The sequence below is a fragment of the Lissotriton helveticus genome, chromosome 3_1 (genome assembly GCF_964261635.1).
Source record: "Lissotriton helveticus chromosome 3_1, aLisHel1.1, whole genome shotgun sequence".
Lineage (NCBI taxonomy): Eukaryota > Metazoa > Chordata > Amphibia > Caudata > Salamandridae > Lissotriton > Lissotriton helveticus.
This window is the reverse complement of record NC_136061.1, coordinates 1,933,084,523-1,933,156,611: the sequence shown is the minus strand read 5'-3', so window position 1 is coordinate 1,933,156,611 and position 72,089 is coordinate 1,933,084,523.

Sequence of the window (72,089 nt, the reverse complement as noted above, 5' to 3'; positions counted from 1 at the left end):
ACATCCGTCAGTATTTCTCGACTCTCATCCTCCTTTACCTCTTCACAGCATTCAACACCACTGACCATCCAACTTTGCCTTTGATTTTTGCTTTGCTAGGCATCATGGGCAAGGTAACAAAACTGTTTTCTTCATGTCTCGCCGAACGGTCACTCTGTGTCCTGGTGCTCCTCACATTAACCGCTGACCCTCTCTCTGGCATATGGCTGTGTCCCAAGGCTCACACGGGGACCATTCCTTTTTCACTGTTACACCACCTCCCTTGAGGATATTATCTCCTCCTTTGTGTTCTTGTATGACCTTTACTCATTACCTTCCAGCCTCCCCATCACACCTCCCCTTTAAACTAAATTGTTGGACCGCCTCAGAGTCATCAGCCCAAGCACAGAACTCTGGTTCCTAAAGCGCAATATAAATCAGATAAGACCATCTGGTACCTGTGAGAAGTTGGCCTGCTCACTAATTCTAGTGATGACCTTGTATCAGTCCAAACAACCCTTATGGTGATTGGTTGTAAGTCAACCTTATAGACCAGCTATCCTAATGGTAGCATGGACAAAGCAGTCTTAGGCTAAACTCTTTTGGCATGTGAAGCCAGCTGTTTTACCACAATATAACCCCTTGAATACCAGATGAAAGGACACCACACAGGTTGTTATGAAAATAAACAGTATATTTATTAATAACAAACACCTCTGAACTCTTTATGAGGTCAGAGGGCTAAGCACATGACAATCTCTTCTGAAAAATACGATAAGTTGCACAAAATTACAATGGTGCCCTAGGGGCATGACAAACCATATACTAAGTAAGTGGAATGTGAGAGTCGATAGAAAGAATGGAGCTGTCCAGAGGCTGGAGGTTCGCTAGGACTACGCTATCTTCACCTTAGGTAAGTAATAGGAGGCCCACGGGACGCGTGTGCAGAGTGTGAACTCACAGGCGAGATGCGTAACAACGTCTATGGACAGTACAGTTCAAGTAAAAGGTGAGTACGGACAATCCTGACTAGTTAGGACTAAAACGACTGTGGAACTGGACACTAGGACAGTTAAACTACCCTTGAGCACCGAAATGCTCTTGTTACCTCACCCACGGGCTGCGGGTGCGTCGGGTTCTCGCGTTGAAGTCTATGGAGCCTGGAAGAAAAGTTGCTGCAGGCGAACAGGAGGAAGATGTCCGGTGCGATCCAAGGGTGGATCGGTGAAGAAGAGGACCTGAAAGCAGAGGGGACAATGTTCAAAGTCACTAGCCAGTGACTGGAGTGGAACCAGGAAGGAACCAGATGTCGTCGTCGCGATCAGGTGAAGAGTGGACGCTTGTCTCTGCAGCCACGTGGACCAGGAGGTGTCTTCAACGACCAGGATGGAGGCACGAGCTGTCCCACGCAGGCTCTCGCTGCCGGCGGTGTTGGATCCGGAATCGGCATCAACAGGCCTTGGCAAAGGCAACCCATGCAGTGAGTGGAAACGGCATCTGGAGTGGAGCAGGGGGGTCCAGGGTGCTCCTCTTTTGGAAGGGAGCAAGGGCCAGTCTGGAGCAACCAGACCAGCAGTGAAGAGTTCAAAGTTCGTCGTCTAGGAGGCCACTAGCCAGCCGGCAAGTGACCAGACAACGTGTCAAGCAGCAAACAAGCAGAAGGGCCCCACGCAGATCTCGTGGATGCTGGAGGGCTGTCTTCGGTGCAGGAGCTTTTCGGGGCTGGGGCTTCTCAGTCCCCAAAGCACTTGGTCGAGTTTACCTCGGGAGTCGTGCTGAAAGCGAAGTGAAGGTTCTTTCAAGATGGCCGGTCCCACGTGTCTCGTCGCACCCACGGATCTCAGCTGTGCTGCAGATGTAGGTAGAGGTCGGAGAGGTCTGGGAGTCCGGGTAAGGTTTTGGAGTAGTCAGGACTCTTGAGAATAGGTGCAGTACACATGGCCTGATTTAGGTCATCAAATGCCTTTTGACAGCTAACTGTCCACTGACCCTTCTTTGGCATTTTCTTGCTTGTCAGGTCATTAAGTGGTGTCACAATGGACCCATAATTCTTGACAAACTTCCTATAGTAACCAGACAGGCCCAAGAAAGCTCTGACCTGTGTCTGGGTGGTTGGAGGAGCCCAGTCCTTTATGGCCTGTATCTTGCTCTCCAATGGTTGAACCTGGCCTCCACCTACAAGGTGGCCCAGGTACACAAACTGACTCTGCCCTATCTGGCACTTAGTAGCCTTGATAGTGAGGCCTGCTTTCTGCAGGGCCTCCAAAACTTCCCTCAGGTGGATCAGGGGATCCTCCCAGGTGGAGCTAAAGACAGCAATATCATCTAGATATGCTGCACAGAAGTCATCCAACCCAGTGAGAACTTGGTTCACCAACCTTTGAAAAGTGGCAGGTGCATTTTTCAAACCAAAGGGCATCACCACAAACTGGTAATGACCTCCTGGGGTAGAAAATGCTGTTTTGGCCTTGCCATCCTCAGCTAACCTGATCTGCCAATAACCAGCTGTTAGGTCAAATGTACTTAAGAAAGTTGCAGAAGCCAACTTGTCTATCAGTTCATCTGCCCTAGGTATTGGATGGGCATCTGTCTTAGTGACAGCATTGAGACCCCTGTAGTCTACACAAAACCTCATCTCTCTCTTATCATCCTGGGTGTGAGGCTTTGGTACTAGAACTACAGGACTAGCCCAAGGGCTCTCTGAGGGTTCAATGACTCCCAATTCCAACATCTTTTGTACTTCTTTCTTTATGCAGTCCCTGACGTGGTCAGGTTGCCTGTAGATTTTACTCTTTATAGGCAGACTGTCACCAGTGTCCACCTCATGGGTGCACCAGTTTGTCTGACTGGGTGTCAGAGAAAACATTTGTCTAAAGGACTGAAGGACCTGCTTACAATCCTCTTGTTGATGTTCAGAGAGGCTGTCAGAAAAGACTACACCATCTACTGACCCATCATCAGGGTTATGAGTGAGCAGGTCTGGGAGAGGGTCACTCTCTTCCTCCTGCCCCTCATCTGTGGCCATGAGCAAGCCCATGTCCTCCCTGTTGACAAATGTTTTGAGCCTGTTCACATGAAGTAATCTGTGAGGGCTCCTGGGAGTTCTAAGGTCCACTAGGTAGGTGACCTCTCCCCTTTGCTCAATGATGGTATGGGGACCACACCATTTGTCTTGGAGAGCTGCTGGGGCCACTGGCTCCAACACCCACACCTTCTGTCCTGCATGATAAACAGTTAGGACAGCCTTTTGGTCATGCCAAGCTTTTTGAAGTTCTTGGCTGGCCTCAAGGTTTTTGGATGCCTTCTCCATGTACTCTGCCATCCTGGAGCGGAGACCAAGTACATAGTCCACTATGTCAAGTTTAGGCTTTTTGAGAGGTAACTCCCATCCTTCCTTCACAAGACATAGGGGTCCTCTTCCTCTTACAGGATGCCCAAACAGAAGCTCAAAAGGGCTGTAACCAACCCCCTTCTGTGGGACCTCTCTGTAAGCAAACAGAAGGCAGGGTAAAAGGATGTCCCATCTTCGCCTAAGCTTTTCAGGTAACCCTTTTATCATCCCTTTGAGGGTCTTGTTGAATCTCTCAACAAGCCCATTGCACTGTGGGTGATAGGGTGTGGTAAATGTGTAATTTACACCACACTCCTTCCACATAGCAGTCAAGTATCCTGACATGAAGTTTGCACCTCTGTCAGAGACAACCTCCTTAGGAAACCCCACTCTGGAGAAAACTCCAAGTAGGGCCCTGGCCACAACAGGAGCTGTAGTGGTCCTAAGGGGAATAGCTTCTGGATACCTGGTGGCATGATCCACTACCACCAGTATAAATCTGTGCCCAGATGCTGTTGGGGGGTCCATTGGTCCAACAATGTCTATCCCCACTCTCTCAAAGGGCACCCCCACCACAGGTAGTGGTATGAGGGGGGCCTTTGTGGTGCCACTTGATTTGCCACTGACTTGGCAGGTGACACATGAGCGACAAAACTCTTTTGTGTCCTCAGACATATGAGGTCAGTGAAAGTGTGGGGCAAGCCTGTCCCAAGTCTTGTTCCGGCCTAAGAGACCTGCAAGGGGAATTTCATGGGCTAAGGTGAGAAGGAAACCTCTAAGAGACAAGTGGATGACCAGCCTCCTGGTAGCACCAGGCTTGGGGTCTCTTGCCTCAGAGTATAGGAGTCCTTCATCCCAATATACCTTATGGGCACCTGTAGCATTCCCTGCAGCCTCAGCAGCAGCCTGCTGTCTGAGGGGTTCAAGGGAGGAACAGTCTAACTGTGCCTGCCTCAAGTCTGCCCTGGAAGGTCCCCCTGTCCAAAGAAACTCAACCTGTTCAGGAACAAGCTCTTCTAGGACAGTTCCTTCTGGGGTCTTGGGGTCAGCCTCCTGAGAGGGAGGATCCTCAACCTGAGGCAGGGGGGAAGGCTCAGCCTTACCCCTACTGCCCTTCCTCTTGGGTAGTGTCTGGTCCATTCTTCCAGGATCCAGCACTTGTTCAGCTGGGCATTTCTTGGCCTGTGACCTGGTCACAGCAAGGACATGTGAGGAGAGACCTAGCATTTCTACATGAGTCCTGTACTCCACATCTGACCACAGTGAGGATTCCAAATCATTGCCCAAAAGACAATCTACTGGGCGGTCTGAACTAACTACAACCCTTTTGAGGCCAGGTACCCCTACACCAGGAGAAATTAACAACTGCCATACTGTGATTGGTAGTGACATTGCTAGCATTGGTCACTAGGTAGTCTGAACCTAGCATGATCTGGTCAGGGTCCACAAATGTTGGTGTCACCATAGTGACACTGGCACATGTGTCCCTGTAGGCCTGAGCCATCTTTCCATTGATTAAAGGCGTTTGTCTGTATTTGCCTAGAGTACTAGGACTTACAGTAGGGGTCATATCCATGTCCCCAGTACAAACAAGAACTGCCTGAGTAGGTATTCTAACTAAGTCAGAACCCACCTCAGTTCCCAGGGTTAACCCAACTATAGCCTTGGGAGGTACACTACCACTACTGAAGTTAATCAAAAGGAGACTAGCTCGAGTAAAAAGGGTTAACAAAAATTATTAATTTTTAATTCAAGGACTCAAGTATGTTTCGTCAGGGGGTAGTGGCACCTGGTAGGTGTGCTCATGAAGCCCTCACCCACCAACCTAGTTGGTGGCATGCTTCATCATCGGGCCCACCCAGTGACACCTAGCGTGTCCCGGGTGTGCTTCGACGCCTGATTACAGCGGAGCAGGTATATCGAGTGTGCGGTGAAGAGTGTTGTGGGATGTGGATTAAAACGGCTTGGCGGGGGTCCCAGTACCCGAAGGTGAATTAGACTTTAATACCTGGGCCACCGTCAGCGGTTAAAAGTAAAGACTGTTAGATGTTAGAGGCGAGTTACGACCTCCCACATCCTAAGACGGGTCAACATGTTTCAGCCAGTGCCTTATGAATATGCTGGCTTTCTTCAGGACGAATTAAAATATGTGTGAGTGATTAAAACTAGTGGGTGTGTAATTCAGACTATGTGTATACACGCCCTAAAGTGTTTTTCTATGTGTGAGAGGGGGGATTCCCTTCTCAAAACACCTGTACATATAACATGTAAAGACAAGGACAAAACATACAAGGGGAAAAGAGAGTCACTCGAATGTATTGCTTTATATACATTTGACTGCCGACTTTATAGCGATGTGGGTGCAGGCTATAAGCGGCTACAGTGTAATGGTATTGGTTGTACCATTATGGTGAGGTTCGCACTGAAAGTTTGGGGGTGGAGTGGCTAAAACACGGTATTCACAACAATAGTGCATGAGTGGTAAAAGAAAAGGAAATAAACGCAAGAATTCTTTCTTACGCTAGTTTAGGTAGTATGCTACTTCATGGCTGTGAAGTGGCAAGGGTTGGCCCTGTGGGGGAGAAAGAAGGTTTTGGCCACTTAGATTGAGGAGACCTGTAGGAGAGAAATGCGCTTACCAGAGATGAAGGTGGTGGTTCATCATACTCACAGAATTACTGGGCAGAGCCTGCTTTGGACCTGTAGTGCCTCCTTCGCAGAACCGGTAAGTAATGGCCATTGCTGCTGGGGTTTTATACTGTTGTTGATTGAATAATTGTTCGCACCTGTATTGTAGGGGAAAGGGTAGAGAGACTCGATCTGCCGAGTCATTGTGCTTGCGAGGGCGCCCAGGTGCGTAAGGAAAAGTGGCGAGCGTTCGCGCATGCGTGGTACTAGACGCTCGCAAAGCGTTCGCGCATGCGTGGTACTAGACGCTCGCAAAGCGCATGTGCAGAAGGTAGTGTTATGTCCGCACATGCGCGTTGGGGGAGTGCGCGCGTGTGGTATAGTCGTGCATGTGCTGGCGGATGATTAGTGCCCTCATCGTGCTAGGGGCTTGCAAGTATAATGGATTGGAATAAATACTGGCGCATTAGGGGTATAATCAGAGGACCCTCGTGGCACAATGCCACAACGATACCTTGGCCACATTCATGGGTGGAGTTCCAAAGCCTCAGTGTTTAGAACTGTAGGGCTCTATCCTCAAGGGGATATTTACAGGGGGTTCCTAGTAGGGTTGGTTCAGCAGGTGGATCAGGATGGTACTGGAGATATAGCCCTTGGGTCACGAGTATGTCAGGGAGTTCCAGGGGATGGCGTCGTTAAGACCCTCAGTAGCTGTAGAAAGACGATATATCCATCGCTGTTCTTTACCCCGAAGTTTCTTGTCATTATCAATTGTGCTTTCGGGGATTTGCTCAATGATTGTCCAGTTTAAGTCATTGGGTGTATGACAGTGGGTGATGAAGTGGTTAGTTAGTCTGCTCACATTTTTCTTGCATCTTATGGTGCTTCGATGCTCAGTTATTCTGGTTTTAATTTTGCGTGTTGTCATCCCCACATAGCGGAGGCCACACGTGCAAGTGAGAAGGTATACCACATTTCGTGAGTTACAGTTGGTGTGGTTGCGTTGGGTCCAGATTTTGTTGGGCTCAAGGTTCAAGGTTTTGGTGTGTGTAGTGAGGTGACACACACTACAGTCATTGCAGGGGTAGTGTCCAGTGATCTTGGGCAGTCCCCATGCATTCAGAACAGTGTTCATTGGTTGTTTTGGTTGTGGTCTGGGTCGGGTGCTCACCAGTTGATCTTTTAGATTGTTGCATCTCTTGTACGCAAATCTCGGTGTGTCCCATTTTCTCTGTCCAGAGTTGATTATCCTACAATGTTTTCTAATGATTTTTGCTACTTCGTTGGACGCTGTGTTGTAGGTAGTAACACAGGTGATGGGTTGTTCCTGATCCTCCTTTGTGATGGTCTCAAGAAGAGCGTCGCGATTCTGATTTCTCGCCCTTTTCTGGGTTTTACGGATGATGGCTTTGGGGTAGCCACGGCTTTCTAGTTTAGTGGCCAGGTCCGCTGATTGTGATTTGTAATCACTCACGTTGGTACAGTTTCTGCGTATGCGTAAAAACTGGCCGAATGGTAGATTCTCTTTGAGAGGGCGGGGGTGAAAGCTCGTGAAGTGGAGCAATGCATTCCTCGCGGTTGGTTTGTAGTATGTTGTTGTGATCAGGGTCCCGTCTTTGGCTGTGATGTCCAAATCTAGAAAGGGAAGTTGGTAGTTACTTGCTGTGCTGGTGAAGTTCAAGTATTGATCCCTGGTGTTAAGCCAGGTCATGAATCTATCAAGGTTGGTCTGAGATCCCTGCCAGATTACCAAAATGTCATCAATATACCTGTGCCATTTCAGGATGTGATGATTGAACGGGTTAGTTTCCACAGCGATGTTGGTGCGTTCAAAGTGGTGTACATACAATCCTGCCACGCTTGGGGCGAAAACGCTGCCCATGGATGTTCCATTCGTTTGCAAATAGAAGCTGCCTTAATATTCAAAATAATTTTGTTTGAGAGCCAGAGTTGCACATGCTAGTATGAAATCCCTCGGAGTATGGTAGGGCCAAGGGGATTCCATTAGGATGTCGTGGAGGACTTTCAAGGTGGCATCCTGGGGGAGACTGGCGTACAGGCTCTCCACATCTAACCCTACCAGAAGTTGTGTGTCAGGGTTGAAATCCATGTGGCCTATGACCTGTAGAAGGTGTTTGGTATCTTTTATGTACGTGGGTGTTTTTTGCACCAAGGGGTTTAGGAAAAAGTCACAATATCGTGATAGTGGTTCCAACAAGGAGTTTATGCCTGACACGATAGGTCTGCCAGGAGGGGGAGTTTTACCCTTATGTACCTTGGGTACTGTGTAAAAGTACGGGGTCCTGGTGTGTTCAGGGCATAGATATTCTGCTTCCTGTTTGGAAAATGCTCCGCATCGGCTGCCCTCTTGACAAGTGCATGGATTGTTGTTCGTAGTCCTTCGGTTGGGTCCTGTTCCAATCTGTGGTAGTTCCTGTTGTCGCTTAAAAGTCTGCGACACTCAGTGTTGTAGTCTATCTTGTCCTGCAGGACGATGCCTCCCCCCTTGTCAGCTGGTATTATGACCAGTGTGGGGTTGTTTTGTAGGCGTTGATTGGTTTGCCTGTCTTCCCAGGACAGATTGTTGAAGTGATTGGTTGGGTTAAGGTTCTCAATGTCATTGTATACCGCTTGTTCAAACATTGTGATTTCGGGAGGGATGGTGGAGGGAGGAGGGACAAACGTGGATTTGGTTCTGAGGCCCGTGATGTTGGGGTTCTCGTGGGGTTGCTCAATTTCTGGAGTAGGTTTTTCAAAGAAAGATTTCAATTTAAGTTTTCTGAAAAATTGTGCCAATTCAACGTGTAGTTGAAATTTGTCGAGTCTGTTGGTTGGCACAAAAGACAGTCCTTTTTCCAGGACTGACTGTTCTCTGTGAGACAATAGGGTACTGGATAAATTAAATACCAGTGATGGTCGGTCAGTAGGGCTCAGTGTTTGCTCGGTCCTGGCGTTGCTTCTTTCGCCTTCTGGCGTGTGTTCGAACTCACTGGGTTCTCTTCCTCGGCCCAGTGGACCTGCGTGTGTTGTTGATTGGGTCTTCGTCGGCCCTGAGCTCTTCGGCCCTGTCCTAAAAAAGGAATGTGTGGGCCCTGGTTGCCTGCGAATAATGGCATTGGTCCCGGGGGATACATGGGAGGAAAACCATAATAGGGATTCTGCATGTGACCAAAGTTTGGTGGGAAGCCGTAGAAGTGGCCTTGTTGCCCTCCTTGCCAGTTGTTGGGCCAGTGTTGTCCTCTTCTTCCTCTTCCTCCTCCTCCTCGTTTTTGTGAGCCGCTGCTGGAGTCGCTGGAAATAGAGCTATCATCACCTGAAGAGTTGGACATATTGGTGTCCTTGATTTGCGGTGTGTAGTCCTCTTCTGAGTATGGATATACTTTTGCATAACTGAATTTTTTGAGATCTTTGTCAAATTTTTTGATTTTGGCTTGAGTCAGGTATTCCTTGTACTCATTAATTTCTCTATTTTGGTCATCCAGCTTCTTCTTGAATGCAGTGATGGTAGCTTTGAAGTGGCTCTCTGTGGCTTGGATTTCAATCATGATGGCATCCGATAGTCGCTTTGCGGTTTTGACAATGAGTATCATCCAGTCCCTGGTGCAATGCCAGGCGATCTGGGCCCAGTCCTTCCTGAAAGTAGGGTCATCGAGGAAGATTCTGGGAGCGTTGGTTACTAGAAGGCCCCTTGGAGCCGTATTGGTTCTAAGGTACTGGGCTAGGATTGTCCCATGGAGGATGGTTCGTATTCTGTTGCGCTTTTTCTCAGTTAAGGTCTCCCAATCGGTAGTTTGTGCGATGGTATTAGCGATGTTGAAGTCCGCTTGGAAGGACGGGTCAGATAGTATATCTGCCACGTCACTCTCAGTAAAGGTCAGGCCATGGTTTTCCGCCATGGTTTAGATTATACTCTCGCAGCTGTGCACTGCCAATATTATCGTGTATCAAGAGGGAGAGAGAGGACCAGAAAGCTAGTCCGTATCCCCGGGTTTATATGAAGTTAATCAAAAGGAGACTAGCTCGAGTAAAAAGGGTTAACAAAAATTATTAATTTTTAATTCAAGGACTCAAGTATGCTTCATCAGGGGGTAGTGGCACCTGGTAGGTGTGCTCATGAAGCCCTCACCCACCAACCTAGTTGGTGGCATGCTTCATCATCGGGCCCACCCAGTGACACCTAGCGTGTCCCGGGTGTGCTTCGACGCCTGATTACAGCGGAGCAGGTATATCGCTGAGTGTGCGGTGAAGAGTGTTGTGGGATGTGGATTAAAACGGCTTGGCGGGGGTCCCAGTACCCGAAGGTGAATTAGACTTTAATACCTGGGCCACCGTCAGCGGTTAAAAATAAGGCTGTTGGATGTTAGAGGCGAGTTACGACCTCCCACATCCTAAGACGGGTCAACATGTTTCAGCCAGTGCCTTATGAATATGCTGGCTTTCTTCAGGACGAATTAAAATATGTGTGAGTGATTAAAACTAGTGGGTGTGTAATTCAGACTATGTGTATACACGCTCTAAAGTGTTTTTCTATGTGTGAGAGGGGGATTCCCTTCTCAAAACACCTGTACATATAACATGTAAAGACAAGGACAAAACATACAAGGGGAAAAGAGAGTCACTCGAATGTATTGCTTTATATACATTTGACTGCCGACTTTATAGCGATGTGGGTGCAGGCTATAAGCGGCTACAGTGTAATGGTATTTGTGGTACCATTATGGTGAGGTTCGCACTGAAAGTTCGGGGGTGCAGTGGCTAAAACACGGTATTCACAACAATAGTGCATGAGTGGTAAAAGAAAAGGAAATAAACGCAAGAATTCTTTCTTACGCTAGTTTAGGTAGTATGCTACTTCATGGCAAGGGTTGGCCCTGTGGGGGAGAAAGAAGGTTTTGGCCACTTAGATTGAGGAGACCTGTAGGAGATAAAAGCGCTTACCAGAGATGAAGGTGGTGGTTCATCATACTCACAGAATTACTGGGCAGAGCCTGCTTTGGACCTGTAGTGCCTCCTTCGCAGAACCGGTAAGTAATGGCCATTTCTGCTGGGGTTTTATACTGTTGTTGATTGAATAATTGTTCGCACCTGTATTGTAGGGGAAAGGGTAGAGAGACTCGATCTGCCAAGTCATTGTGCTTGCGAGGGAGCCCAGGTGCGTAAGGAAAAGTGGCGAGCGTTCGCGCATGCGTGGTACTAGACGCTCGCAAAGCGTTCGCGCATGCGTGGTACTAGACGCTCGCAAAGCGCATGTGCGGAAGGTAGTGTTATGTCCGCACATGCGCGTTGGGGGAGTGCGCGCGTGTGGTATAGTCGCGCATGTGCTGGCGGATGATTAGTGCCCTCATCGTGCTAGGGGCTTGCAAGTATAATGGATTGGAATAAATACTGGCGCATTAGGGGTATAATCAGAGGACCCTCGTGGCACAATGCCACAACGATACCTTGGCCACATTCAGGGGTGGAGTTCCAAAGCCTCAGTGTTTAGAACTGTAGGGCTCTATCCTCAAGGGGATATTTACAGGGGGTTCCTAGTACCACTACACTACTAACTGTACTAGGGGTTGCAGGTGTCTTAGGGACAGTAGTGGTAGGAGTCTGGCCTTTCTTGGTGCAATCACTAAACCAGTGAGTCTTACTTTTACAGTATTGGCACCATGGTTTCTTAGGACCATCATTCTTCTTCTTTTGGGAAGTTTGGGACCCACCCTCCTTAGGTTGTTGGGGCCCTGTTGAAGACTTCTGGTCATTTTGTTTATTCTCATTACCCTTCTGGTCTGCTTTCTTCTGGCCACCACCCTGGTTCTGGTTCTGCTGCTTGACCCTTGTCCTGACCCATCTGTCTGCCTTCTTTCCCAATTCTTGGGGAGAGGTCAGATCTGAGTCAATCAAGTGCTGATGCAACAACTGGTTCTGACAATTATTTAAGATTTGCTCTCTCATAATTAGATTATACAATCCTGTGTAATCAGTAACTTTACTTCCCAGTAACCAGCCTTCCAAAGCCTTAGTGGCACAATCAACAAAGTCAGTCCAATCTTGAGCCTGAGTTTTCTGGGTGTCACTGAACATTAACCTGTACTGTTCAGTGGTTAAGCCAAACCCATCAATCAGTGCATTTTTCAAGACTTGGTAATCATTAGCATCCTCATCTCTAACAGTGAGGAGCTTGTCTCTTCCTTTACCTTCAAAGGAGAGCCACAATATAGCTGCCCACTGACTCTGGGGTACCTGCTGTACTTTGCAGGGCCTCTCCAGAGCAGTTATCCACTTGTGGATATCATCTCCTGTCTTATAGGAGGGCACTATTTTGCTCAGGTTTCTAGTATCAAAACCCCTTTCTCTATCCCTAGGGATATTGCTGCCACCAGTGGGGACTACCCCACTCAACTGTTGCTCTCTAGCAAAGGGTGGTCCCCCCCTACCCATCCCAATACTCAGCAACCCCCCCCAGACCCAGGCCCCCCCAACCATTAGCAACCAAAGAACATCCCCCCACGCCCCACTCCCCCCACCCCAATACCTCAGAGAACATTGAAGCATCTGTCGCGGCATGGAAAGACCCGGGTCCAGAACAGAGAACCCAGGGCCCGCCATACCAATGGATCCCAACACCCCAATCAACACACACACACCACCCCCCCCACTACACTCACAACCGTGAGGGTTATAGGCCCACAAAAGGTGCCTCCCGAGCCCTACCGTGCTCCCGCTAAAAGCAATAGGAGGCAGTAACCGGGAACAGACTGGCATAGGGAAATCAAAAGAGAACAGTCTCACCAGCCTATGAAGGGCAACTCAGGACTCAGCTATAAGGCCCAGTCCCACCAGTGTTCAACTGCCGGCATCAGAGTGTTCTGAGTCCCTCGCACCACTCGTCTGCGATGCACTAGCAGAGGCCGCCCGCCTCCGAGACCGGGACCTCCGATGTCGACCCCTCCGGTTCTGATGGTTCGTCCGCTCCGGCGATGACCTCTGGGACCCGCCCGGATTCAGACCTGGCTGGGGATGCGGCCGGAGCTGCACCGTCTCGTCGGTCCAACGGAAAACCTCCTCAGGTGAATCAAAGAAATGCGTCCTGGACTGGTGTACCACTCGCAGACGGGCTGGGTATAGGAGAGAGTATTGGAGCTTCAAGCCCCTCAACTTGGCCTTGGCGGCTACAAAGGATTGTCTCTGCTTCTGCACCAACCTCGTGTAGTCGGGAAAGATCATGATGGTACGATTTTCAAAGGTAAGCGAGCCTTTGGTCCTCGCCTCCCGCAGGATGACATCGCGGTCGTGGTAATTCAACAGCCGGGCTATGACTGACCTGGGACGCTCACCCTCCGGTGGCCGCTGGGTTAGGGCCCTATGCGCCCTCTCGATAACGAAGCACGTGGACAGCACCCCTTCGGGGAGCCAACTCTCCAGCCACCGGGTCAAGAACCCCTCCATGTCGTCTTTCTCGCACCTCTCCGGAAAGCCAATAAAGCGGAGGTTGTTCCTCCGTGCGCGCCCCTCGGCATCCTCCACGCGGGCCGCCAACGTCTTCTGGACTCCCTCCACTTCCGCCAACCGCTTCTTCAGGGCGCCAATGTCCGTTTCGGTCACCGTTATCCGGGACTCGGCCTCGGTGATCCGACCCACCGCATTCCGGAGGTCCTGGCGCAACAGCGCGACATCTTCTCCCACCGCTCCGATTTTGGCATCAAGCGCATCCCGGGATTGGGTGATGGCCGCCAGGATCGCCGCATTGTCCGGCCCAGGGCCACCGCTGCCACCGGCCGCCCCGGAGCCGCCACTAGGCCCCGTGAATTTATCGATAGGGCCATGCTTAGGCGGGCCGCCACCTCCGGTTCTGGTCATGGCCCAACACGGGCTCGCCGGGACCGCTCGCCGGGCAAGGCCGGCACTCCTTACAACAAGGCTCAGGACCCCCCAGGTACCGCCACTAGCGTTGGAGGCCCCAGGCCCCTGAAGAGAACTGCAGTGGGAGAGTCCCAAGAGGCCAGCCCAGGCCCGAGGCCACGAAATCCGAGGACCGGTCTCACCCCGGCGGGACAGGCCGTCCCGGCGTTTATCTCCACAAATGTCTGCCCAGGGTGCAGGAACGGGGAGGCGCTGCCGTGGTCAGATGGCAATCGTAGCAGTAGGGGTACTGAGTTAGGGGCGGTGCAGCGGACCCCACCGCCACCCGCAGGCCCACAGCCGCCGCCGGGCGTCACTAAACTCGGGAGCCCCGGTCTCCGGCCGGTCACCAGGCCGCTCCTCGCCGGCGCCTCCCCCGGACTGCAGGGGAGAGAGATGTCCGCCCAGGGCACAAGGATGAGGGGCGCCGCCGCGGTCCACGGGCAGCCGCAGCAATTGGAAGGAGCAAGGGGCCGTGCAGCTGAAGCCGTCGCCACCCGCGAGCCCGCGACCTCCGCCGGGCGTCCCGAAACTCGAGGACCCCGGTCTCCAGCCGGTCACCAGGCCTCACTCCGTCGTTGCCTCCTCGGGATTTCAGGGGAGAGAGGCGTCCACCCAAGGCACGAGGATGAAGGGTGCCACCGCGGTCCGCGGGCAGCTGCAGCAGCAGGACGGAGCCAGTAGCGGCGCAGCTGAAGCCGCCGCCACCCGCGAGCCTGCGACCACCGCCGGGCGTCCCGAAACTCGAGGACCCCGGTCTCCAGCCGGTCACCAGGCCGCAGGGCGCCGTCGCCTCCCACCGGGCACAGGAGGGAGAAGAGCGCAGGATCGGTACTCCGGAGCAGGCAGGGGACTCCACCAGCTTCGCGCCAGTCGTCGGGAAGCAGTATCGGGCTCGGGGACCAGGATAAGTGTACGAATCAAGGTCGGGCCGGCGGGAGCTCTACAAAGCTGCGACCGCCATCATCGCCCGGCAAGCCACGCCCCCCATGAGTCTTCTTTTTAAGAGCAGTAGAGCTGAAAACAATATCTGAATGTCATATTCTCATTGAAAGAGTATATTTCAAGACTACATATTTTGCTTCTATCAGCTTGAATTCAATGCAGGCCTGCCTGCTTGTACACATTTTTCTTTGTTGTTCGACTTTGTTCTCATGAGAGAGTGTCCTGAAATTGCAAAGTGAATTGAAGCTATGTTTTATTTCGAGAGTTCCCACTCGCATACAAGGACTGTTTGACACAATTTCTGTTACTTTGGAAACATCTGCCTGAGAAACTGTCTTTTCGACTTCACTCATGTGCCTTTGCTAAAGGATATTTTTGTTTAAGAGTAAACTCCTACCTGATGGCCTGACAGTTATGTATTTGCACCACCTATATTCCTACAAAATGTGTCTTCTTAATGCTGCATGATAATCACCCTATACGAACTGACCAATGGGCTGAGTGGTCTGACAAAATGAGGTGACCCAGGAGGTGTCACTCCGGAACTTGAGGAATATAATATACATTGTGTAAAGGAGAGACTTCTTATTCCTTCTTTTGGAGATCTTTCACCTTTGCGGACTGAGAGACATCATTCATTTTCCATGCAGACTCTACTGTCTTTCCTTGGCTGAAGCATACACTGTGTGCGCTCTCCCCTGACTCCTTTCCATCATCGGAGATTTGAGCTGATACGGTCCACTCACTTTCCTGAACTCTCCTAGTGCTTTGGTAAGAAAAGATCTGTATTTGATTATTTTGCACTCCCAAATACAATTCACTGATACTGATGTATTTACTCTCTTTCTGTCTCTCTATGATTTGTCTCCAATAATTGATTGTGCATTCCAGTTGAGCTTTAACGAGGGATGGAAATTCTAATAGAGAGATCTCTGGTCAGCAGATTCTAATGTTACTATTATGTATAGCTCTAACTAAATTATTTGTTTGTATGGTTGTATGGTATGGATTTGGTCTAGCAGTAATAATACTTTACTTATATAGCTTAGTTCTTAGCGTTAGATACATGAATCTAATTACGAGTTTATAAAACAGTTAGCCTATTTCTGCTCCTCATTGGATAACTGGATTGGATCCCCTATATCCGACCCCTCTCTGCACGATTCAAGATCCATTGGAGGACCAAGTAAATAGATTTGAGGTGTAGAGTTAGGAGAAAAGGCGAGACAAAATAAATGGGCACAGTGGCTCTACAACACTTCTTGCTCTAGTATTCAAATCCATATATGTCACAGACCCACCATCTCTTTCTCAGCTCATGACACTCCACATATATATGTTGTCTTACTTTCCACCAAAACTTCACTGTCTAAACATGTAAAAGTTCTTGTGCCCCCTCATAGATTGGATTGTATAAGCTCGTTGAAACTGTCCTATGGCACACACTTCCTGGCAAACTTTGAGCCAACTCCTCCCATGTATTGTTCAAAAGAGTCGTAAACACCCTCATTCTCATAGTTAAGAAATCTGTGACATGAGTCATCATGCCTGCGGCCAGTGCATCTCCTATCTGACCACACCTGACTGCCACCCTCTTATAAATATGTACATTTCTGTAAATATATGCAATGACCTTGCATCAAGGACAGTATGAGTCATTGTTCCAACCATCACCTCTCTCTTACTGTGTTACTGTTCTTATTGGCAATTTTGATGATGTTTTGTACAGCCCCTCCTCTGTTAGAAGAGTAACCTAAGATGAATAAATGCAAATACAAACAAATACAAATAGGAAGAGCCAGACAGGAAACCAAATGTAACCCTTGCAAAAAATGTTTGTATGAGCTCCAGTGACTAGAGTGTGGCTATGGAGGCATGTTGGGCCAGGGCAGCTCAACCAACTGTGAAAGCAACCCCTTCGCCTGCGGCCTGAATCATTTGTCAATACAGTTTAAGGGACCATCTATGTTTTGGACAGTAGCGGCCCGTGGTGGGAGTGCTGCCGGGTGCTGACATGGGGCGGGGGAGGGGAGGGTGGGGGGTAGTAAACTACGATTACAGCCGATTTAGAGGTAAGTAAAAATATAAATAAATAAAACGAATTGCGTTGCACGCGCTGCATCGAAGCAGCGCGCACAACAAAATTCATTTTATGTAATTATATGTTTACTTACCTCTAATCGGCCGTAATTTGTAGTCTACCCCCCACCCTGCCCCTACACCGCCCTACGTCAGCACCTGGCAGCACTCCCACCACAGGCTACTACTGCTTTTGGACTGTTTCTCATGGTAAGATGTCCCTGCAAGTATAACAACAATTTCTTCAGAGATTTGGATGAATTCTGCCAGAAACGGACTGCAAGCGGTTACTCGAAACGTTTTGTGAAGCCAGCAAGGAAGAGACTGACACTGTGCCGGGGAGAACTCGAAGCCAAGGATGAGGTTGGGACCACTGAAGGTCTTGTTTCTGCCAATACATTTGCACCAGCCACTAATGGACTGGAAGCTTTTGATAACTGGCACATTCTTGACAATTTGAACCGCAAATCGACCTCTCCATACCTTCAAACGCAACAGGAATGAGAATATATAGAAATCAGAGACATCCGAGTCTGTCACAGCACCATAGGACATGGCTCTTCTGTAGAGCACTTGAGACGTGGCAGGCCAGTAAATTAATTAAGAACATCAAGACCTTTCAACATGAGCAACAAACATAAGTTGATTACATTTTTTAAAAGTATTTTGCTGAATGTGCCTTGTTACATCAAGGGTCCTTGTTCTTTGATATATACTGGACAAACTACCCCGATGATCAGAGTGACAGAACGTCCAGACTGCCCTTGTGAACAGACACATCTATTCTATTAACACCAGGAGGAAGAGTCGACCTTTAAGATACAGTACATTCAATACAGTCCTCGTGCAAATAGCATGTTTATATGCTGATCAGGGCAGTGGCACATTTCATTGACATTTATCACCCTCCCTTTGAAGTGTACCTTTGTAAATGTTGCTTTTGTACCTCCCTCTGTAAAGGTTGCAATTTTTTTAATTGATTTAATTTTAAGTACAGCGCAGCACACACATATTGTTAATTGGTTTTAAATAGCAAGATTTCAACCACTGGGCTACTGCATGGTGTACTCTGAGTACACAGAACAGGTTTGAACAGGTTTTTAAGTACTTCTCTAGGCTGTTCTGCAGACACAGCCTCTGTGCAGGGAGGTGCACCTCACAGCTGGGTAGTCTCCACCCTAGAGGACCCACAACAGAGTTACAAAGAGTTGTGAACTATCTGTTCCTGGCTATGACAAGCCAAGACGACAGTGATCAAGAAAGAGGCAACAGGCTGTTCGCAATTAATGGATCCCTCACACTCTGAACAGAGACAGCAGCCTTTCACCCATCTACCAATTGACATTGCTACTAGAAGATTAATCAGGAACTCCTTTCAGCAAAAGGACCTACTTTCCATAGGAACCCTGCCTTATTTGTCCCCACTTCACTGACTGGATCTCTTCCCTCTTGTGACAGGACTGTCAGCAATGCACTTCCACTGTCTGGGAAAGCAAGACCACCTCCATCTTGTGCACAGGAACAGGCCAAAGGATTTCAAAATGGAACCTACAGGCCTCCATTACTCTGCTTCTTTTATTCGAACAATGCATTTGTTGCACTGGCTGCCATGTACACACACATGCACCACAAATACCTTAGGATGTTAGCTTTAAGTACCTTTCATAACAGCAGTTACTCTGCTGTGCCATAGAAACAACATAGATGGGAACAAGTAATACAACAAGCATAATATCTGTTTTCTCATTGACAAGACACTCTCAGCCAATGTCAAATAACTAATTTTACTGAGTGAGCAAAAACATGTTACAAACACAGAATAGTGAGGGAAGATCATTAAATGAGACATTTTCCTTTTTCTGCACCATCTCCTCTTGTGCAGCATAAAGGCCCTGGACTAAGGTTTGCATACTCCAGACTATGTTTAAAAGGGTGGTCCCGGGGCTGGCACACAGCAGGCTAAACTCTTAATGTTTAAGTGATTTGTACACTTGAAGATACATGTTTTAACATGTCTGCTCTGGATATGTAGCACAATGTATAAAGCTCTTTTCTTTTTAACTCACATCCTCAGATTGCTTTCTACAGATTACATCCTTAGATTGCGTGCTATCTCAGAAAGCCGTCCCCCACTATATCCCTAAAACCCTGCATGAAAAACTGAGATTGACTGACTTCCACTTGATTCCTTTTTAATTGGTTCCTCTCCTTTCTTTCTTCTGAGTGGCCCTCTTTTTACCTCCCATCCTCTTGATGCTTTCTATTTATGAGTATTGTCTCCTCTTAGTCTCATGCCTCTCTGCCTTATTATCTCTTATTGTAATTCTGCAAAAGGCACCTCTTTTCTGACACCTCCTTTCATAGATCACATATCCTGCTTTACACAGCCCTATCCCTGCAAACTAGCATTACCTAATCTACGCCAGCCTATCTATCTCACCAACTGGAGACCGCTCTCCTGGCTGTAAAAGAACATCTGTGGACCATTCTTGATTCCGGTCATATGGCGGCACTGATCTTGCTTGATCTGAGTGCCGCATTTGACAAGGTTTCTCATGGGATTCTGCTACAGCGTCTGGAGGAAGCTGGTGTTGTTGGCCTAGCTCTGGTGTGGTTCAGATCGTTTTCGACAGGGAGATCATTCCGAGAGTCCTCCCCCCCCCCCGTTTCTGTCCCAGGCTCATTTCATTGGTCAGGGTGTGCCTCAGGGCTCTGCACTGAGCCCCCTTGCAACGGTGGCCAGGAAGATGGGCCTACCATGGTCTCATATACAGACGATACGCAGTTGGCGGTGGCCCTCTCTGGTTCCATGCAGGATGCTTCTAGGTTTAGGAGCAGCCTTGCTGCCGTTACGGAGTGGATAACCACAAACTGCCTCCGGATGAAAGCCAATAAAACGGAGGTACTGCTGGTGGGGAAGGACAAGAGTCTGTGGAGTGAGCAATGGTGGCCAACTGATCTTGGTAGTGCTCCCACCCCTAAGTCGGTGGTTAAGAACCTGGGGGCATGGATGGACTCTACCCTCAGTTTTCAAGATCATACTAAGAAAGTTGCCAGCACCTGTTTCGGCCTCCTTCGGGAATTTAGGCCTTTGTTGAGGCTCTTTGATCCTCCTACGCGCCAGCTGATTGTTCAATCAGCCATCCTATCTAGACTAGACTATGCTAGTTCGCTCCTTCTGGGGGCAATCAGGCTAAGGTCATGCGATTGCAGCATGTCCAAAATGCTGCCGCCAGAGCCCTGTTGGGTCTTCTGCGTAATTGCCCCTCTACTGGTGCCACACAGCAGCTAAATTGGCTACCCATGGTCAAGCGGATCCAATTTAAGGCTCTTTGTTTGTCTTTTAAGATCCTGAAGCTTGCGTCGCCCTGCCTCCTAGCTAACCTGCTAGCTCCATATGTCCCGACTCGCCAGCTGCGCTCCCTGGGACAGCACCTGGTTAGAGTCCCCCGTGTGAAGCATCTCCGGTCCGGGGGTCGATCCTTCTGGTTAGCCGCCAAGCTATGGAACTCCCTGCCTTCCCAGATCCCTAGCCTGGACCACCTGCTGGACTTTAGGAAAGCTATTAAAACTTTTCTCTTCCCCTCTGCCTAGCCGTTTTCCGTCCTTCTGCATATTCCTTGGGCTTACCTGTTCTGTTCCTTAGCCTCCTGGTCCTCTCTGATGCTGGCAGCGCCAGGGCCGGACTGGCTACCGGGCAGTTGTGTGTGCTGCCGGCTAATTTCGTTGATGGGGACCTGCGTGTGCAAAACGAAATTCGTTTTGCTTTTTTTATTTCAAATCTCACGCATGTCCCCATCAACGAAATAAGCCCCCACCACAGAGAAATTAGCCTTTAGCTCGGCAGCACACACAACTGCCCGGTAGCCAGTCCAACTCTGGGCAGCGCCGGTACGCCGCTTTGCTGGGGGCAGCTGTGCGCTATATAAACTGAGATAACATAACACATAACAACCATTCATATGAAACCACATGCCCCCCACTAATGAATCAGAACTAGCTCGTATTAATATAATGCATCACAGACTAACTGAAGTACATGCATTCAGTGTTCTTTCTTGAGAGAACATGACTAATCACATAAACCAACATTTAACCACTGGATTACCCACTAAATTTGATTTCCGGATTAGCGTGCTACTCGCCTAAAGCGCTTCAACGCCTCGCTTGGGGTGGTACGTGCTATATAAAAACATTTGAAATCCTCAAGATCTACTATCCTGCTGCAGTACCATGAGTCAATCACACACAGATTGTCAGGCCTAGCCACACCTCCAGATCCATAAAGTTCCATATGCAGCATTCAACAGAAAATGGGTCTGTGGAAGCTTATGAACACCAGGCCTATCGCTAAGGCTGCAAAAACACCGAAAAGAGATTTCGATAACAACGCAAATCTGTTTTGATTTACTGTTCGCTGAATTATGTTGCCATCTAGCGGTAAAATGCAAAATTGTCCATGACTTAAAAAAACACATAGCACACATGGTCAGCGACTAGCTGCCGCCTCCCCCCCCAATCCGGCACCCCACACCCAGGAACGTGGACACGAGACGTCTTTACTTTTTGGAAGGCGGGCGCTAGTCGCCCGGCCGTATTTATTAAAGTATGAAATTAAAAAAGGTTTTTAATTGCATAATCAACAATGAAAACAAAAATCAGCAGGACATTTAGTTCACATTCTTATCAACAAGTTTGAGAGCCTGACCTTAACAAAACTCTAATACATGTTGTTCCTAACTTAGTCTAAACATCCTCAACTTGATTTTTGTACATTTCTGGCCATATGGCAGGGTCACTACCGGTGTCAGGTCCTACAAGCTGCGCCTCCCCCCTAGAAGTGCGCATGCGCAGTGTTACCCCGGGAATTGCCCGGTCTACGCCCTAAACTCCATTTACCCACTAAAGGAGGGCCCTTACTCTGCGCCGGTGGCGTCATGAGTCCACGCGCGCGGGGTGGCTACCAGCCTAAGGAAAGCGTGAACTACTCCTACCCGCGCTCCTTTGCCTATTACCTTGCCCCTGGAGTTGTGGGAGTGGCCCGCAGGCCCCTCCCCCTGGGCGGGAACCTCCATAGGATGATGCCCGCCCCCTCAGACCTCAAATATGTGCTCACCGATAATGACCTTACCGCATGCCCCATACCTAATAAATACGACGACCTATGGGAAAAAATTCTAAAGGACAGCTACACTGGCTAATAAATAACAGTATCAACGTGTAACTAAAAGGGAAAAAGGCCTAACGACACATGGCATTAAAATACAATTCGTTTACACATGTTACGCTCAATAACAGTACAATGTATAGCTACAAAGGGAAAAAGGGGCCTAAAGACACATGACTTCAAAATACAATTCACTTCACACATGTTTTGCTAAAAAGGGGAAAAAATTCCTAAACAAAATCATCACAACATACACCAACAGATCCGTCTCTCCTGTGGACCGTACCTTCGAAATTTACCATTGCACCAGACATAAAGCTACTCCAAACTCTGTTCCAAGGGATGGTGGGTGGGAAAACAAAGAGGCCCCGAACGCGGGGCACAACGTGCAGCGGGGGAGCGTCCAGGGACAAGGGGGTCTCCTGGGCGCTCCCCACCTCTTATTCCCGAGGGGCCGGTTGGCCCCTCCTATCGCCCGTCCCCCCTGACCCGGAACCACTAATTTGGATCCGGGTCAGGACGGCCGCCGGCCAATCGGCGGTGGGCCGCACCCCCGGGGCACGCCCCCACCGCCGAATGACGAAAGGAAATAGGGGGGGGGCGGCGGTCGCCGCGCCGCCATGCGTGCGGGGGGGCCGAGGGCCCCCCCTTTTCACATGGTCAGCGACTAGCTGCCGCCTCCCCCCCCAATCCGGCACCCCACACCCAGGAACGTGGACACGAGACGTCTTTACTTTTTGGAAGGCGGGCGCTAGTCGCCCGGCCGTATTTATTAAAGTATGAAATTAAAAAAGGTTTTTAATTGCATAATCAACAATGAAAACAAAAATCAGCAGGACATTTAGTTCACATTCTTATCAACAAGTTTGAGAGCCTGACCTTAACAAAACTCTAATACATGTTGTTCCTAACTTAGTCTAAACATCCTCAACTTGATTTTTGTACATTTCTGGCCATATGGCAGGGTCACTACCGGTGTCAGGTCCTACAAGCTGCGCCTCCCCCCTAGAAGTGCGCATGCGCAGTGTTACCCCGGGAATTGCCCGGTCTACGCCCTAAACTCCATTTACCCACTAAAGGAGGGCCCTTACTCTGCGCCGGTGGCGTCATGAGTCCACGCGCGCGGGGTGGCTACCAGCCTAAGGAAAGCGTGAACTACTCCTACCCGCGCTCCTTTGCCTATTACCTTGCCCCTGGAGTTGTGGGAGTGGCCCGCAGGCCCCTCCCCCTGGGCGGGAACCTCCATAGGATGATGCCCGCCCCCTCAGACCTCAAATATGTGCTCACCGATAATGACCTTACCGCCACAGGCCAGCATTGTTAACCGACGATCTGGCCTCCCCCTCCAACGCCTACCTATGGAAGCCTACTACTCACAAATCCCCCTAGCCAAGCCCAGATATTGTCAGACCACAAGACATTCCCTTCCTGAGTTAAATGAACCCCGTCCCTCAAGTAATACTTGTCGCCCCAGATACACCCATGAGGTATTGACTGTAACAAGGGGGAGCGAAACAACCTATCCAACCGTGTGTTGATCCTCTTTACCGAGTGATTCAACGCCCTGACCGAATGTCCCCCCCGCCACTGTAGTCGAGGAATGAGTTGTGACCATACCAATGTGCAACCGGGGCAGGTCCTAGCCATCCAACCCGCCGTTGAAATAATCTCCTCAATCAGAATGCGTCTACCCAGTGTTGCCAAATCATTCTCCCCAAGGTGAAGTATCACCACTGCCGGTGGAGATTGTTGGCGTGCTAGAAGCCCCTGGAAAAATCCCCTAAACTCGTGAAGACACAACCCCCCTCTGCCAAAGAACGTGATGTCCAACCCTAGTTGTGCCGCCCTTCTCCTCTTGTCACCTGACATAAAGACACATTCTGCCCGCTTCACATATGAATGACCAACAATCCAGACATTGCTCTTCATCGTTTCCTGGTCGCCGCTCCGTGCTGATGAATGTTGCCGGTGCCCGACGACAGATTCCTCCCCTGCGTAACAGGTCTGAGAAACTGTAAGAGAGTGGAAAGAAACCAAGCGTGAGTGACATGTAATCATAGCATGTCAATCCGAACATAACGTTTATAGCATTCTGAAGACCACCTCCCAATTGTCTTCACTCTTTCCACTGGGAGGCCCCCTGCCACCGCCTCAGTTGCTGCCCCAATCCTGAAGGAATGAGAACCAAACTCTTTAGGGTCAAGACCTGCTTTCCTAACCCCCATCTCCAATACTTTCCTGAATTGATACCTGGTCAAGGGGCTCCCGTCAGCGTGACAGAGCAATGTCCTGACCACTGAGCCTACCAAGAGTCCGAGAAATAATTCCACGTGCCTGACCGGGCAGCACGGGTTGGCGGGGGCCCGTTGCAGAACTATGGTGTGACCCCTAGCCTCCTGGTCTGTTTTAGACTTCTGGATAATCACCCACATGGTGTCCCCCCTTATCGTCACACTAGCCCTTTGTAAGCCGCCCAGTAGGTCCGCCTTTGAACCTGCCACAAGTTCGCTAATTCTCAGCGCCCCATAGAATGCCAAAGAGAATGCCGCCCTAAAAAGAAGCACCTCCCACTCCGAGCTACAAACAGTCTCCAGCGTGCCCAGTAAGGCAGTCAGCCGGGCCAATCCAATAGGCTTTCTCTTATCCTTCCGGTGTCCCTGAATACGGCGCCATCCCCTTAAAGCCTTACGTATCATAAAGGTATTAGTGGGATCCCGGAAGCCCCTAGCTTGCGCGAAGAATGACACCGCTGCCCTATGTCTGTTTGCAGCTGCCACCGAGCGCCCCTCCCTATGCATCCATTCTAAATAGGCTGCAAAGCCATCTTCCTCCGCCCAAAGCGCTTCCCACTGTGGCCCCAAAAAGGAACAATAAGACAGAAACGCCCCTTCGTAAGCCGTCTTGGTCCTGGGGGCTAGGCTAGCGACCACGAGGTCCTGTAATCTGGGGCACCAATCTGCCAAAGTGCTGCTGGGAAGTGCGCTGGCGAGGGGTCCGCTGAGGGGAGATGCTCCCTGAAAACCTGCATTTTGAAGCGAGAGAGGGAGTCAGCTGCATTGTTTAGGACACCAGGGACATGTTTGGCCCTAAAGTTAGCATTCAGTTTCAGGCACCGCAGAACAATTTCTTTGATCAGACGAAGTATGAAAGGACACCGCGCCCCCTGCTGGTTGATACATTCCACCACCGTCATGTTATCTGACCAAAACACCACTGATTGGTTACATAGGTGTTCGGGCCAGACCATCAGTGCCACCCATATTGGGAAGAGTTCAAGGAAGCCAATGTTGCTGGTCAGACCCCATGTCGTCCATTCTTCTGGCCACTGTTGGGCGACCCACCTGTTCCCTAGGATGGCGCCAAAGCCCACACTACCGGCCGCGTCAGTCCATAAGCCCAACTCCGCTGATGTTGTGAGCGGGCCGGGCCAGACCACTCTACCGTTAAAATCCTCCAGGAATGCCATCCAAATAAGCATATCCTGGCGAATTTCAGCCGATAGGCGGGTGCGGTGGTGCTTTTCCCTCATCCCCCTCATCGCGTGGGCGATGGAGCGAGAGAAAGGGCGAGCCATGGGGATGATTCTTAGTGCGAAATTCAATTGCCCTACCACCTCCTGTAATTGCTGCAAAGTGACCTTCTCCTTCCGGAGGCATAACTGTAGCGATGTCTTGAATTTGCACACCTTGTCCTTAGGTAATCTAAAACATCCCTCCATTGAGTCAATCTCGATGCCAAGGAATTCTAAGCAGGTGGTCGGGCCCACAGTCTTCCCGGGCGCAAGAGGGACCCCAAAAGCCCGCATGAGCACGCAAAATTCCTGCAATGCCAGTGCGCACTCCTGAGATCCCGCCGTACCGAGGAAGAGGAAATCATCTAAATAATGCATGACCCCTTGATGGCCCGTCACTTGTCTCATGGCCCATTCAAGAAAGGAACTGAACATCTCAAAGTAGGCGCAAGAAATAGAACAACCCATAGGCATGCATTTGTCCATGTAGAACCTATCCCCAAAGGTGAAACCTAAAAGATGTTGGTCCGCCGGGTGGACTGGGAGGAGGCGAAAGGCTGATTCTATGTCTGATTTCGCCATCAGCGCCCCGGGTCCCGTAGCCTGCAATAAGTTAACAGCCTGATCAAAAGAGGCGTACTTAACACTACAGATACCCTCGTCAATGGCATCATTCAGTGACGCCCCCCTAGGTGCTGACAGGTTATGAATCAATCTGAATTGCCCCTTCTCTTTTTTGGGGACAACTCCCAGTGGGGAACACACAAAATTGGGTACTGGCACTTCAGAAAAAGGGCCAGCTATCCTGCCTAATGAAAGCTCCTTGTCAATTTTGGCGGCCACAACAGCCGGATTGTGTTTGACTGACAATTGATTTCTACAGTGCGCACTGCCCGTGTATCCCCCCGCCGGGATCCTAAAACCCTTAGAAAAACCTTCTTGGAGTAGGGTGGCCGATGTGTGGTCTGGGTATCTGTTCAACCATGGAATCATCGCCGCCACGTCCACTGGTGTGGGGGGGCCTGACCTGTTTGAATTACAATGGCCTTCCACTACCCCTCTGACCTGTGTTACCTTGCTTGGACCTACAGGTAGTTTCTGGATGGGAGGGGTGCCCACAGGAGGAACATGCATGTCTAAACTTACACGCGGCCCTTGTGCAGGTGCGCCTATTAAAATCCCAGCACACCCCTTTTTTCTCTGGCCCACCTGCCCTAAACTTCCCGGGTACCTCACTCGTTTGGGGGGGCCGAAAGGGCTGCTGCGGTCTAGTGAACACCTTGCCCGCACCGAACTGAGGGGGAGGTGCAGTATCGGAGAACTGTTTGTGCCACGCCATGGAATCTACCGTGTCCCATGGCAATGATCTGTTGAATTCCAATGCCTTCCTGAAATTGACATCATAACCCTTCCATGCTTCCCCAGAATACTGTTGACTCCACCCCACAATCCTGCTCGAGTAGCATGCCAATGCTGCCTGTAAATCTGGAGGACGCTCCGCTTTAACTGCAGTGAATACAGCCCATGCTTGCATCCAGTTGTTGAGATTCTCCTCAACCCTAAATCTAGTACACTGCGCCCTCCATTCACTTGGGAGCATCCACTCCTTCAGTGCTTTTGCCTGCTCCATTTCTCTATTGTCTAACAACAAAGAATAAATGTACACGTATTTATCCGCCCAAATCATCTCTTTCACAGCTAATGACACATGCTGAGCCAGATTCTCGCTCCTGGAAGGTACAACACCGTCTCCCAAGAGTGGCAATGCCACTTCCTTACCAAGTGCGGGCACCGGGGGCGGCTGCCCATTCAATCCGTCCAGCTGGGGAACACTTGGACCTGCAAGGGGAGAAGATACTGGCAAGACAACACTGTTGGCGACCGCCGCCAACCTGATTTTTTCCACAAACTTCGCCGCCTCTGCTGCATGGTCTGCAGAATTCGGAAAAGCTCCCCCTTTTTGGAGCCATGGCATCAAGGCCGTTATCTGGGATACCAATTCAGGGGGCGTTGACTCGAAATTACCCACAGGGACAACAGGTACCACAGGGGTTATGCCCTGTGGTACCGACACAGCTGGCAGGGCGGGTGCCGGGTGTGGCACACCTGTACCCGGGATTGTGGGCACCGGTGGGGAAGCAGGCCCAGCGTCTACTGGTTGACCCGCAGGCACCGGTACCACGGGGGCAAGGGGTGTAGGCATAGGTATATGCGGGGGTGGCACGACTGCCGACGGCACGGAAGGTACCGGCCCTACTGGCCCTGGGGTGGGGGTTTCATCCCTGGGTCTCTTGGACTTAGACTTCGTAAGTGGGGTGATAAAATCCCCCCTTGGCACTGGTGCAACCCTCTTGCGGATAGGCCTACCCGATGGGCCTGGGGCGTCACCAAGACTCTCATTAAACCGTGCTTCCAGCTCATTTACTTTCCCTAACTGCTGTTTCATTTCTTTCATGTCACGCATCATGGCCAGCATCATAGCCTCCATGTTGGGCCCCCTCTTTCCACCCCGTGGACCTGGCATGATGCTACCCCAAACAACAGCAGCCTACTCTCTCAATATCACGACAGCTCTGTGTACCTTTTTCTTGATGGAGGGTCACCAGGGGGCTTTCAGCACCATGCAACGGCGACCGCAACACTAGCGGCTTGTCCACTTATGTAAGGGGTGAGTAAACCTAATGTAGACCCACCCGGCGGCCACCAGGAGCGATGAATGCCAGCCCCCCGTACCCCTCTTACCGACCAGTCCTGCGTCCTCGCCGGCGGTGATGATCAGCGGTCCCCGTCCACACCACGTTGCGTGCTGGATGGCCTTAGGTCCTGTCCGCTAGAGAATCGCTCCCCCAAAATCTCGGTAAATTGCCTGGAATTGAGGCATGTATTAGCACAGTGTAATGACACAAGGGCAGATTTAGGGAAACCAAGTGTGAGTACAAGGAGACAATTGAAGACCCCCCGTTAACCTCCCCGCTGCTGTGCACCACAGAACAGTAATACCAGCGCGAATTACCACAATATCCCTCCTAAACTGACACTTATTTTCATAGGTCGCATAACAATTCACACCCCACTGTAGTGAAAACACTTAAAGAAATGCCACCTTATTTGTATCCTCAAACACAGGTCATTCCGTTTGTTAAATAACACACAGTAGTGAAACTCTTAAAGAAATGCAATCCTGTCTTTTTTATATAAACTTCATGCACAACAGAAAGCCTCATGAAATGCTAACCAGTCGTGAGGAAACAATTGCAGAATTCATCAGCAGTCTCCCCTCGACCCTGCTTCGCTTCCTTTAGCAGAACGTGCTATATAAATCACCAATCTAACTCCGTTTATTCAAATCAGTCCTCCCCGGCCTGTTTTGCCGTTTACTCGAGTGCGCGCCAAAACTGCCTTTTAAATGGAGCGTCACTCTACCGTGCTTAATACTAGACCACCTTTCATCGCGCAAATCACCCGTAATACCATCGGGAAGGTTCAGCAATACGTTGCACAATCAGGTCAGCACCGGTGCACTCCTTCCTGCAAACCCCCCGCCCCGTACAATACATTACGGCGCTTCAAGCCGCCCTTACAACGCTCTCCCAGCCGTTCGGTTTTCTTGATACTCGGCAAACCAACGAGGCGATGGTCCCTGCGTCTCTCCGCTCGCACTATGCGGCAGGCCACACGCGACTGAATCAGGCGGCACCGGGACCCCGGGCGTCCAAAGCCTGAAAAAAGAAAACACAATTTAAAAGGTTCCGGCAATGCTCTGCTCCAACCGGGACTCCGGAAAAACCGCTCCCTCCCGCTTGTCCGCTTGCTTCGGTCCAAGTTCTTTAAAACTTCTCCAGGAATGCTGTAAAATAAATCAAAGAAGTTAACAAAACAAAGAGGCCCCGAACGCGGGGCACAACGTGCAGCGGGGGAGCGTCCAGGGACAAGGGGGTCTCCTGGGCGCTCCCCACCTCTTATTCCCGAGGGGCCGGTTGGCCCCTCCTATCGCCCGTCCCCCCTGACCCGGAACCACTAATTTGGATCCGGGTCAGGACGGCCGCCGGCCAATCGGCGGTGGGCCGCACCCCCGGGGCACGCCCCCACCGCCGAATGACGAAAGGAAATAGGGGGGGGCGGCGGTCGCCGCGCCGCCATGCGTGCGGGGGGGCCGAGGGCCCCCCCTTTTCAGTGCTTGTCTAATTTGAGCTTCTCTGTAACTAGAACCTTTTAAAGACTTCGACAGGATCCCACCACCGTGCTTTATAATAGGATTACAATATTTCTTTCTGGGCTAAAAGCGGATCATCTCAAAGACCTTGGTGTGTTTTGACATAATAATTAAAGGATTATCATAGCCTCCCATCCTTACTAGGGGAGGATTGCGGCTGCTCTTTAGTCTGAGGGCATTGCTTAACGGGGAGCCAGTTTTCCTTCACAAGCAAGGTACTGTCCCCATTTTCATGGGCTCTAAATAGACTACAGAGTTCTACTGTCATATTAAAACAGGAAAGAAGGTATAATTGAGAAGAGTGCGCATCTGAAGAGGTCTACATGTTATGCCTGACCCACAGGCTTTAGCGCTGGTGGCGCCCTGTGCGACAATGTTTGTTGGCCCCCCCCCCCCCCACGGGCACCCCCACAGGCTCCCTCATTGCCCTCCTTTAACAGTGCCCCTTCAAGTCTCCATAACCACTCTCTCTCAGATGTATTTAATTAGTTATACAGCACCACCTATACCAGTGTAGGGTGTCAAAGCACTTTACATCACATACACATTACACTGAGACAATCAATCATATGTGTGTAAATTAGTGTATCAAATGTTACATAAGCCAGAAGACTACAAGGTGAGTCACATGTCATCCATAATGGTAGACAGTATAGTTTAAGAGAGCTTAGTCTGGGGAAGCACAGACTTAGAATTTGAAACATAGCCCCATGGTTGGGGATTACAGTTAATAACAAAGATTTTTTTTAACCATAATGAACCCTTTTCGAAACATTAGAATAATGAAAGACGGAGTAAAACATCATAATGCTCCAATCTCTACCTTACAGTTTGCATGCAGCTCTTTGATGACAGTTATCAGTTCACTGTTCAGTGTTAGGATTTTAACATCTACACTGCTAGTAAGGAAAGGATCTCTCTGACAAAAGCACTGACCTATTTAAACTGTATGCACTTTGTGATCTCCATGGTACACACTCTTTGCAGCAGACACATTAACCCTCTGGGCTACCATAAAATGATTTAAAACTTCCACTTGACAAAACTCCTTCTCTCTCCAGGAAGAACATTAATCACCGTGTTATCTTGGCATTTTTATTCTTGTATGCAAATTGCGGAGGTCAGCAATGCAGCATCAGGTGCTTTTAAAGCTATAAAATACTTCCAAACGCGGCGCCTCCCGGAAGAGTCAGCACCTGGTGCGGTAGCACCGGTCGCACTGCCCTAGAGCCGGCCCTGCACTGACCCACCGTGGGCATTGCCTATTGCGTTTGAGTCAATCAACAAAGGTATGACTAGAGTTTCAAATGGCTGCCTAATACATTTCAGATAGAATATTTCCTGAAAGGGCTGTCATGGCTTCTTACGCAGAGTCGAATGAGTATCAGTAATCCTATTAAAAACCTAGCTAGACTTTCCCTAACGTAGTTTGGTCCAGACAACGGTCCATATAACAAGCATTTTCAATGCAATAGGTCTCGCATTTCCGAGAGTTGAAGCTATTGGCTTTATAAATGACAACACCTTCTATTTATGCGTTTTTTTAAAGCAACACACATATAAAAGGGATTGTTATTTATAATGCCAATGGCTCAAACTCTCGCTATGCGAAACCACTTTAATGGGGGCCGTGCCCGTTTCTTTAGACACTGCTCGCCGTGTTCAGGTTACAGTGAGCAGCGCCTAAAGAAAGAGGCGCGGCCAACATTAAAGTGAAAGCGCGGTATGGGTGGCTTTCACCCAAAAACTAAAATAAATAAAGCGCGCCCGCTATAGTGAAAGCGGACCATGCTGTAAATTAAATAAATAAGCGTGGCCGCTATAGTTAAAGCGGACCCGCTGTACATTAAATAAATATATTACTATTAAAAATCCAAAAGCGTGCAGCGTGCTGCCTTGTAGGAAAGCACATTGTGGGTGAAATAGTTTTAGCTCATTAAAGAAAACACTGCTCACAGCTTCGATAAAGCAGACCATGTAACAACAGAAGAAAAAAGTCCAGTCCTCATGAGAGGATACAAATGTAGACAAGGTGGTACCAAGGAGGGACTACTAAGCCTATTTATCAAAAGAAACGACTTTGAAAGGACAGTAACAGGAGCCAATTGAAAAGATGGGCGGGAAATGGGTGGAGCTTGTATTCCATACCTGAATACAGCATGCCTCGCAGAGTAGAGCATGTGCTGCTCAGGCTCGACCTAAAAGCATACTGCTTTGACAGATCTGGGCGCTAGTAGATTAGTGAGCAACCCTTTTACAAAGGCAGATACTTAACGTCACTGGAACCTGCCTATGAACTTGGTATAATTAGCAAGCATGAATTTAACTTTCTCAAGCTGCCATCTCTACAACACCAATACTATACACATTGACCAATATTAACAAAAACACAGTGAATCCACAAAGACACACAGCAGTGCCAAGCTGTGGGCCGGACCCGAGAATCCTTATGCCAGTTTGTTGATTTCGTCTTCAAGCAATTTGTACTTAAAATTCCTTCATATGTCAAAGCGAGCACAGAGTTTTTAAGGAATAGAGAGGCCAGGAAATTTAGATGAAGTTTCACAGAGTCTCTGAACACTAACATCCTGCAACAGGCAGCTCTGGATATCTTTTATGAGGTACTAGAGACGGATGTATGACGGTACGACGCGTACCGTCACAACGCATCCCTTTACATCGCGTCCCTTACAAAGCAAGTCGTTACCAAGACTTGCGTTGGGGGCGCGGATTTCGAATAGTAGAATTTACTATTCTAACACCAGTCCCCGTGGACACTAGGGAAGGTGTTGGGATAGTAAATTTACTATTTTTAATCCTTTAGCGCCCTCCAGCGCAAGTCGTGGTAACGACTTGCGTTGTAAGGGACGCGTTGTAAAGGCCACGCGGAGTAAAATCCGCATGGTAAAGGTTGTTTCCCACTAGAGACTACAGTGACTGCCACCCGGTACCTACTAACTGTTGAAATTGAACTTAAAATAAAACGTTTCTCTTCAAAACATGTATATCACAGCGTACGGGCCTAAGGGCACCTCGATAGATGCTTTCTTTACTCCCAGCAAATATGTTTATGTCCAATTTTGTAAGAAATCTCTATCCTGCAGTAAGATTAAAGTGTAGTGTGTGAATTCAGACAACCTATTATGCTATGGCTAGGAATATCATGCATCAACACTGATTAAACAACCAGAGTTCTGGTCCCTGGCTTACTTTTCATCAAAACACAGTAACATTTAGCCACCTGACTTCCTGATCCGACTTAGTGATACCCGCTACACTGTGCAAAAAATCAGCTGAAAGACATTCCCTCCCTACTTTGAAATCTAGCCACGCTTTTAAAAGACAATGTATAATGTTGTTGCCTTGCCCACACAAATGACACGGAGCCCAATGCAATGGGGGAACTCTGCTTTATTTGAATAACTGCTCCGGAGAGCGCCGGGATGTCTGATACCCTCGGGGGTTTAGCTCCGATTCGCGCTCTTTAGCGCGATCGGGAAATGGCCGCAACAACTAGAGCGCAACACTACACATCTCCCCCTTTTTGTACCACAACACAAAGCACGCCTTCCTGCACGTATGTGGCTGTTTTCAGTCCCCCAGTTCAAAGTCTCTGAAACGTGCAGGCCTCACTACTGCTCTGCCCCCCGCGTACACCTTACCGGGGTAGATGTCAGGTCACTGGGACTGTTCTCAGCGGGGCTCACCACCACTTCGTCCTGCGTAGCCGGCCTTCCTCTCCTCGGGGGTTCTCTCTCTTCTCCCCTAGAGTCTTCAGCTACTGGGACTTCACAGTCCCCTTGCTCCTCACTCAGTACTCTAGTTTCTTCGCCGTTTTCTCCTTCCTGACAGACATCACCATTCTCCAAGGGCCTCGGATCCAACGTTGTTCTCTCTCTTTCCTCCGGCGACCATTGCAGGATCTTACTGCATCGGGACATGCGATCTTGGGACCACACGTTCCCTTCGCTGAACAATGCTGCCCTTCCGTACACTTCTTTCACTTGTAGGGGACGACTATACTTGCGATCCCCTTTTTTCCGTAGTATGGCCAGTTTGACTCTGACCCATTCACCTTTTTCCAGGGACGTTTCCTTTACATTCCGTCTTTTATTATAATGTTCTTTATAGATCCTCTGAGCTTTTTCTAGATTGTGCTGCACCACCGCCGTGGACCATTTTCTGGTCACAGTCTTTTCCTTCCACGCCAGGTTGTCTTTGGTGAAAGGATCCCTACTACTTAAGATCTGGAAAGGGCTCTACCCCGTACTCGTGGGGGTAATGCGGTAGGCCCATATCATGTTTTGCACTTCTTTTTCCCAGTCTTTACCCATGCTAATGGCTGCTTGGATGGATCCCATCAAGACTCTGTTGAAACGTTCTACTTGACCATTTCCTGCTGGGTGGTATATGGAGGTGTGCTTAGAGTTGATGCCATTCCTCTCCATATACTGGTACCATTTCTCAGAGGTAAACTGAGGACCGTTGTCACTCAAGATCGACCTCGGTATGCCTTCTCTAAGAAAGATCGAAGTGAGGAATCGGAGTACAGTATCTGTGTCCATTACATCCTGCACGTGCACCTCTGGCCATTTAGAGTATCTATCTACACTGACACATAAATACTTCGGGGTGCCATGGGTATCTAGCACGGGCCCTAGGATGTTGATGGATAACTCCTCCCAGGGATTTGTCGGATTGTCGAATTTCCCTAAGGCCGGTCTCAGGGGTGTCAATTGTTTTGTCATCTCTTTGGCACTGATCACATTCTCTTACATGTCTCTCTATTTGGGTGTCCATTCCTGGCCACCAGTACATCTGTTTTGTCCTCATTTTGGTCTTAACTATCCCGAGGTGCCCTTCATGCAAGATCGTCAGCAAGTGCGGGACCAGGGATGCGGGGGAATGACCTTGTCTCCTCTGTAAACGAAGAGGCCTTTGTCATCCAGGGACAGTTCCTCCTGCACCTCGTAAAACTTCTTGAGGCTTGACCTTTGGTGTCTCTTCTCTGGCCATCCTCTGATGATACATTCCTTCACTTCTTGGATGTCTTGGTCTGTGTCATAAGCCTCAGCCCACTCTTGGTTGCTGATTACCTTTTCATGGTCTTCCATCAAGGCCACCATTTCTTCACTCTCTTCTGCTCCTGCCAGTGCTCCTTACATAGCGGCCGCTCTACTGAGGTATTCCGCTACCTTGTTCTTGCTTCCCGGAATGTATTCCACATCATACCTGTATTCGAGAAGCTTTAGTGTCATCTTGGCGATCCTGGGAGTGGCACCTGCGTGTCCACAGGATGTGAGCACCTTGACGGGGGTTTATGGTCCGTTTTGAGTTGAAACCTCGTGCCCCATAGGAATTGTCTGAATTTTCCCATGGCCCATGCCACCGCCAGAATCTCCTTTTCTATGACGCTAAATTTTTGTTCTGTAGGTGATAGAGCTCTGGAGGCAAAGCTGAGGGTTTCCGTATTTCCATTCCTCCTTTCTTGCATGAGGACTGCTCCCAGTCCCTTATCACTGGCGTCCGTCGTCAGTATCGATTGTCCTTGGGGGTCGTATCCCTGTAGCGGTATGGCCTGGCTAATGTCTCTTTTCAGGCCATTGAATTCCTTCTGTGCTTCTTCTGTCCATGCAAATAACGTTTTATCCCTAATGAGTTGCCGAAGGTGGTGCGTCTTGGTGGCAAAGTGTTGCACAAACTTGCTGTAATACTCAGCCATCCCTAGGAAAGATCGTACTTCCTCCTTTTTGGATGGTGACGGGGCATCGCAAATGGCCTTAACGTTTGCACTTTTCGGTGTGTTGCCATGCTCCCCTATTTCATGTCCTAAGAAGGTGACTGAGGTCATTCCCAGGCGGCACTTCTCCCACTCTGCTGTTAAGCCTTTTTTTCAAGTACCCACAGCACCATGTCTAATTTCTGATCATGATCTTTTAGGTCCTTCCCCATCACCAATATGTCGTCTTGGAAATACTGCACGCCCTCGATGTCCTTGAAGAGTCGGTGCATTAATTTCCGAAACACAGCGGCTGCTGACGCAAGTCCGAATGGCATCCGGCGGAATTGGTAACACCCAAAGGGTGTTATGAACGATGTTAGTTTCTGACTCGCCGGGTGTAGGGCTATTTGGTGATATGCTGACGTGAGGTCGATGGTGGAGAACCACTTCACCCCTTTGGACTTTGCCAATATTTCCTCGATTCTGGGTAGCGGGAATTTCTTCACCACGATGCATTTATTTAGCTCTCTCAAGTCCACGCAGAGCCGTACCTTCCCACTAGGCTTCATCGCTACCACTAGAGGTGCCAACCACTCTGCACAGTTGATCGGTTCAATGATGTCATTTTCCTCCAGTCTGCATAGCTCCTGTTGCACCACCTCTCGTACTGCGATGGGCATATTCCTTACTTTGTGAGAAACCGGTCTGGCATCTTCCTTGAGTTCTATCCTGTGTGTGAATTTTTCCAACTTGCCGACCTTTCCTCCAAACATCTTGGGGGACTCCTTCTTCATTTTTTCAAAGTCTGGCCACCGTTCGGGTGCAGTCATTAGCACTTGCGTGTCTCTTCCCGGGTCCAGCTGTATTTCTGGATCACCTTGATCCATCCATCCCAGGACCGATGGCCCCTTTTCTGCCACGTATAGCTTGCATTCGGCACTTCGTCCTTTGAACTCGAAGGACAGTGTTCGGTAACCCACCATCGGTATTGGTTCTCCTGTGTACGTGACTGGTCTTATGTCCGGGGTTTCCAACCTTGGTCCTAGGCTCGGTCTAAACTTCTCGTTCCATACAGCTCTCGGGACGATCGTGTATGGAGAGCCCGAGTCTGCTACTATTTTGATCTGCACCCCTCCGATCGTCATGTCACATTGTGGCTTATGGGAGAGTTGCCCATCTATGCCCAGCACGTGGTCTTCTATGCATAATACTGTGTCTTCATCATCTTGCTCCTTATTCTTGGCTTCTTCCGGATCTTGCTCCACGTATTTTACCGTGTTGCGACCCGCTTTCCAACGACACACCTTCTCATAGTGCCCCACTATGCCACAGAACATGCACTTCGCCTTGAACGCTGGGCACCTTTTGTCGTAGGCCTCATGAGCCGGGCTGCCACACCGATAACACATGTTCCTGCCTCCTCTGTTCTGCTTCCCTTGTAGTGTTGGTTTCCCTGGCCATCTGTTGGACCCTCTATTCGCCATCGCCGTGGCCTTGTTCCTTCCCGATGGTTCTTCGTCGTCTACTTTGTTCACCATGGGCCTTGGAATCGGTTCCCTCTTTGCTGCATCTGCACACCTCTTGGTCAATTCGGCCTTTTTCACCATGACGATTACCTCTTTTAACGTGGCTTCTCCGCTCACCCACAATTTGTCTTGTACATGTTTGTTGGTGATATGCATGACTATCTGGTCCTTTATGAAGTCGTCGTGCATCGCTCCAAACTTGCACGTCGTCGCAAGTTTCTTCAACGCGGCCACATATTCGTCTATTGATTCTCCTATCTCTTGCTTCCTTTGCTGGAAATTGTATCGGTCAATAGATATGCACACTGCGGGTCGGTAGTGATTGTTCAACTCCTCTATTGCATGTCCGAACACATCATCGTCTGCAGCTTGTCTGGGCATGGGTACCAGGTTCTGAAATACTCTAATCCCTTCCGGACCCAAATTATGCAGAAGTATCCTCTTCTTTCTCTTACTCGGAAAAGCTTCTCCTTGCTCGTCTCCTAGAGCTTCTATGTAATTCATTATGTACTCTCTCCAGTCTTCCCATTTCATTAGTGGCTCGCCCGGTCGGGGTAAGAATGGAATCGGCTTCGTCAGCGATGATGCCTGCGCACTCATTTCAGCACGCCTAGCCGGTACCTCCTCCTGGCCTCTTGGGCTGCCTGGCACGATTGCCTTCTCTCCTTGCACTAACTGCAATTGGGGACCCTCTGCGCCCCTTTTGCCGTCCGTCCCTAATTCCGCCAGGGCCACTGTCTGGGTCTGTGCCCCCTTGGTCTAGCTTCTCCTCTAGCGTGTCTCTTGCCCTTCTACCCCCCTTCCGTGCTCCGGTGCCCAGTGGGGTCTGTTCTAGTCTTCCTTCACCAGTGTCTCCATGATTCTTGTACCTGGTTACTTTTGCAGCCTCTGCTGCTTCCCTGTGTCGCTCTGTGCCACTGCCACGCTCTCCAGCAGTTCCTATGTGTCGGTCCCTCGTGGTCCTTGGGCAATCTCTTGTGCCTCGTGGTGCTGGGTTCATATTTCTCTGTCCTCTTCCTCCTTTATTATTCCTGCTCCCACTCTCGTCGCCACTATAATGTTGTTGCCTTGCCCACACAAATGACACGGAGCCCAATGCAATGGGGGAACTCTGCTTTATTTGAATAACTGCTCTGGAGAGCACCGGGACGTCTGATACCCTCAGGGGTTTAGCTCAGATTCGCGCTCTTTAGCGCGATCGGGAAATGGCCGCCTCGCGCGCTACGTCACTACATAGCGCGCAACCACTAGATCGCGACACTACACAATGTACCTTTTTGAAAGTAGAAAAGTAATTTCTCCGTGAATCAGAAGGCCTGTGTTACAAACTGTTTGCATTCTCTAAATGTCCCTTAAAGCTAGCAAGTAAGAGGGCCTGCTACTGATAGCAATGGACACCTCATTTGTGCCAGCACATTTGCATCAGCCGAAAATGGACTGTGAAAATAATGCCTACAACCGGTACAGCTAACTAATCTTCCTCTCTTTGTCTTTAAATGCAACAGGAATGAGGGTGACCATGTGATAAGAGCATAGAGAAATCAGAGGCATCCCAGTCCATCACAGCACAGTAGGAGAGCATTGCCCCCACTATAGTGAGCTTGGGAAGTGGCAGGTGGCAGCCCAGAACATATATGAAGAATATTAAGCCCTTTGAACATGAGGAACATAAACACAAGTTGTTTACATTTTCAAATTTATAATTTGATGATTGTGCATTATTTCATCATGTGTCCTTGTTTACTTATCTGTATTGGACAGACTGCCCAGGGGATCAGAGAATCTGTCAAAGTCGAAGCAGCGTTCATGTACAACCCCACTGCCTACACACCTTGTGGAGCACTCTCAAGTTAGTAAGCATGCACCTCAATGTATAGAATCAATCAATCAATCAATCAGGGGTTTGTTAAAGCGCGACTACTCACCCGTAAGGGTCTCAAGGCGCTAGGGGTGGGGGGGGGGGGTTGCAGGTTCCATTCCATCAAGGAGGGGGTCTGTCGAAGAGCCAGGTTTTGAGGTTTCTTGCGAAGATGGGGAGCGATGTTGTCTGTCTGAGGTGGAGTGGAAGGGCATTCCATGCTTTGGCCGAGAGGAAGGAGAAGGAGCGGCCTCCCGATCTGGTCTTTCTGGTGCGGGGGACCACGGCGTAGGAGAGCTGGGCTCATCGTAGGGTCCTTTGAGGTGCGTGGAATTTGAGTCGGCTGTTCAGGTATGCTGGTCCGGTACCGTGGAGGGCCTTGTGTGCGTGGGTGAGCATCTTAAAGGTGATTCTCGCCTCGACGGGGAGCCAGTGGAGTGTGCGCAGGTGCTGGGAGATGTGGCAGTGTTTTGGCAGGTTGAGGACCAGTCTTGCAGCGGTGTTCTGGATGTTCTGTAGCTTGCGGATGAGGTTTTTGTTTATTCCGGCGTAGAGTGCGTTGCCGTAGTCGAGTCTGCTGGTGACCAGGGCGTGAGTGACTCTCTTTCGGTGTTCGAGGGGGATCCATTTGAAGGTCTTACGAAGGAGGCGGAGGGTGTGGAAGCAGGAAGATGAGACAGAGTTGATCTAGAAGAGCAGGTAACTGAAGTAGTGAAAACAGATATAAAACGAGACAACATAGGAAATACATTGTCCCTGGGAGAGTGTTAGGGTATGTAAAGATCTATGTGATCCAATTTGGCCTCAACAAGGCAGCTCAACTAGAGAGTATTGTTCTGCTATAAAGATGAGTTATGTGTCTGTGAATCCCGATGTGGTGATGTACTATTAGATTTGGTGGAGCTCTGTGAAATTCTCTTAGATCTTATGTCTAACATTCTGCCGTTGATCCATGAATTCAGTTGTTCAGGGAGAGGAGACATTTCTTTAGAAATAGTTGGGAAGACTCAAGCATGAAAATCGTGTATGCAGTGCAAAGGTGAAGTCTGAGTGGTGCTGAGGATGAAGTTATTATATAGGCACTCTAAAACAGTCTCTCGTTAACTCGTTCAGTCTTACTATTTGATTGGGGATGGAAACCAGCAGATAGGATGATATAAATTCAGAGGATCTCGCAAAATGCCTTCCAAAAAGTGAAATAATTTGTGATCTGAGATTAAGTTTGTGGTTGTCCATGTAATCGGAATACACCTCGTAAGAATATTTGTGCTGAGGTCTTTGCTAATGGTAAGTTTTGTTGTGGAGAAAAGTGGGCCATTTTTGAAAAGGCATCTACTGTGACCATTATTACACAATAGCCATCAGAAGGTGGAAGACTCACAATAAACTCAGGTGGGATTGTTTGCCAAGGTTCAGGGGGAATTGGCAATGGATAAAGACATCCTAAAGATTTTGTATGAAGACCCTTATTCTAGGTGCAGACTGGACAAGAAATCACATATTGCTCTATATCTCCTCAGACTGCGCTGCGGGCCACCAAAAGGAACGAAGGATGATCTCTAGTGCGGTTTTATCTCCCCTGTGTCCTGCTATAAGAGAATCATGACACATCTGGAATACATCAGGTTTTAAATCTTCAGATGGAATGTATAAGGCATGTTCTTTGAAATAAAGATTGTCTTTTATAGTTAAGGAAACCTTGAGATCCTTTAGGTCTGCAGCCCTTAGTTGGTAATGGTGAGACTGAGGAGCATATTTACAAGCCTCTATCACCACCACAACGTCACTTTTCAGGAATTTCCTGTGGCGATAGGGGCTTTGCCTTATTAACATGGAGAAATGTTTCATTTCTCCTAGTTTTGCTGTTTCCATGTGTGCTGCGTTGTGCAGCACACATGGAAACAACAAAACGCCAATGATTGCTTATGTGCGTATTGCAACTTCTATATGTGCTGCATTGAGCAGCACACATAGAAGTTACAGAATGCCATTTAACCCCTCTGCTGCGGGGGTAATTCCCCCCATGGTGCGGGGGGTCCGCGGCGCCGCTGTGCTCGTGACGAGCCCAGCTCGTCATGACTCACAGTGGAGCTGTGCTCATGATGAGCTGGGCTCGTCACAGACCCGCCCACTGATTAATTCTCCCGCACAGGCAGGTAATTACCATGCGTGGGTGGGCTGCGGCCGTTATGACGAGCTCAGCTCGTCATGAGCACAGCTCCACTGTGACTCATGACAAGCTGAGCCCGTCATGAGCATGGAAGTGGTTAAAGATTGTTTATGTGCAGGAAAGGAAATAAAACAATCTTCCTCTGCAATGCAGACACCTTTGCACTATGGTGCAAGTGTTGCTCGGTTGGCGCTAGTCTGATAAATTTAGGCCAGCTCAGGGGGAAACGCAGGGCTGCACTATATTCTCATAAATATGGTGCAGCCCTGTGTTTCTACAATGACGGAGCATGTTGTTAGACTTCTTCGCTTAATGACATGCTTTGCCACTTCAATAGTAAATATTGCCCCTGAATCTTATCTAAGAAATATTAAACAGCACCAACAATTTGCTGAGATGAGATAAAATGTTGACCAAAGGCCAAAGGAATTTCTGGACATGTTCAGAACAGTGCATATGCCATAATGTTCTGGTGAACCAGAATATATACAGTTTTAAAATCATACCAACTGAAGAAGTAGACCAGGCTTGGCGTCTATTTGAATGCTGAAATGTCATTTAAGATGTCATCAGTGATGTCACTGACCATGTCATGAGTGATGTAATATGTGACATCATCAACAGTGCAATGCGGGCGCACAAGTTATAATTAGCTCAACTAACTTTAAAAGGCGAATTTCTCTGGTTTCCTATGAGTCAAATGTTCAACTAATTGGCCGCCCCGCTCCCGCCCCCCAGCTGACCTGCCCTCCCGGCTCCTGATTTATGACGCCCACAGAGCGACCGCGCAGCGGACGCGCGCAGCGGGAGCACCGAATGAGCGCCGAAGGTGCGCCAAAGGTAAGCCCGTCTGCGCCCGTCTGCGCCCGTCTGCGCCTGGCCCGCGCCCAGTGCCAGGACGGAAGCCGATCCGACGAACCTACGACGCCACCGACCTCAACGCACTCAACACCGGCCGAACCCCGGGCTGCTACCGAGCCACACCGAGACGCACCCACGGACCCTTCAGCTGCCACTCCTGCAAGTTCACCTGCATCCGGACCTGCACGGCACCAGCACCCACCAAACCGAGCACCAGCAGCACCCACCTGAAGTGCATCCTGCTCAACACCCGCTCCGTCCACAGACACGCCGACGACACCACAACCCCAGACATCGCCTTCCTCACGGAAACCTGGATGAACGCCTCCTCAGCGCCCGACATCGCCATCGCCATCCCGGACGGCTACAAGATCATCCGGAGGGACCGCATCAACCAGACAGGAGGAGGCATCGCCATCATCCACAGGAACACCATCCGCATCACGACCGACACCGACGACACCCTCGCACCCGCCGAGCACCTGCACTTCCAGATCCACGTCAACCCCAAGACCACCCTCAGAGGCACCCTCATCTACAGACCCCCGGGACCACGCACACAATTCAGCGAAGACATCGCCGACTTCATCAGCCCACACGCCCTCCCCTCCGCCGACTACATCCTCCTCGGGGACCTCAACTTCCACCTGGAGAACAACAACGACCGCAACACCACCACCCTGCTGGACAACCTCGCCAACCTCGGACTCAAGCAACTGGTAGACACCCCCACCCATTACGCCGGACACACGCTCGACCCGGTCTTCTCCTCCAGCAAGGACATCACCTTCAGCCACGCCACGGGACTCCACTGGACGGACCACAGCTGCGTCCACTTCAGCTTCAGAAGGACCACGCTCCACCATCACTAGCAACAGATTCCCCGCAGAAGCTGGAAAAAGATCACTGCAGACCAGCTCGCTACCTCCCTGAGCAAGAACCCTCCCACCAGCACAACGAACCCCAGCCAAGCGGCCACCAACCTCACGAAATGGATCAGCGACTGCGCAGACGACCTCGCCCCTCTGAAGACCCCGCCGAGCAGACCCGGCAGCAAGAAAGCCCCTTGGTTTAACGACGAACTCAAGAACTCCAAAAAGAACTGCAGAGCACTCGAGAAAACCTGGCGCAGAGACCCAACACCGGACAACATGACTGCCCTCAAGCTCGCCACCCGAAAACACCACCAACTGATCCACGCCACCAAGAAAACAGCATTCAAGGAACAACTGGACAACAACGCACACAACAGCAAGGAACTCTTCAACATCGTGAAAGAGCTCTCCAACCCCAACGGCGGAAACAACGACACCACCCCTTCGCAAGACCTCTGCAACTCCCTCGCCTCCTACTTCCACAACAAGATCGCGGACATACACAACAGCTTCAGCACCCAACTGACGCACGCCACGACCGAACCACCGCCCCCCACCACCACCCTCCGAACCTGGACCCCGATCAGCACCGAAGACACCATCCGCACGATGAACTCCATCCACTCCGGATCTCCGACAGACCCCTGCCCTCACCACGTCTTCAACAAGGCCGACGCCGTCATCGCGCCCCACCTGCGGGACATCATCAACACCTCCTTCGACATCGCCACCTTCCCGGAGAGCTGGAAGCACGCCGAACTCAGCGCTCTACTTAAGAAACCATCAGCCGACCCCACCGACCTAAAGAACTACCGCCCCATCTCGCTGCTCCCGTTCCCGGCAAAAGTCATCGAGAAGACCGTCAACAAGCAACTGGCCGCCTTCCTCGAGACGAACGGTTCCCTCGACCTCTCGCAGTCTGGCTTCCGGGCCAACCACAGCACCGAGACCGCCCTGATCGCAGCTACCGATGACATCCGAGCCCTGCTCGACAACGGAGAAACAGCGGCCCTCATCCTCCTGGACCTCTCCGCAGCCTTCGACACTGTCTGCCACCGTACCCTAGTACAGCGCCTCAGCAACGTCGGAATCCAGGAGAAGGCACTGGAGTGGATCATCTCCTTCCTCGCCGGAAGGACACAGAGAGTCCGCCTCCCCCCGTTCAGATCGGAGGCCACCGAAGTCATCTGCGGCGTACCACAAGGATCGTCGCTCAGCCCCACGCTGTTCAACATCTACATGAGCCCCCTCGCAGCCATCGCACGCCAGCACAACCTCAACATCATCTCCTACGCCGACGACACCCAGCTGATCCTCTCCCTCACCAACGACCCCGCCACCGCCAGAGCCAACCTGCACGAAGGGATGACAGACGTAGCCAAATAGATGTCGAACAGCCGCCTGAAACTGAACTCGGACAAGACTGAAGTACTCATCCTGGGATCCTCACCCTCCGCCTGGGACGACTCCTGGTGGCCCCCCGCCCTGGGCAGCGCACCCAAACCAACAGACCACGCACGCAACCTGGGCTTCATCATGGACTCCTCCCTCTCCATGACCAGACAAGTCAACACCATCTCCTCGTCGTGCTTCAACATCCTGCGCATGCTACGTAAGATCTTCCGATGGATACCCACCGAGACCAGGAAAACGGTCACCCAGGCCCTCGTCACCAGCCGTCTGGACTACGGCAACTCCCTCTACGCCGGAACCACCGCCAAACTCCAGAAGAGACTCCAGCGGATCCAGAACACCTCAGCTCGACTCATCCTGGACATCCCCCGCCGCAGCCACATCTCCGGACACCTGAGAGACCTGCACTGGCTCCCGGTCAACAAGAGAATCACCTTCCGGCTCCTCACCCACGCACACAAAGCCCTACACAACCAAGGCCCAGGATACCTCAACAGCCGCCTCAACTTCTACGCTCCCAAACGCCAGCTTCGATCGACCAGCCACGCCCTCGCCGCCGTCCCCCGCATCCGAAGAGCCACCACAGAAGGAAGGTCCTTCTCCTACCTGGCCGCCAAGACTTGGAACTCCCTTCCGACCCATCTCCGCCTGACCCAAGACCACCTCGCCTTCAGGAAGCAGCTCAAGACCTGGCTGTTCGAACAGTAGCGGACCGCCCCCCCCCCCCCCAGCGCCTTGAGACCCTCCGGGTGAGTAGTGCGCTATACAAATGCTTTGATTGATTGATTGATTGATTAACTATAACATCACTGAAACCTATGGTTTTTTAGTGAATTTCTAAGGTTTTTTTAAATGCTAATTACTAACTATAACGTGCCTGAAACCTATGGTTTTTTCAGTGAATATATATATATATATATGTGTGTGTGTGTGTGTGTGTGTGTTTGGGTATATATATATATATATATCTCGGTTCCTTATGCCAGGAATCGCAGCGCTCTGTCACCGGTTTGTTAATCCCTGCGGCAGAACCACGCAGCAATTAATTCCAAAACCAAATCTCCCAGCTGGGAGAAAAAAGGAACAAACTCGCGTTTGTCTTCACTTTTGTGCTTTTTATTTCCAACCTCACGGCATGGATTTTGTCAAGCAGGCAGGCATAAGTCAACGCGTTTCGGGATAGCCTATCCCTTATTCACGATCAATCTGGCTACAGGCTTTCAATACCCATATAGTGAGTTACATTGTTACATCATTTCCTGTTTGATGTTGTTTTGGCCCTTAGCCTTCTGGATGATGTAGTTTTAAATTATTTTTTTTATATATATAAATACTTATTAAAAAATTTCAGCAAAACGAAAAATACACCGTGTTTTAAGGCAATAATTAAACATTATATAACAAGTGAAACACCCTTTTCCCTCAAGATGCTGTTTTTATCCCAATATATGTTTCTTCATTGTCTTGGGGCATTCAATGTTTTATTATCTTTTTTTTATATCAATAAAGTTTTATTCAGACACATGAAACCATGCTTTCCCCTCCAGAGGGTTACTGTTCACAATTTTATGCGATTGTCTCCTCTCATTACAGCTTTCAGTAAAGTTTTAATCAAACACATGAGTTGATCCTTTCCCCTCTGGTGGGTTAACATTCTCAACTTTATGAGACTGTCTCTCCAAAAGATCTATTTTCCCCTTTGTTTCCTTAGGTGTTTCACTGTTTACTTCTTTATCATTGTTACTTCGTCATATGATGGTTCCTTAATTCTTTGTTTCATTTCATATTCGGTGGGCATTTGTCTACCGAGCCCCTGGTCATTCTCAATTGACCCAGACTGTTTGCTCTGCTTTCAGGTACTCTTCCTCAAGGTTGCACATTAGGGGCCAGATGTAGGAAGCCCTTTACCGGTCGGTAATGGCCGAATTCGGCCGTTACCGACAGGTAATTGGATTTTGAGATGTAGGGCATGCATTTACAGAATCAGTATTTTACCGATTCTGTATTTACCGATTCGGTAAAATTACCGAATCGGTAAATACAGACTCGGTAAAATACCGATTCTGTAAATGCAGATGTAGCTGGCACATGTCAGAGTGCCACAGGGCTTTAAGAATCGGTATTTTACCACCCAATCCAATTGGGTGGTAAAATACCGAATCCACGTGTGCATGCACATGTGTGCATGCACACCTGTGCCATGTGACACACAGACATGCCCTTAGGGCATGTCTGTGTGCCACATGGCACACATGCCTATTTTTGGGGTGCCAGAGGGTGTCAAAGTGACACCCCCTGCACCCTTGCTAAAATCAGTATTTACCGATTCTGTAATTACAGAATCGGTATTGCCCATTGATTCCTATGGGCTGCAAGGCCCATAGGAATCAATGGGCAATACCGAATCGGTATTTACAGAATCGGTAAATACCAAATCTTAACGATTCGGTATTTACCGAATCTGAAATACCTACATCTCCCCCCCTCTATTTTACCACCTCTTAAATACCGATTCGGTATGAATCGGTATTTAAGAGGTGGTAAATTAAAATTACCTACATCTGGCCCTAGATTCCCACGGACACATTCTCCTCTTCCCACAGCTGCACTTTCCCGAAGTCCTCCATTGGGTTTGAGGGCGGTTTCCGATGCCTCTTCACACCTATGCATCCAGCTTCCCTGGGATTGGTAACTTGGGTACCATGGTATCCACGGGTGGGGTGGCTTTCCAACCTTCTATCTTCCACAGGGTTCCTTCAGGGTCCACTGGGACGGGTCCCTAATCTTAAAAAATCCAGCTGGGACTTGCTCGTAGAGATGGATGGAGGCCTGCGGTCGTGTTCTGATACTGCACGCTCCCTCCGTGTAGTGGTTCCTTGGGTCCCCAGCGATTCTACAACTTCTCGACATTGTCCTGACTCGAGTCGTGGTTCTTATACCACTTTCTTAGTATTTGGTTTGGTCCCCCCGCCCCCCTCGCCCCACCCCCGGGGCCCACTGTGTATTAGTGCTATTTACTGTGATTTCTTTGCTTTAGTATTGTGTGCTTTGTGTGTATCTCCGTGTGGGAGATACTGGAACGTACTAGAGAGTATTACATAATAACTTCATAATTTTATAAATGCCTTGTGTGGTTATTTTTCATTTATTCTATACTATAAGATTGCATTCTGGTAAAACAAGCTGCTTTACACTCTTCAAGACTAAGCATGAAGGCTGCTCTCCATAGCTACCACTTGGATAGCTTTCTAAGGTTGTCTGAGACCTCTTAAATCACCATAAGGGTTGTCTGAACTGGTGCAAGGTGCCCACTTACATTAGTGGACATCATATACTAGGCCAGCTTCTCACAGTCTTACAATACATTAACAACGCAATATTTATTTTATTTTGAAGTCACTGAATATTTTTTGTAGACAGGAAAGTATTTGCATGCGCTCTTTTGCTATAAGTGTTCCATCTTTTTGGTTAAGTGTCCATTTATGCAATTTGACTTTTATATTTATTCCAGAATTCTAGAAATGCACTTCTGTCCATACAGGTCTCAGAACTGTAATCTGCTACTTCCTTAATTATTGATGCACAGACTCGAGATTGAATTTAAAAAGCATTCTTTTTTAACCAATTTGACCAATATAGTATATGCGTGTGATAGCATTTGATATACACAGTGAAGCTAACTGTGTCTCTATGCCCTGAGCACCCCTGCACAACATGAGTGTGATTGCCAACCACAGAACTAGTGTAATACTCTTTGCTTCCATTCTATGTCTGTTGTTTAATGCTCTTTCATTATATCCATTCCCGATAGTATTTCAGAGGATGGTAAAAACTGTATGTTATGAGCCATTTAAACAATTTCTGTTGCATAACTTAGTGCAAATGCCCACACTTCATTAGGCTGGTTACTAGGACACCTGGCCCTGATGAAAGCCACTGTGACTTCACAGCACTCATAATTGGCTGAAACATGTCGACCACACACTGTGATGTCTGAGCCCATTATCCTCTCACTTTACATCCACTTCTTTTAATTCTCTTACCCAAGGTATCCATAATAAAATCTCGATTCGTACGGATACCCTTGAAGTAGGATTAAAACACTCCAATGTAAACAGGTATCACAGCAAGCCTGGCTAGACATCTTGGGTAGGAACCCAATAATGGAGCTTGCCAGCAACTAGGTTGGTGGGTGATTGTTCTTTTAATAACCTAATGGTTCCCCTAGAACATGAGTGAAGGACATTCATGACAATAAGACCTATTGGTAGCTAAGCTCATTCTAGTTTGTTTTTTATATTAAAAGGGAAGAAGAACGAGACCATTTGCAACTTCTCGCTCTCTTTTTTTGACAATTCTACATAAAAATAAATTCATTGGAGCGTAATGTTTTCACTTCAATTCGAAGTCTTCACTAATGATTTTTTGCTTGTGTATTTAATTGTACTCTGTGTCTCTTTACTTTATTGCTACCATCTTGCTATTTATAGCATTTATGTACGTCTTAGAGCTTGCTTCGCCCAGAAGCTGGCTCATGGCATTTGTTTGTGCATTACATTAATTAGCAATGAAATACAAATTATCCAGGCAGAAATGAAAACAGATGTTGTAAATACATTTGAGTATGTAGTGACTTCTGAGTTAACATTCTAATACCTACTGCTCTAAAACATTAGGGTGTTTCTCTGAGCATTAAAGTAGCAGCCATAACCCCCCTAAATCCTCCTGGATTCAATTGCTTTCTTTTTATTATAGAGAGTGGGGTCCCTCACTCTCACATTGTCATACATTCTGTCTCACCAGAGAGGTTGTTACTCTAGAGGTTTGTCAGTGTCACCACTATTACTTCTCAGCCTAACTGTGATACCCAGTTTTACTCAAAATGTCAAAATGTAATCGTCTACCTCTCATTCAGTTTCATCTGACAAGGATTTTTAAAATGAAGATCCGAGCATTGGCCCTTAGTAAGACACCTATTCCTCAATTAACTGTTCTACATGCCCTAGCTCGTAAAATATTAGTATTTCGCCCTTCTGACCCCTGAAGATATATGTACCTCAGTACAAAAGTCGGAAAGCTGCAAACAAGAAATTGCTGCTCAACAAAACAGAAGCGCGTGGTATGTGGTGTCTTGAAAATCACACAGTACCCGTTCTTATTTAGAACAGCCTAGTGTGAAGTGCTCACTATGTTTATTAGATGCACGTTTTTGTTACCTATCCTTCAAGTTCCCCTTGGTGGCCTACCTTAAGAACTTTTTTTCTCTTTAGCATATCAGTAATACATGATCTTTTAGAAGAGCTCAACTATATTCACACATAAAACGGTTAAACAATGTAACCTAAAATGAGAACAAGAGGATTTATTCATGTAAAGGGTACAGGAGCCCTGGATCAGCCTGCCATCTGAGTGAACATCATCTCAACTGGCTCAGTTGGAGAGAACTTCGGCTAACAGATTTGAGCCGGACCACTGAATGTAAATCACATCATGCCAACACAGTAACAAAACCTCTCCCCCCTCGATTTCATCGAGTTAGAAAAGGAGGTAGAGCCTTCGCAGTGATCACGTCAAAATTGTGGAACTCCCTTCCACTCAATCTCCGCTTGCTCAAATCCGAATCCCTGTTCAGAGGCAAATTGAAGACATGGCTATTCTCTGGCTACTAAGGTTGAGGTCCTGGCTGCCGCGGTCCATAGCGCCAGGACACCGCTGTTGGGGGTAGCTGTGCGCTTAATAAATGTTACTATAATAATAATAATAAACCTCGAGCGGCATCACTGGAAGCAGTCATTTGACTTGTATACAATACAGTGCATCGTGCATCATTATGTGATACAGCTTATCATCTTCCCCCTTATAAATAATAAAAGAAAGCTTAACGCAATATTTGTAAAATAGTAATTCAAATATTAACCAGTGTAGCGAGAAGGAATAGAAACATTTTGAGAAGACATGTTGGTATAAGGTGGTAAACTAGTGAAAGCATAAGATAGGTGGGGTAATCATCTGCAACAGCATTAGCATCAGCATCATTCTCTAACTGAGAAGTCTTCTGGCCTGGACAGAAAACAATCATATAAATAAGCATCATTCTGACCAATTCTAAAAGAAGAAGGAGGAGATAAAATGGTTTGAGAATATGTATTGGGTGCGCCAACCGAGGGGCTTTATGATTTTAGCCACTAAAAACTGTCAAGAGAGGAACTCTGCTTAGTACCATCCCTATGACCAGCTTTAAAAGCCAACATTATTCCTGGTTCTTCTGAAATGATTTCAACCCACCTCCTTCTGCTCCTCCCAAAGATCAATGCAGAACCTTGGCATAATTTCACAATCTCAACAGAATCCATGAACCTTGAATCTCCATCTTTTAACTTTAGTGGGCTTCTTAATTAAAGACCAATTCACCAATGTTAAAATTGACATCCTTTACATGATGTTTTTTTTTAATCACAATTGTCTTTGATATGACCATGTTGTTTTTCCACCCTTGTAACAATATTGTTCTTGGAATAGTGCATAGGAGTGACCTTTTTGTTCATATCTATAACCCAATCACAAAAAACAGTGGACCTCAGAAATGTTTTGCGTAACAGTTTGAAAGGTGGAATACCAGTGGTACTTTGTGGTGTTATAAGACAAGACCATACCTTTTCTTTGCAAAAATGTTCAACCACAAGACTCATGGCTAGCTCTGTTCGAAAACCTTCTTTAAGAAATGTGTTCTTTCCTTTCACTAAACCATTTGAAGTGGGGGGATCTAAAGCAACTTGAAGATGCTTATTATGGAGCACATTGATGAAAGTGTTTATTTGCATGGAAGTGAAATGAATATCATTATTTATGACAATTTCTATGGCTGACCCCTAAATTTCAAAGATGTTCTTTAAAAATTTGATAACAGCATCAGTGTTGAAAAGGAGTACAATTAAAGTATACTGTAGGAAGGTAGATCCCTGACTATGGTTGCCCCCAACTTTTTGTCTGGTGTTTTGCTGGTTTTCTGACTTAGTTGACCTGGGGCCCTGCTAATCAGGACCCCAGGCCTACTGCTCTGTCTGTAAAATGGATTCCATGTATCTTAGGTACATACCTAATTGGATACTGAGTCACCTTATCAGTCCCTGTACAGTGTACCTTAGGTACCCAGGGCATAGGTGTACTCAGGGCCTACCAGGGGCTGCAGCATGTATTATGCCACCCCTGGCTGGCCATCCAAATCTGACACAACTGGCTGCTTGACAGCTGGGGCAAGGTGGTGTAATCACCCTTTGCTTTAGATATAGTATACCTATATCTAACCCTAAAAATGGACACACAGATCTCCTATCAGTCACTCCTATGGCAGGCCTTAACAATCCTGAAGGCAGAGTGCTTGGAATCGTGTGAGATAGTGCTCTGGCATGAGCTGAGCCTGTCTGCGGCTTTCGGGATCCATCCCTTAGCCGTTTCCATGATATCGCATACCATATACTCTTAAGTGCATTATAATCCTCGCGGTTATATGCCAACTCTGGTATCGCTTTATCAAAACATGTCGAGTAAGGTGTCATACGAATTGGAATACTAACCCCTCGCCAATTCTGGCGACGGGGTTAGCATTCCACCCTTCTAGAGGGACACGACATGTATGTAACCTGTAACCCCGGTTAAAGTCAGACAGAGCCTTAGCATCCACAAAATGGATGCTGCCACCGAGACACAAGTCTGCCCTCCTGCTGCTGGGAGTCCTCCCAGAGCAGGAGGCAAGGACAAAGGGTTTCCTGCCAGGGGCGGTGCTAGCACCGTCCCAGACAGGGTTTTGTGTATTCCAGGTAGGCAGGGCTACAGAGGAAGGTGACTGCAAGTGGCACCCCGGTGCTCACTGTGCATAGGCCGTCTGAAACCAGTTCCAGGGGCACTCCAGCCCCTGGCCTGGGGAAAGCCCGCCAAAGGAGAGGGGTGTAACCACCCCCCCTCCTGGTCCCACCCATAGGGCAGGACTTAGTCACGTGCCAGCCCCCTTTTCCCAGATAAAGGTAGGAGCAGGCCCCCTTCCAAATTAGATCATCTTTGGAATCAAGACACGACTTTCTACGAAAGGACATCAAGATTTCTTCTTCAAGATTCTCCCTTGTGGCTAAGGAGTAGTCACCCTGCATCCGCAGGCACCACCTTAAGAACACTGCGGTCTGCTGCAAGTCCTTCCTCCGGAATCCGACTGCCCAGCTCGACAAGACCCGGCTTTCCTGGCACCTCCGACCTCTACTCACCTCTACAGCCAAGCTGAGAACCGTGAGTGCGACGAGACCTCAAGGGACCGACTATTGCCAAGACTGCACGACTTCTTCACAGCAAGCCCGCCGAGTAATCTCCTGGCGAGTGCTTTGGGGTCCGAGAAGCCCCAACCCTGAGCAGCTCCAGTACCGAAGAGCAGCCCCCCAGCATCTCCACGATCGGCGTGGGGCCCTTCTGCTTTTTGCTGCTCACCGCGTTGTTTGGCTACTAGCCCGCTGGCTTGTGGCCTTCTGAACGGCGCCCGACGACTTCACTGCTGCTGGTCTGGTTGCTCCAGACTGGCTCTTGCTCCCTTCCAGAAGAGGAGCACCCGGACCCTCCTGGTCCACTCAAGACGCCATTTTGAGTCCACCGCGTGGGCTTGAATTAGCCAAGGCTTTGTTGCCCAATCCTGGGTTCTTCGACGCCGACAGCTTCATCCATCGTGGGACAGCTCGCCCCTCCATCCTGGTCGCCGACAACGCCTCCTGGTCCGTGAGATCTGCAGAGCCCAGCGTCGCCCACTCACCTAGCCGAGGTGACTACCATCCGGTGCCCTCCTGGTGCCACCTGACTACTGGCTAGTAGTCACGAACTTGGTCCCCTCTGCTTTCAGGTGTCATCCATCTTCAAGATCCAGGCTTGGATCAACTCGAACTCTCTTCACTGGTCGCCTGCCAGCTTTTTTTCTTCCAGGCTCCTGGTTCGTCTACGAGGATTCCCGACGTCTTTTGAGGCCTATGCAGCTGCAGCCCCTGGGCTAGGTAACTTCGGCATTTCGGTGCCCCAGCATAGCCTCACTATCCAAGGGTCAGGATCCACTGTCGTTTTCTCCCTACCAGGTCGGGTTCGCCCGTGAACACTAACTTTAACTTTACTAGCTATCATAGACTTTGTCCCGCATTCCGCGTGAGAGTGCACACTCTGCACCCGAGTCCCCTGGGCCTCCTAGAAGTAATCTAACGATTCTATAGTCAAGTCCTAGCGATTCCAAAGCCTATTAGTACTGTACTTACCTGCTAGTAATTTCGCATTCCACTTTCAGAGTATATGGTTTTTCGTGCCCCTCGGGCATTTGTGTATACTGTGCTAACTTAAGTATTTTTATAAGAGTTTTGTTGTGTGCTTAGCTCCCTGTCTCATAAAGAGCCAGGGTAGTCTTGTTATAAATAAATACACTGTTTATTTTCATAACAACTTGTGTGGTGTCCTTTCACTGGGTGTTCAAGGGGTAATGTGATGGTAAAACAGCTGGCTTAACACGCCCTCTAGAGTCTTAGCCTTAGACTGCTCGTATCCATGCTACTAGGATAGCTGGTCTATAAGGTTGACTTACAACCAATCATCAATAAGGGTTGTTTGGACTGATATATAGTGATCACTAGAACAGTGAGCACTGCACATCAGGCCAACTTCTCACATTGGTGATCAGCGGTTGGGATTTGAGCTTGCTGTTCTTTTACCACACATATCCTAAGAATATCTTGTGAAAGATCACATAAGTACTAAAGGTACATATAACTTAGCTTAGAATACTCTGAGTTCTACTGAACCAGCTGTTGTAGCTCCTAGGGCCTAGCACACCCTAAACTACAACTCTAGCAAGGGATCAGTAGGTAAACATATAGTGTAGGCAAGTGCACCACTTACACCTCACTAGAAAAGCATGTCTACCCAGGGAGAGTCCTCAGGGACCCCTCTTGTGGTGATTGACCCTCCACAGGTCAGCTCAAGATATGCAGCTCTCAATTTCCAGGAGTTGAGACACTCGTGTACCTCCAGGAAATTGAAACAGGGGGCTAACCCCACCACTCCCTTCCTGTTGGATCTCTTAGAGACCTATGATGCTAGTAAAGCATCTCAGGGAGAGGGGAATATGCCAGCCTTAGAGGGACACCTTGGTGATCCAGACCTCCACAACACTGTAAATTCAGTTGAGGAGGAGGACCTTGAGGAACTCTCTGAGGGTGAGGCAAACAAGGGTCCTGAGTTAGTCAGCAGACTCACTAGGGCCAACTTAGACCTACTTGGGGAAGGATCTGGGGGACCCCCAGTACTGACCCTGATGAGGCCTAACCTTGGAGTTAGGAGAAATAGATCTCCTTCTAGGGACTCCATTAGATCTCTGCACTCTAATGCCTCTTCTCAGGGGAGAAGGAACTCTCCCCAGAGGAGATTGACTTCCCCTCAGAGAAGAGAGCATGAAGCAAGGATGAGACAAGCTAAACTGAGGATTGAAAGGGAAGAACTTGCCCTGGCCAAAGAAAAGCTTGCCTTTGCTAGAGAGCAGCAGATGAGTGGGTTAGCTCCCACTGGTGGCAGCAATCTCCCAAGAGATAGAGAGAAGGGGTTAGACACTAAACACCTGACTAAGATAGTGCCCCCCTTTAAGCAAGGGGATGACATCCAGAAATGGATGGCTGCTCTGGAGAGGGCCTGCACTGTGCAGTGCATTCCCCAGAGTCAGTGGGCAGCTATACTGTGGCTCTCCTTTGATGGTAAAGGTAGAGACAAGCTCCTCACTACAAGAGTGGAGGATGCTAATGATTACCAGGTCCTGAAAAATGCACTGGTTGATGGGTTTGGCTTAACCACTGAGCAGTACAGGTTGCTGTTCAGAGACACCCAGAAAACTCAGTCTCAGGACTGGTCTGACTTTGTTGATTGTGCCACTAAGGCTTTGGAAGGCTGGCTACTGGGTAGCAAGGTTACTGACTTCACATGATTGTATAATCTTATTATGAGAGAGCAAGTCTTAAATAATTGTCAGAACCAGTTATTACACCAGCACCTGGTAGACTCTGATCTGACCTCTCCACAAGAATTGGGTAAGAGGGCAGACAAATGGGTCAGAACCAGGATTAGGCCCAAGAACTAAGGTGGTGACCAGAAAAAGGAATCAACCAAGCCTCAAGAGAAGGGTGGGAATAAATCTCCAGATCAAACCACATCAGGGCCCCAAAAATCCTCTGAGTGGGGTGGGTCCCAGAATCCTTCTAATAACCAGAAGAAACCTTATTCTTATCCCTGTAAACAGGTGGGTCATTTGAAAACTGACAGCAGTTGCCCAAAGAATAACAATAAGGAGAACATACCCCCAAGTAACATTCCCAAACCTCCTGTTACTACTAGTAGTGATCCCCCAGGTGGTGGGAGTGCCCCCAAGAATTTGGGTGCATTTACTTTGGGAGTTCCTGGGGACTCTGGCCTAACCAGGTCCCCAAACTTAGATACTCTTGTCTGTGAGACTGGCATGGGGTTTGCCAACTTCACAACTTGTCCTAACACTTTGGGCAAGTACAGACAGGAGCCCCTCATCAATGGTATAAAAGTTGAGGCCTATAGAGATACAGGGGCTAGCATCACTATGGTGACTGAGAGTCTAGTCCCCTCAAGGCAACTTTTACCTGGTGCCACATACCAGGTGACCAATATTGATGGAGTACAGAGAGATCATCCCATGGCAGTGGTCAATCTCAGCTGGGGAGGTGTCACTGGCCACAAGAGAGTGGCAGTGTCACCAAACTTGCCTGTAGATTGCCTACTGGGGAATGATTTAGAGCTCTCAGCCTGGGCTGAAGTAGAGCAAGAAACCCATTTTAAAATGGTAAACATCCATGGTAAGGTTAGTGGGGCAGTGATAGCCACAGCCCCAGTCCAAGATGTCCTCCCTGAACAGGTCAGGAGGGCTGTGCCAGTCACAGCCCAATCTCAGACAACTTCCTTCCCAGAACAGGTTGTCAAGGCTGTGATGGTCACAGCCCACACCCAAACTGAGCCCCCTCCTGAAAAGGTTGGGAGAGTTGTGATGGCCACAGCTCAAACTCAGACAGAGAGCATTGAGGAGGAAGAGAAATCTCCCTCCCACCAGACTTTAGGAAAGGGTCAGCCTCCTCAGGGAACTGATCTGACCCCTTGTGAAGAAACTGCCACAGAGGTAGTCAGGCCTAGCCTGGCAGAACCCCTGATGTCAGTGGACCCTTCCAAGGTGGGGCCCAGTCTGGAGCAGGTAACCTGCCCCTCTCTACCCTGCCTCAGTCAGCCCAGGGCTGTAGAGGTCAGGGAGGCCAGTGTTGGACCCCAAAGGGCCCCCTGTCCAAAAGAATTCCCCAATCAGCAGATTAAGGGCACTGAAGCTAGTAGTCCTAGCCAAGTGAAAATAAAATCAACTCCTGAGGGATCCCCCTTAAATTTAGTTAGGGACCTCCCACAGATGGACACTGTTGGGCACAGCCAAACCTGGGACCTGAGGGCCCCAAACCTGACCTGTCCCTCCAGTAAGCCAAACAGAGGGACCCAACCTCCAGCTGTAGGTAGCCAGAGGTTGACCCTGAGAGCCCAAAACAACTCAGTCTTGGAAAGAAAGGCCTCTATGGTGGAAAATGATTGGAGGAAGCTGAGCCCAAAATTAGTGGAGCCTCACTTCAGTACTCCATTTCAGCACCAGCCTTTTCCTTTGCCAAAACACACCACAGGTAGAGATTCCCTATGGTGGAGACCCTCAGATACCCTTAGGGTGAGGGATTGCTTAGTGGACCATGAAATAGGGGGTAACCATGCCAGTGCTGGTACTTCCTTATATGGCCACTCAGGCAATATAGGCTTACCTGGCAAGGATAGCCTTATCTCCTTTCGTTTGGGGGGGGGGGTTATGTAGGAAGGTAGATCCCTGACTATGGTTGCCCCCAACTTTTTGCCTGGTGTTTTGCTGGTTTTCTGACTTAGTTGACCTGGGGCCCTGCTAATCAGGACCCCAGGCCTACTGCTCTCTCTGTAAAATGGATTCCATGTACCTTAGGTACATACCTAATTGGATACTGAGTCACCTTATCAGTCCCTGTACAGTGGTACAGTGTACCTTAGGCACCCAGGGCATAGGTGTACCCAGGGCCTACCAGGGGCTGCAGCATGTATTATGCCACCCCTGGCTGGCCATCCAAATCTGACACAACTGGCTGCTTGACAGCTGGGGCAAGGTGGTGTAATCACCCTTTGCTTTAGATATAGTATACCTATATCTAACCCTAAAAATGGACACACAGATCTCCTATCAGTCACTCCTATGGCAGGCCTTAACAATCCTGAAGGCAGAGTGCTTGGAATCGTGTGAGATAGTGCTCTGGCATGAGCTGAGCCTGTCTGCGGCTTTCGGGATCCATCCCTTAGCCGTTTCCATGATATCGCATACCATATACTCTTAAGTGCATTATAATCCTCGCGGTTATATGCCAACTCTGGTATCGCTTTATCAAAACATGTCGAGTAAGGTGTCATACGAATTGGAATACTAACCCCTCGCCAATTCTGGCGACGGGGTTAGCATTCCACCCTTCTAGAGGGACACGACATGTATGTAACCTGTAACCCCGGTTAAAGTCAGACAGAGCCTTAGCATCCACAAAATGGATGCTGCCACCGAGACACAAGTCTGCCCTCCTGCTGCTGGGAGTCCTCCCAGAGCAGGAGGCAAGGACAAAGGGTTTCCTGCCAGGGGCGGTGCCAGCACCGTCCCAGACAGGGTTTTGTATATTCCAGGTAGGCAGGGCTACAGAGGAAGGTGACTGCAAGTGGCACCCCGGTGCTCACTGTGCATAGGCCGGCTGAAACCAGTTCCAGGGGCACTCCAGCCCCTGGCCTGGGGAAAGCCCGCCAAAGGAGAGGGGTGTAACCACCCCCATCCTGGTCCCACCCATAGGGCAGGACTTAGTCGCGTGCCAGCCCCCTTTTCCCAGATAAAGGTAGGAGCAGGCCCCCTTCCAAATTAGATCATCTTTGGAATCAAGACACGACTTTCTACGAAAGGACATCAAGATTTCTTCTTCAAGATTCTCCCTTGTGGCTAAGGAGTAGTCACCCTGCATCCGCAGGCACCACCTTAAGAACACTGCGGTCTGCTGCAAGTCCTTCCTCCGGAATCCGACTGCCCAGCTCGACAAGACCCGGCTTCCCTGGCACCTCCGACCTCTACTCACCTCTACAGCCAAGCTGAGAACCGTGAGTGCGACGAGACCTCAAGGGACCGATTATTGCCAAGACTGCACGACTTCTTCACAGCAAGCCCGCCGAGTAATCTCCTGGCGAGTGCTTTGGGGTCCGAGAAGCCCCAACCCTGAGCAGCTCCAGCACCGAAGAGCAGCCCCCCAGCATCTCCACGATCGGCGTGGGGCCCTTCTGCTTTTTGCTGCTCACCGCATTGTTTGGCTACTAGCCCGCTGGCTTGTGGCCTTCTGAACGACGCCCGACGACTTCACTGCTGCTGGTCTGGTTGCTCCAGACTGGCTCTTGCTCCCTTCCAGAAGAGGAGCACCCCGGACCCTCCTGGTCCACTCAAGACGCCATTTTGAGTCCACCGCGTGGGCTTGAATTAGCCAAGGCTTTGTTGCCCAATCCTGGGTTCTTCTACGCCGACAGCTTCATCCATCGTGGGACAGCTCGCCCCTCCATCCTGGTCGCCGACAACGCCTCCTGGTCCGTGAGATCTGCAGAGCCCAGCGTCGCCCACTCACCTAGCCGAGGTGACTACCATCCGGTGCCCTCCTGGTGCCACCTGACTACTGGCTAGTAGTCACGAACTTGGTCCCCTCTGCTTTCAGGTGTCATCCATCTTCAAGATCCAGGCTTGGATCAACTCGAACTCTCTTCACTGGTCGCCTGCCAGCATCTTTCTTCCAGGCTCCTGGTTCGTCTACGAGGATTCCCGACGTCTTTTGAGACCTATGCAGCTGCAGCCCCTGGGCTAGGTAACTTCGGCATTTCGGTGCCCCAGCATAGCCTCACTATCCAAGGGTCAGGATCCACTGTCGTTTTCTCCCTACCAGGTCGGGTTCGCCCGTGAACACTAACTTTAACTTTATTAGCTATCATAGACTTTGTCCCGCATCCCGCGTGAGAGTGCACACTCTGCACCCGAGTCCCCTGGGCCTCCTAGAAGTAATCTAACGATTCTATAGTCAAGTCCTAGCGATTCCAAAGCCTATTAGTACTGTACTTATCTGCTAGTAATTTCGCATTCCACTTTCAGAGTATATGGTTTTTCGTGCCCCTCGGGCATTTGTGTATACTGTGCTAACCTAAGTATTTTTATAAGAGTTTTGTTGTGTGCTTAGCTCCCTGTCTCATAAAGAGCCAGGGTAGTCTTGTTATAAATAAATACACTGTTTATTTTCATAACAACTTGTGTGGTGTCCTTTCACTGGGTGTTCAAGGGGTAATGTGATGGTAAAACAGCTGGCTTAACACGCCCTCTAGAGTCTTAGCCTTAGACTGCTCGTATCCATGCTACTAGGATAGCTGGTCTATAAGGTTGACTTACAACCAATCATCAATAAGGGTTGTTTGGACTGATATATAGTGATCACTAGAACAGTGAGCACTGCACATCAGGCCAACTTCTCACATATACCCATTTAAAAAATAGTCCACAAGAACACTCATTTATTTTTTGTTGATGGGTAAGAGTTTAAAAGGACTCTGGAAATCAAGAGCTACTTTTTGCCATGCTTCCTCGTTAATGGAACCATGTGAAGAGGAATTTCATGTGTTCTCTGATGCTTGTCAGACAAAAAACATATTGTGCACCCATCAACAAATATAGGTACTTGTGATTCCATAGAACGCCACCAATAAATTCTTACAAGTTGCATTCACATCTAGTTAACCTGTGTGTGCCTATTTGATCAAAACATCCCTGATAACTGATGAAGGAACACACATTGTGCCATAACAGAACACCCTTCACAGTGGACAAGTCAGTAGCCACTTGTACATAGAATTCAACATTTCTTTTTCTAGGTCAACCCCGCTCCATATATCGAAACACAAATTGAAATACAGTCCTCTTTGGGCGAGTCTAACCATTGATGGGAACTGATTACTCCTTTATCATTAAGAATATGTTCCACAAGAGCCACAACAAGTTAATCTTCCTCATAATAATCTTCTATTTCTTCATCAACAGGCATCTTGGACAAACAATCAGTCCTGAAATGTTTTCCACAGGTATGTACTTAACTGTAAAGTTGAATTCTTGTAGTTTTAATAACAATCTCACTAACCTTGAGCAGGCTTTGCCATTGCCCCTGTCATTGAACATATGCAGCCATGGTTTGTGATTTGCAAAATGATTAAAATGCGAAACCCAAAGGAAAGTTCTGAATTTCTTTGCTGCCCACCAACATACTAATGCTTGCTGCTTGACGGTGCTGTACCAGGATTCTGCTTTACCAAGAAGCAAAAGCAATGGTGTGCTCTCTTTTGTTTGTGATGTGATGTAAAATTTCTCCTAGATCAATGTGAGTAGCATCAACTGTAACAGAACATATATTTCTGCCAGCAAAATATGATGTTTAAGCTGGTGCAGTAACTATAAGATTTTTGATTTTCTTAAATACCTCATGAACGGATTCAGAACAGATATACTTCTCACCCTTTATGAGCAAATTGAGCAAGTGAGAACAATAAATGCATACCCCTGCACAAAGCGTGAGTAATACTCACTTGAGCCCAGAAAAGAATGAAAAGTATCTTTATCTCTGGGAGGTCTCGCGTCCTGAATACCCTTGACAAATGAAAATGTTGGACTTATACCGTTAGCACTGATAGAATGAACTAAATAATTAACTTCTTGAACTAAGAATGGGCACTTTTCGCAGCGGAGGATGATACCATACTTTTAGAAAATGGCAAGTACTTTCTCAAGAGTCGAGTTGTGATCCGGAATACTACTGACAAGAATCAGGAACATTTTCCTGGAATGCCTGAACACCCTCAATAACTGCAAGAATGGTATCCATGAATTTCAGGAATACACTGGCTGCAGAGGCCAAAACAAATGGAAGTCTGCAATACTTGTAGCTCCAAAGGGTGTTATAAAGGTTGTTAACTCCTAAGAGTTGGCATTCAAGTGAATCTGGTGATTAGAGAATGTGAGGTCAAGAAGTGTGACAAATTTAGCTTCCCCAACATTTGTAAGCAAATCCTGAAATAGTGGGTGAAAGAATGCCCTATTTAACCAATTTGTCTAATAACATTTTAAGCTCTGCCCTTACGCTTAGTGGAACAGGTCTGACTTTGTGGACAACAGTTATGGCATTTTTCTTGAGCTGTATCTTGTGAAAAGACTTGTCAATAAAACCAATATTCTTTTAAAATAATTTGGGAATTTGTTAATGATGCCTGTGAACGAACCAGTGTCATTGGTATCAATCAGAGAGAGGGGGTAGTTTGGCATTTCTGACTGGAGGATCAGCACCTGGCACCAACATGACACCCAACTTGGGAATGTGTTGCCAACCTACAATATTCCTGCCTTTAACTGTCACATAAATCTTGGTTACAGTCTGACTACCAAGACCTGATCATGTCCACAAAGAATCTAAAGCATGTCAATAACTTCATTACTGTATGCTTTGGGATACACATCTGGGGTATGAAGTTCTACATATGAAACCCATCTCTCATTTAGTAAAGTGTGGGAAATTATAGTAATGGGGGACACGAAGCAGCCATCATATTAAGTGTTAAAACAGAAACCAATGTAACCTCACACCATGGACCTTTAACTTTGGTTACTGGCCCAGAATCACTCTCGACATTGAAAACTATATTGGAAAGGTCTATGGCGCAATCATCCAGACCTAGTTCAACATCGTTCACTTTAATTGGAGGTTTACCGCTTTTGCAAACGCTGCAGAACTGCCTCCGTTTTTTGCCCCTGTTACAGCGCTCTCCTTGTACAGGACAAGTAGGGTTAGTACTACCATGTGAGTTGGATCCGCACCTAAAACAAAAAGTTTTAGTTTTATGTTGACTAGTCTTATAACTACTATCGTTAACAAAAATAGCATCAACATTGTCAGAATCATTAATGGCTGTAATCATGGGAGCAGAAGAACTAACTGGTATGCTCAGTGGCATTAGTCAACATTCAATGCTTTTCTCAATAACCTCAGTCAAGGAAGGATCTCTGCCGCTTAGATGTTCCTGTATTTTCCTTGGATAATAGCTGTAAACAAATTGATCAAGTATGTACGGGTTAAAAGAAGATCCAAAGTTGCAAGTAGAAGCCAAAAGTATCAAACTTGAAATAAAATCTTCTCCACTGTTCAGCAAATTTGTTTTGTTTCTAAGCCTTGGAACAGCTCCAGCGTACCTGTCTCAATCCCAGTCTGACCAGAAGGGGCATTTACTTTAGGTATGTTGTCAAAGATTTGCTGACATTCTAGACCCAGATGGCTGAAAAGAAGTGCTGTTTGCGCTTTGGTTTTAATTCCTCTGCATCGATGGCAAGTAAATTCTCAAAAGATCAAATCCAGGATTCCACTTAATGGGTAGCTCACCTGGATTTTCTACGAATGGAATAACTTGAGCTAAGTGACTAGTTATCATGTTGTAACAAGTATAGAAAGTTTAGAAAAATGCACAGTACCTCTGATATGCAGTTGATCTCTGAAGCAGAAGGAGAGCAAATAGTAAGGAGAGAAGACAATTTTCCCAAGCAAAAGAGCCAACAGTACAATAGAAGGTGTGAAGAGCTAAATAGGACTGGACACACTTAGCCAATGTAAGATGGCTCCCAGTATTGGTATAAAAAACTGTGTAAAGCTATGGTCTGTTACCTTGAGGCTGAGGTGCAGCTCGTTAAGCACAGTCAAAAGAATGTTCACTGCTCTGTTGTAGACAAGTGAGCCAAAAGCAAAATGACCACCACCTCACATGTGTTGTGGCATCATCAGCAGTAGATGCGATCCACTGAATTAAAAAGGCCAGTCGGATGGGGGAGGTGGAAGAAGGTGCTAAGGGCCCTCTGGAAAGGATGACCGCAAAATAGAGAGCAAGGCGATCAACTGCTTCATACCCATACAGAGTACACCTCAACACCAATTTGGGCATGCAAGAGAGCTCAAAGTCAGCCGAACATTGCAAAAAGAAAATGGCAGGTTTAGCCACAGTAACAGTAGGCAGGCAACATGTACAGCCACAGTCTAGGGATGGCCACAGTCACAGCAGGTAGACAGCGTAAACTGGAAACCATCTGCAGCTCGAACACAGCGTTAGTGGTGTCTGGAGGATGAAGCTGTTCACCAAATTTTAAGCGATGGTCGTTTTCAGGGGAAGGTGGATCACCTGAAGCTCCAAAGCTTGTTTGGAGCTGGCTCAACTTCCACATTCTCCCCGGGTGACCCTTTCATGCATTTAATCAAGACACAAGGTCTGGATGAGGATGAAGAGTAGTCCACCACAGATCATGTTGGCACTTCATCCTAATCTGCTTCCTACAAGATGTAGATGGAATCACAGAGGCGGTCCTGATGCAGAGACCACTGGAACCTGAGGTTCTACTTCCAGGGCTGCATATGCCATCTGGCATCTAGGAACCTAAGAAGCCTCAGAACCATCCTCACAGAGACTCCAGATTGACCCCAAAACATCAGGGTCATATCCTGAATGCCCCAGACTTGCTGTATTGGTTAAAAGGCCTTAAACCACAGTGTCAAAGACGGCCCCAATGAAGGGAATCCTGTGTGTGCGCAAAGGTGGGTTTTCAGCTCATTGATTGAAAACCCCAAAGTAGTCAGAAGAACAGCCATCTGGAGGTGGTGCACAACTGACAGTGGTAGGTTTGCTTTGAGCAGACAGTCATGAAACTACAGAAACACATGGATTTATGACCCACCAAGGTGGTCAATGACTACAACCATCACTTTCATGAACACTTGAGGGGCCAAAGTAAGGCGGCTGAAGGGGGTGCATGTCAAATTGGTTGTGTTCCAACGCCACTGTGACCTACAGATAACACTTGTGGAACCACAGGATAAGTACATGAAAAAACATGTCCTGCAAGTCCAGGGACACTATCACGTCTCCTGTGTCCAGAGCAAAAAGATTCTGAAACTGGGTGAGCACATTGAATTTGTCTTTCTGAAGAAAAGCATTCTGTAGGCGGAGGTTCAGTACAAGCCGGAGACCTCTGTCCTCCTTTAGGACGAGAAGTAGCATGAATAGCACCCCTCTCCTCTCTTCAAAGCAACACCAACTCAGTGGCACCCTTAGCCAACTTCTTAAGCAATATTGGAGAATGGTCTGCTGACAGTCGCTCGAATGGATGGGGGAATGGGATGGGAGGAAATAAAAGGCAGGGTGTGGGCCCTTTTAGTTATTTGGAGATCCATCACGCAGACAGATGAGCTTACAGCCAGGGAGAAAATGCTGTATAGTTCCCGTACCGCTGAAAATGTGCCTATGAGGGCACGTTAAAACAAGTTGCCAACTCCTGTAGCAGGGGAGGAAGATGTAGAGGAGCGCTGTTCCTGCTGGTGCGAATTGCCTTGATCACCTCCATGACGTCTGCCCCAAAAGGACTGGGCCTGCTGTTGCTGCAGAGGTTGAAAGCGCTGGTGCGGTCTGTAGGCTAGCCCCCCTAGAATAATACCTACATTTTCTGTACTTTTGATGGAACAGTATGGCGGAAGGTAAGAGTCCCTAGGATCGTGCTGTGGCTCGATTGTCCGTAAATCGCTCGAGAGCCGAATCCACCTTCTCCCCAAACAGTCTGGAGCCATCAAAGGGAGTCCATAAAGGGCACAACCTGAAACACAGGTGTGCCTTCTAAGCACTACACTGGTGCCACTGACAGTGCACACACAGTCCATGGTGTCCAAACCAACACACACAACAAACGTTGTCATGTCCTGGTTTATGCATCAGTTGAGCCATCAAGGTCTCCAGGTCTTTCAGGACAGCAGACACAAACTCACGGCATGTGTACCTGCGCATAAGGCACATAACATTCAAGGATCTGAAGGCCAAACTAGCTGAAGAGAACATTCTTCTCCCAAAAACATGAATACATTTTAGCTGTCTAGACAGAGGAATGGACGAAAACGGCATTCAGAGTGACTTTACTCGTCAATGTAACGCTTTCAGACATGGGAGGCTTTGTCACCTGTCGACACGTCGACTGACCAGAAGACCGATCAATCAATCAATCATAGCATTTGTAAAGCGCACTAAATGCCCGTGAGGGTCTCAAGGCGCTAGGGCGGTGGGGAAACTCTGCTACTGTTTGAAGAGCCAGGTTTTGAGGAGTCTCCTGAAGGTTAGGAGGTCTTCGGTCTGCCATAGGCGGATGGGGAGGGCGTTCCACGTCTTGGCGGCAAGGTAGGAGAATGATCTGCCGCCGGCGGTCACTCTTCGGATGTGGGGGATGGTGGCGAGGGCGTGGTCTGTGCAGTGGAGCTGGCGAGCATTGAATGGCAAAAGTGGCTCAGAAGAAGTTGGACCTGGTTCTCAGTTAACGATTTTGCCTTTGTTGCAACAGTTGGGAACTGTAAATCAAGTACTTACGCTGCCCATTACACAATTACCGAAAAAGAGGCACTTTCTTCTGTTGGTCGCGAGTGTAATTCAGACACTGGGGATGACTCCAGACTCCTGGCACTTTGTAAATCCATGAATAGCCAATCATCAGTGTAATTGTGGGGAGAATGGGGGAGGGCATCTGCCTCATTGTTATCTCTGTTATGTGGAACATTTCACATCCCCTGAACCGCAAAGTCTGAGCCAAATACTGCCCCAGCCCCTGATGGTAGTGGCTGAGAGAGAAAGGATCAGAGTCTGGTTGTACATTTGCGATTTCATAGCATCACATAAGCCTGCAGCGAGCAGAAGATGGTGCAGGGTCAAAGACCAGCAGGTGGGCCAGTTCCTGGTCCAGCCTCAGCACGGAAGGGACTAGCATGGACCCTGGGGTCTGAGTGAAAGCATGATCAGGATAGGCTTCTTCATCATACATCATAGTGCACAAATACATACCAAGACATTACATGCAGTAAATGACAGAAACGTATTGTAAACATGATCAAAGACACAGATCACAGTGTTTAAAAAACATATTGCATATACAACAATTCATAAATAATATCCAACACATGTGATTCACTCAATAGATTATTTGAATGTAACTTCCTTTTCTTAAATGACAAGTGACGCAACAGTCTATATACATGGTATCCCAAAAAAGAAAAAACAAGTGCATTGGCTACTTAATTCATTTACAAATAATACTTAATTTTTGTTTTTGTTTTTCAACCAAATTACTATAATCCGACCTTTTCCTGTAGGCCCTTTTGGATTAGTCTGGAGGTGGGAGACGCTTCCTGGGGCAAGCCGGCCTTGACTACCAGTTGTCAAGGTAATGGGAAGACTAGAATCTCCGGCCTCCACAGATAGGCTGCAACGACCGTCATCCCCTTGGAGAAAATCTGTGGGGTACTGGTAGGACCGAAGGGGAGCACAGAGAATTGGAAATGCTCCTGACCTACCATGAACTGCAGGTAACATCTGTGGACTGGCAGGATGGGAATTTGGAAGTATTCATTGTGCAAGTCGAGAGCTACCATCCAGAATCTGGGCTCTAGAGAAGATAACGTGAGCCAGAGTGAGCATTTTGAACGTTTACTTTTTTAGGACAGAGGCCTCCATCCTTTTTTGGCAACAGAAAGCAGAGGGAATAGAAACAAAGCGCATAAGGTAGTCCACGGTCAGCAATTGAAGGATGGTGGCAAAGGTGGAGGGGTTTGCAGGAAAGGAAGGGCATAACCATGCTAAATATTCTGAAACACCCATTTGTCCGCCATTATCATCTGCCATTGGGACAGCTATCCTGCCGCCAACCAATTGCCCATGATGTTGTGAGGACATGTTAAAGGGGCTTTCAGGCTATCGTTGCTTGAGAGGGAGCAGATTAGCTAGAACTCTGGCTTTGAGTTCCAAACTCAGTCTCGGGGAGCCGCGTCTGCTGCCAAGAAAGGACTGATGAGCCAGTTGGCCATAGTGGCTAGAGGTGAAATAACGCAGCCCCTTAGGTAGCCCCATTACGGCTATTGTGGGGTCATGGTGAGCCCCAATGACCTAGCAGTGGTCATGCAATCCTTAAATCGGTCAAGCGCTGAATCCGCTTTCTCGCCAAAGAGACTAGTGTTGTCGAAGGGCATATCCATGAGGGATGCCTGGACATCCCCCAAAAACCCAGTTACCCTCAACCAGGCATGCCTTCTAAGCACTCCTCTGCTCAGCAAGTCAGTGGTATCCAATTTGCAGTGAATGGTGAACATTGCTGCATCTCTCTCATCAGCAATAGCTTGGGAGAGTATGGCTTGGGCATCCTTCGAGACCATTGATAAAACTTGCGTAACGGAATTCCATACAGTATGGGAATATCAGTCCAATAAGCATGAAGTGTTCACAGACCGCAGTACAAGGCTGGTGGAAGAGAACAATCCAATTACTGTTGCATTTTGCTCTATTCCAGCTGTTCCTTTTTGAACCACCAGAAGTATCTTGTCCACTAGGCCATTCAACAGCTTATTGTGCTTGCCAGTCAAGCGCCTTTCAGAACCTCTATTGATCTCTGATCTCTTTGACAGAGTATGGTGTCTAAACTCTATGTCCTCAGGGCCCATGCCGCTAAAATTAAGCTCCTTGGTTCTGGGTGGTATACCATCCCCTTTCGCACTCCGAGGAGATTGTGGTGTATCAATAGCATTATTCTGTTTTCTGGAGACCTCTCTACCGGGTCCAAAAACCAAGTCTGTCTTACCCATTGTGGAGCATCAAGAATCATTGTCATATGTGATTGCTTACATTTTGATATCACTAGCGGCATGAGGAAAATTGGCAGAACAGGTGCAGAATCCAGGCTGCCACTGGCTAAATCAGTCCAAAGGCAGGAAGTGGGAGAACAGTGCTCAATCACTATCTCCAGCAGTGAATCATTTATTCCCCTACCAACCGGCCTACCGGGTCAAAGCGCACATCAGCTATCCACGGTGACACCGCTCAGTTGCAAGCCCAACCACGCCCGTCAATGTTTTCTATTACACTGTGGGTGGCACTGGAACTCTTACTCATCCTAGTTCGTTCATATAATCACAACCTCATGGCCCCCCTTTAATCAGGTATCCCTGTTCTCATCATTGCCCTGAAGAGAGCTGATATTTTTATTAAAAGAATGCCATTTTCATTGGTTCCCATGTGTGTATTCATGAACACATCTTAAAATGTGTTGCCTGTACATAAAATTGTCACCTAGTCACATCTATGGGTTTTTTGTTCTTGGGGGACCGTGCATATTTGTTGATTCGTATGCTTATTGCAGCTTGTGACATTTATACCATTTCTATGTGGTCTAGTGATTACGTCACTATATGTGTAGTTACTATACTTTTCTGGTTTAATTAAAAGCACCCATAAAGCTAGAGTGCATTAGTGGTTTTAAAACATTAATTGTATGCTTTGAATACATTTATTTGCTTATCTACAAAGCTCGAATTGATTAATTTCAAGTGAACCATTGTCTAAGATGCTTGGGAGCATGGTCAGGTACTGGTTTCTGTTCTGGGATGGCTGGAGTGTCTCTTGGAGGAAACAGGCCTGTGTCCTCGCCTCCTCCTACTGTACCCTGTACTTATCTGCTTCTCTTTTTACAATGGCATCATACATCGTAAAATCTTCAGGTGGCAATGGCCTCGAGGGGTATGTGCCAAAAGACTCCTCCGGCGGATATGTTTCGAGGTCCTGCCATTGCTCATCACCACTTTCAGCGTCTTGGAAGATACCCTGTTCTTCTGAGTCCTCCTCAAAACATTTCCTGTTCCTCTTCTTATAGCTCGGGGGTTGCCAGTGGTTCAAGCTCACCCTGCTCTTATTACCTGGAGGCTTCAAAGGAATTCAGAAATCTCTCATTGATGCATCAAAATCTTTTTTCCTGGATCACTATTTCTGCCTCGAGCCACCTCTTCTTGTTTTCATTTTTGAGGGCTCATTCTTCAGTGCCGTGTATCATCAACGTCCTCTTCTTAGAGTGTGGTGTGCCGCTGGGTCCTTCTCTCAATCCCTTTATGACGTCAAAGGTTTGTTTGAGGGACAACCAACTGTTGTGAACGTATCTAGGACCCTATTTAAATATTCCCGATGTATGCCCTTATGTGGTTATAACAAATCATATCCTTATAAAGGCATAAGAATCATATCCATATTTAGTCATAGCCAATGCAGTCCAAATACGGCAAGGCTACTCCCATAGACTCCTAGAAAGTACAACGCGTTCTTTAAACAAACCAAGCCTCCAGCAGCCCGGGAAATCCCCCCTGCTTTTGTTTTGATTTGTCCAAGAACTCCTGGAGTCCTGAAAGAACTGTAAGTTCTTAGTGACGTCTTATGTCCAACCTTACGTCAAACCCGGCACCTTCCAGGTATAAATATACCAGCGTTTGCCTTAAGCAAACACACAGTGGTTTGGAGCAGATCGGCTATCTACTTACCCGAAGCCCAGCTGTAACGAGAGCCGAAGGAAGCCGACCCTCCCATTGACGCACTGAGAGAGACGCTGTCTTTTCACCTGCCGAGAAATCCAGCCCCAGTGTTTCCAGTCACCCTTGCGGGTTTCTGGGAGATCGAGTCCTGAGAACGAGATACAAGACCTCCTTCATTCTATAACCAAGGTACGGAGCTGATTAGATCCTTAGAGAATTCTTGATTCAGATTCTTGGCAAAACTAACTTAACTTAAAACTGCAGCTCACTTACTCCTTCCCACGTACTAGGCTTAGGTTAGGTACACCGGGGTAGGCGTATCTTAGAAGCACCAGTTGGGTACGTTTAGTCAATGATTTTATTTATGTATATATTTTTTCTATTTTAAACACGGTATGGCTTAGAAACTGTACCATGCTTTTACAGTATTATTTCATAATACTCCTTTTACTGTACGCACTTTACTTTATGACAAGTATTGCAATTGTGGCAATTCACTTCTCTTGCATGAGAAAGAGGACTGCTCAATAAATAACAACTTTTATTGAAAATGCCCGTCTCTCTATTTCTCTGCACTCCTGGTGAAACTAAGCATGCACGATTGACTGAGTGCATCGGCTTAGGCAGCAGAGCACCAGGGTCCGGGACTGCAAGGCCCACACAGCAGCGGGGCTTCCAGTGGAGAAGCAGCCCCTCCCTCCTTCATCCCAGGGGCATATTAACTTCTCGCGTCTCCCGCTCCGCGGGAGACGCATCGGCTTAGGCAGCAGAGCACCAGGGGCCGGGACTGCAAGGCCCACACAGCAGCGGGGCTTCCAGCGGAGAAGCAGCCCTCCCTCCTTCATCCTGGGGGCATATTAACTTCTCGCGTCTCCCGCTCTGCGGGAGACGCATCGGCTTAGGCAGCAGAGCACCAGGGGCCGGGACTGCAAGGCCCACACAGCAGCGGGGCTTCCAGCGGAGAAGCAGCCCCTCCCTCCTTCAACCCGGGGCTATTTAATTACCCACATAGCACAGCGATGCGGGATCCGCGCGCGGGCCGGTGCCGGGCGAAGCCCGGGCAAAGGGCGGCCCTCTGTGGCCCTCAGAGGTCAGAGGAGGTCAGGTCGGGCAATCTCTCTTGGTTTTGCGGGACAAAGGATACAACCTAAGGTATACGCACCTAGAGACTACCCACAAACTATTTTTGTTTCTTTGAAAGGAACTAAATACTGGTAATTAAGATACCCACCAGACTAATTCACTGTGTATTGCTCAATAGTCAGTTGCACCATATCTTCTAAAGGGGCCGCCAAACAAATTTTGTCTCAGAACTGTTCAATCAAGGAGACTTTGGACCACTATCTAACCAGGGTATCATCGGCAATAGAGAAAGTAGAACATAGTCTTGCCACAGAAACTTCACCCAGTATGCGATCCCCCACGATGCCAACAGATGTAACTAACTCCTCCTTAATGAGGGAACTAAATGAAATCTGTAACAGCAGGTGCACCTTAATAGAACAGGAAAAGGAGCAATCTGGTGCTCCGGCAAACCCCATGGAGAATAGAAGCCCCCAGTTTAGTGCATCACCTCAACTAAATAAAAGTCCCCTGGAATCCCACCTTCCAATAACAGACAAAGTTAACAATCAACCGATAGTACTCCCTCAGGTCCCTCTTGCCTACAGAAAGCGTAAAGTTGCGGAAGATATAGGGAGGCTAGCGAAACAACAGAAAATAAACCCAAGTCCACCACTGGTCATTGCCACCACTCCAGAAATATCTAAGGCATGTCCAACATTGGAGACTCCTGTATCTATTTTACCATCCGAACTATTGGCCCAGCTTGAAGGACTGGTTAAAACCTTAATATCCCCGCTGATAGTAAGGATGGATAGATTAGGGGAAAAGGTCACGATGATAGAAGAATCCATCAAGGCAAACATGCTTACAAATAGAATGTCTGAGCACAAGCAAACTCAGAACTTAGCTGCCTCCAATATGCCTAGCAAAATGGCCCAATACCGCCCAGTCGCTACTAGATTACTAGCTTCAAAAGCCAAGGAAGTACCCACAGAATCATCAAAAGTACTGAGTTCTGCTCCTAGAGCAGGACTGATTAACGTAGCCACATTTTCTGAGGGGTCTTTTGCTAATCAGGGTAATATGCAAAGAAAAATCAATTGTATAACCTACCTCCAGAGGCAGCACCTTTTGTGTGTGTCCTTTCGGGAGTTCCCGAGCTTACAATCGGGAAAGTTGAAGGTTATCAGGACCTTAAAAACAAGGTATCATTTTGGTTAACCAAAAATAGACCCCTTACACCAAATATTGATGGTAGTATCCTAAATGTTAGAAGGGTGGGGTGGGC